Source organism: Nelumbo lutea, chromosome 6, assembly GCF_056320005.1.
Source record: "Nelumbo lutea isolate HS-2025 chromosome 6, American lotus-T2T, whole genome shotgun sequence".
In the NCBI taxonomy this organism is placed as follows: Eukaryota; Viridiplantae; Streptophyta; class Magnoliopsida; order Proteales; family Nelumbonaceae; genus Nelumbo; species Nelumbo lutea.
Window position 1 is genome coordinate 38,091,996 of NC_142689.1, and position 72,089 is coordinate 38,164,084.

At 37.5% G+C, this 72,089-nt stretch overlaps 4 protein-coding genes across 4 annotated transcripts; 3 read left to right on the top strand and 1 right to left on the bottom strand.

Annotated features, from left to right (window-relative positions):
• Positions 1-7,947: 7,947 nt before the first annotated feature.
• On the top strand, positions 7,948-13,902 carry LOC148848616 (uncharacterized). Its single transcript, XM_088951169.1, has 7 exons — positions 7,948-8,131; positions 8,248-8,636; positions 9,095-9,645; positions 11,986-12,178; positions 12,837-12,901; positions 13,016-13,226; positions 13,308-13,902. Exons 2-7 carry the CDS (start codon positions 8,478-8,480, stop codon positions 13,656-13,658), a joined length of 1,530 nt encoding a protein of 509 aa, XP_088807295.1. The 5' UTR covers positions 7,948-8,131; positions 8,248-8,477; the 3' UTR covers positions 13,659-13,902.
• A 4,495-nt stretch (positions 13,903-18,397) lies between these two features.
• On the top strand, positions 18,398-18,938 carry LOC148848617 (uncharacterized). Its single transcript, XM_088951344.1, has 2 exons — positions 18,398-18,581; positions 18,643-18,938. The coding sequence occupies exons 1-2, from the start codon at positions 18,398-18,400 to the stop codon at positions 18,936-18,938; spliced, it is 480 nt and encodes a 159-aa protein (XP_088807470.1).
• Positions 18,939-34,101: 15,163 nt separating this feature from the next.
• LOC148848618 (uncharacterized) lies at positions 34,102-39,584 on the top strand. Its single transcript, XM_088947952.1, has 7 exons — positions 34,102-34,663; positions 35,255-35,838; positions 36,682-37,271; positions 38,270-38,462; positions 38,549-38,613; positions 38,725-38,935; positions 39,035-39,584. The coding sequence occupies exons 2-7, from the start codon at positions 35,656-35,658 to the stop codon at positions 39,386-39,388; spliced, it is 1,596 nt and encodes a 531-aa protein (XP_088804078.1). The 5' UTR covers positions 34,102-34,663; positions 35,255-35,655; the 3' UTR covers positions 39,389-39,584.
• A 13,123-nt stretch (positions 39,585-52,707) lies between these two features.
• LOC148848619 (uncharacterized) lies at positions 52,708-54,949 on the bottom strand. The gene is made up of 4 exons (XM_088951346.1): positions 54,599-54,949; positions 54,309-54,503; positions 52,982-53,372; positions 52,708-52,889 (listed from the first exon to the last, which is right to left on the bottom strand). The coding sequence occupies exons 1-4, from the start codon at positions 54,947-54,949 to the stop codon at positions 52,708-52,710; spliced, it is 1,119 nt and encodes a 372-aa protein (XP_088807472.1).
• Between the last annotated feature and the right edge of the window lie 17,140 nt (positions 54,950-72,089).

Consider the following 72,089-nt stretch of genomic DNA (forward strand, 5'->3'; position numbering starts at 1 on the left):
GTTTATAATATATAAATGGAATTTGTATACATTTTCTTACTGTATCCAACCGTTTCCATATATTTTGTGCATATCCATGCATTTTCCAAGTATATTTGTATCCATATCCATATCCAAGTTGTCCATTATGATACCTATAATCCTTGTCTACGACACATGGAAAATCAATCAAGACTATATAGTTCGCATTCCCCTTGTGATCAATGTATTATCTTATTCATCCTTTCACACCGTAGAAGTGGGGATACTTGCAATACAAACATGAACAAATTAGCCAAAAAATTAAAGAAGCTAGCCAAAGCATTTAAAAGCTCATTGTATAACCTTTTTGATTTATTACTTGATTTTTTTTTTCAAAAAACCAATTTCTATTTAGTTTCAAAATCACCACACATCACAACTTACCCAATGCAACAACACATGTAAATTTTTAATAGTGGTTGTAAAATAAAAAGGGAAAATAGAAAAATGTGTATAATTGTCCAACCTAAAATCTTTATCTTGTTAGGTGAGATCCCCTCGTGTTTACTGGGCTTGAAGTGTGTGTGGACAAGGAGAGTTCTTTGATTTAGAGTGGATTCATGAAGAGGAAAATGATATTAACAAAACAATTGAATCTGTAAGTGCACGATTCATGACATGAATATTACCCTACTGATGTTCACATATTTTCTGCACCTAAAGAAGCACTAGCAGGGCTACTATTACTTCTTAGCTTGGCAGAACAATAAAGTGCTCGTGGGATCCCCCTCTTCGGTGAGCATTGGAAAAAGGGGTTCTTCTTCGGGTACTACCTAGGGGCTGGTTGTTCCCTACCAAGTTGTTAGTCTCAAAGACCAAGGTGAAGGCATTGACCAAGGCTGAGCTGTTTAGAGAGGAGTTGGCGGTCATTAGGAGGATTGTGGGGGTGTAAGTACAGAAGTACATCATGTCCACGATGTTGATCCGTGTTGGGATAATGGAGCCCCCGGCTACTTTGTCCTCACTTAGTGTAAGTTTTTTATGTACTTCCTCAGTTATAATTGACCATTGTTCTTCTTTTGGGCAGATATGATCATGGTTGGTGATGAGGAGGAGAGCATGAGGCGTATGTAGGCCATCGCACAGAGGAAGGCAACAACTCAGGCAGGGGAAACTCAGTAGTAGCATCGCCCTAATGATGTAACCTTGCTGCCATCAAAGAGGTTGAGGCCTGTTGAGGGTGACGTAGTAAACGTCAGTTCTGACGGGACTCCTCTACAACATCCACGGTTGTAGTCTGCGACTTGAGGAGGTCTTGAGGTTTTACCCCCTCAAGTGTTCACCTAGATAACACTTTGGAAATTGGGGGCATCCTCGAGTAGTTGTTCCAAGGTATCTTGCTACTCAGGATTGATCGAGAGACAAGCGACTAATTCGTTGCAGTAAAGTATTTATACTTTGCCTAATCCCTTTCTCTGAATTGCTTCACCATGCTAATCGACTTGTTTTGTAGACTATTTGAACGGTGATAGTGCTGGTTGATAGGATGTGCGATCTTCGGCAGATGGCCGAGGCTTGGGAGGTCGAGTTCTCTCAAATGAAGGCAAAGATAGTCAAGCTTAAGAAGACGATGATGACCAAAGATGAGGACCTGTGGACATTGAAGAGTCAGATGCACAAACTCAAGGAAGGCCATGACAAGGTGTGGAAGACGGTTGAGGAGGCTGAGGCGAAGTTGCTTCATGTCGAAGAGGAAGCGGTCACAAAGTACAAGGAGTTTGAGGAGTTCTAGATCATTCCTGATTATCACACTATGGACTCTTGGCAAATCGGCTTCGTCCGAAGCAAGAGGAGGGTTATGTGCAAGCATCCCAAGATAGCAGCCGCCATGGGGGTGTATGTTCCTTTTGATACAAAGCCATCACCAGCAGCGCAACTTACCCAGACTGATGCCACAACTACCATCGAAGGGGTGGATCCTATCGACGACGCAACCGATGTGGAGTGATGTTTCCTTTTTTCTCTCATTGTTGTACTAAACTTAGTATGCCGGGCTTATAACTATTGTATTGGACTCCTTTGATAATGGAAATCTTCCTTTTGCCATCCAATCTTTGCCTTGACCTTTTTTTTTTAACAAGTTAACCCACTTCGGGCTCTCATCATCGTTGGAGAGATTGGTGGCGCGTGATTTTTTGGAGCTTTGATCAAGCTAACCCACTTCAGGCTTTGGTTGGCCAGAGTGACTCCAAGCCCTTGTAGTCGTGAAGCTCGCACTCCTTGAGGGAGTTAGCCATGGTGCTCCGCTAGCTCTTCTTCAGCTTCGAGTCAAATGGTTTCTCAGAGTTCAATTGTTGCCTTCTTTCGTAGTTTGGTAGGGGCGTCGTTCCCACCGTGCCTTGTTGGGCTAGTTTGGCATGGAGCCTTGGTTGTTTTAGGTCGGTCGAGTCTCTAATATGATTTAAGGCACTGAGGTTATTTCGAGCTCAACTCAGTTGTTTCATGGTGTGCTTGTGCGTGTGTAACGATTTTGTGTCCTTGGCCGTTAGAGTTCAGCCAGGTTGTGCATGCAGTAGCTATCTTGTGCCTTGTTGGGCCAGTTTGGAATGGGGCCTCAACAATTTCAGGTTGGTTAAGTCTCTAATATGGTTAAGGCACTAAGGTTATTTCGAGCTCATCTTAGTTGTTTCATGGGGTGCTTGTGCGCGTATAGCGATCTAGTGTCCTTGGCCGTTAGAGTTCAGCCAGGCTATGCGTGTAGTGGTGTCTCGAGGTCCTTGGCCGTTAGAGTTCGATTGGGAAATGTGTGCAATGGTGTCTTGAGGTTCTCGATTGTTAGAATTCGGTTGAGCATTGTGTATAGTGTTTACACGTTTGTGGTTGAAGAAGAGATCATTCATTTATTCTTGAGCTATTGTACAAGAATTTGATGACACAAGTAATTGGTAATACATTCTTAGGTTCCTAGCATTCTAGATCCTTGGTATAGGTCTTTCATCGAGGTCTTTCATCTTATATGAGCTTGGTTCGAGTACTCTAGTCACTCTGTACGGGCCTTCCCAGTTCAGACTGAGCTTTCCCTCTCCGAGCTTGGGCATGAAGAATATGCGGAGGATGAGGTCACCTGTCTTGAACTGCCAAAGATGAACTTTGGCATCATAGTACTTGGCCATCTTTTGTTGTTGTGTTGCCATCCTAACATGTGCTCAGTTTCTAGCTTCTTTCACTAATTTCAACTCAGCTCTTAGATCTTCGGTTTTCGTCTCGTCATTGTAGAGCTTGGTTCAGAGTGTGGGGAATCAAATCTCTATGAGGATCACTACCTCAACTCCAAATGTTAGACATAATGGGGTTTCTGCAGTAGTTGTTTTTGTCGTCGTTCTATAGCCTTAGAGGATTCTCAACAACTCTTCCACCCACCTGCCTTTGGCCTTGTCAACCCTTGTCTTTAGGCCGTGGAGCAGGATTTGGTTAGTAATATCTATCTGTCCATTGCTTTGGAGTCAATGAATTACTGTTGTGCGATAGTCTATCCTAAGCCTAGCGCAGAAGGCCTCAACTTCCTATCAATGAATTGTAACTCGTTGTCAATGATGAGTACCTTGGGTATACCAAAGCGGCAGATGACATTCCTCCAGAGGAAGCCTTGGGCATTCTATGTTGTGATGCTCGTTGGGGGCTCAGCTTCGACCAATTTAGTGAAGTAGTCTACAATGACAAGGAGGAATTTCTTCTAGCAATTCGTGGTAGGGAAGTCCCCAAGGATCTCACTAAGAAAAGGGCTACGAGATAGGAATTGGCCAGAGATAGGCTATCGGCTAGTGGTGCAAGTTGGAGTGTCTTTGGCAACGGTCATACCTCTGGACGGGTTGAGCTACATCTTGCTTCATGGTGGACTAGAAGTAACTTTTCTGAAGTGCCTCATGCGCTAGGGTTCATGCACCAGGATAGTCTCTATAGATACCTTTGTGTATCTCCTTAAGGATGTAATCAACTTCACTTTGGGGGGTTCACCTCAGGTAGGGGAGAGTGTGTGACCTGTAGTAGCGTTGTCCTCGGATGAGATAGTACTAGGCTGATCTATAGGTGAGTTTCTTCGCTTTGGTTCGGTCTTCGGGTAAGGTTCCACCTAGTAGGTACTGCACAATCAGATCAATCCACGATGTCTTTTGCTGCTTCCGAGATGCTAGGTTGTGTCAAGGTATTCACTTGACTGTAGTGCTGAGGTCGGCCTGTGGTGAGTTCGCAGTCTTTGACAAGGCGTCGGCTTGAACGTTCTCAGCTCTAGAGGTCTACTGTATAGTGAAGTGCTCGAACTATCTGATGAGTTCTTGTACTCTCTACAAATAGCTTGCCATGGTGGGTTCCTGTGCCTCGAACTGTCCAATGACTTGGTTGACCACGAGCTGAGAGTCATTGAAGTCTTTCACTCGCTTTGCTCTAATGTCTAGTGCGAGCTAAAGCCCGACTATTAGGGCCTTGTAATTTGCTTCATTGTTCAATGCTTTGAACTCAAACCTCTATGTGTGCTTGAGAATGGTGGAGTCTAGTCTGAGGAGTATGAAACCAATATTACTCCCTTGTCGCTGGGCGATCCATTGACATGGAGGGTCCAAGCTAGGGGGTCTTCAGTTGGGTCCTGGACTGAGAATATGCACTCGGCCAAGAAGTTGTCTAGGGCTTGAGCTTTTGATGGTGGTTCAAGGTGCATAGTCGATGTCGAACTTGCTCAGCTCTACACTCCTCTTGATTAGGCGCCCTAGTGTGTTCGGCCTTTGTAGTACTTGCTTCTATGGCTGGTCGGTCAATACTCAGACGTTGTGTGCCTGAAAATAGGGCCTGAGCTTCCTTTCCGAGGTGAAGAGGGCCAAGCAACCTTTTCAACATTCAAGTACCACATCTCTGTGTCTATGAGGACCTTTCTATTGTAGTAGATCGACCTTTGGGTTTGGCCTTCTTCCTTTACTAGAACCTAACTGACCACTTCATCCTCGGTGGACAAGTATAGTAAGAGTTTGTTGTCGGGGTTTGACTCCATTAGCAAGGGCGGTGAGCTCAGGTATCACTTCAATGCCTAGAAGGACCGATCACATTCCTCGGTCCACTAGAAGTCTTTTTACCTTCTTGAGTGCCTTAAAGAACGACAGGCAGCGGTTTACAAACTTTGACATGAACTTGATCAATACAGCTAGCTAACCTATGAGGCGTTGCACTTTTTTTTTGTGTCTACGGTGACTGCATGTCTAGATGTCCTGGATCTTTTTTAGATTTGCTTCAATTCCCCTTGTGTGACCATAAAACACAGGAACTTGTCGGAACCGATGCCGAAGGCACATTTCATCAAATTCAACTTCATGCGGTACTTCCTAAGGAGGCCGAAGACTTCTTCAGGTCGTCTAGTTATTATTCTACTTTCTTTCTCTTCACCAACATGTTGTCTATGTACGCATCTACATTACAACTGAGTTGTTCTCTGAAGATGTGGTGTTAGCGTTCTTCAACCTTGTAACAATAGAGTCCTTGGTTCGTGATGAAGGTTGTCTTCTCCTGGTCATCTAGGTGCATCTTAATCTGATTGTATCCGAAAAATGCATCCATGAAGCTTAGGAATTCATGCCTCGCCGTTGCATCGATGAGATGGTCAATCGTTAGCAGAAGGAAACTATCCTTCAGGTAAACTCGATTTAGGTTGGTGAAGTCAATGCATATTCTCCACTTTTCATTGGCCTTCTTTACCATCACGACATTCACCAGCCAGTCCAAGTAGAACACTTCTTGGATGAAGTTGGTGTCTAGTAGCTTTTGTACTTCTTCGTTGATCACTGGGCACCATTCAGAGGAAAAACTCATCTTCTTTTGCCTTATGGGTTGGTAGTGCGGGTCGGTGTTGAGCCGATGGGACCTTGGGGTCGATCCATGGCATGTTTCCTCAACAAAGTTTGCTTCATTGTCCATGTGAAACACTCCTCTCGATCATGCTCTTCCATCACACGGTTTGTTGCTAACGTTGTCCTAGGAAGACGACCACAAATCCAACCATGTGGCATCCTCAACCGGCTTAGATACTAGCCGAACACTACCAATACTAGCCGAACATAATAGAAATTAGCAGTTACAACTCTACAAGAGTGTAGGTGAATCTCTTCTGTTCCTTAGGGAGATGAAATCCTTTGTCCTTTTCAACTTTGAAAGCCCACTTCAAGAAATGAACTCCATTGTCATCCAGTTGGAAACAATCACCTTCATGCATCTCGAATCTCAGCCTTAGTTAAAGTAATGTCACTAGAATAGTAGGTGGAGATTGACAAAATCTCCCCCTCAAATAAAAGCCTGAGTTTAGTGAATAAATGAAGTGGATATTTTAAATTAATTTTCTTTTTACATTGGAAATAGAGGTATGGAGTGATGAGAAATGAAATGACCGAAGAGAAACTATAAAGAGAAAAAGAAAAAATGGGGAAGAATTTGATAAAAAACTAAGGGCTTGTTTGTTTGCTCTGGAGTCTGACATTTGAAATGGCAATAATTACATTAAGAGGTATATTGGTATTGGTGAATTTTTCTTTTATTTGAACTCTGAATGTAGAGAATGTTGTTCTGAATTCTGAAAAATATCAACTATGCATTTAAACCCCATTATGAGCGTTTTTATTTGTCTTTTTCGGGGTATCATTGAAAAACAAAAAGTTGTATGATTGCCTTTAAGAGATAAGAGATAAAAAGAAATGAACAACCACTTATTTCTTAAAATTAAAAGAAATAAGAGTTAAGAGAAAACAAATAAATTGTAAGGGTCGATTGAACTGGCCTGGTAAATCATATTGTGTGACAGATATCAAATTTCACTCTATAGCCCTCATATAGTCAGAAGTCAAATGTTACAATTTGCATGAGAAAAAAAATATTAGTATGTATTTGGTCGGTCGGATTGTACACTTTATCAATCCAAAATCGACCGACAACATCAATAAACTGAATATATTGGGTTGAGTTGGGTCAATTTGATGGGTTTGATCGGTTTGACATTTTTTGTGAATAGCACTAATCTGTATTGACATGTGCAGTGTAGGAAACATGTACAGACTGGAGAGAGAACCCATTAAATTATTAAATTTCAAGTTTTAAACCCAAAGTCTTACGCCATGAAAGCGGACGGAAGTGTTACTTCTTCCATTCCTGGACTGGGCCTATATTATGTGTGTTGACTTGTTGTTCTAAAACATGAGGTGATCAGCCAAAGCCAACTGGCAAATACCATGGTCCAAACTGGGTTTTTCAATTTCTTTTTGAATTAGCGTACATCAATTTTCATTTATTTTTTTAGGGTAGATTGTTAAAACATAACCGAAATTTAGTAATTGCAATCACCCCCTAAACTTTTTAACATAGTTATAAGTAAACCCTTTCTGTTAGAATTCTTTAAAAAGAGGCATGAAAATGGTTAAAATACCAATACAGTTACTTTGATCAAAATGTTTATTTTTCAAGTTCTCTGCCCTTTACATCAATCACTTAAAAGTAAAGCTGCAAAATAACTTTAAATTCTCTTTCTTTAGTTTTAATAGAACCAGTTTCAATAGTAACTATACGAGAGTATTTTGGACATTTTCTTGCTTATTTTTAAAAGATTGTAACTCGCAAATGTGTCACAAACTTTAGGGGAGGTAATAGCAATTAGTACTAGAGTTTTAGGGGAGGTTTTAGCAACTTTACAAAACCGGAAAGGAAGTTTCAACAATCTAACTTTTTTTATTAATTTCATTTTCCCCTTTTCTTTATTTTCTTCGACCACTTAGAATGTAAGCTTTTCACGTTGAAATTGAAACTGTTGGACAGTTCTAGCAGCACCAGTATTCACGTATAGTCCACGTTTAACAAAATTAAGAATTAGAAGATGAACAATAAGTACAAGGGACTGTTAAGGGCCCCACGCTACGAAATCCTCAAATGAAGCCGGAAATTGACACAACATAGAGGCAGCTAAACACTTTACCAGCAAGCAAGCCCGCACCTTCAAAAACCAACTATTCTGTTCTTCGTCTATATTCACTCTTTCCCCGCGCGTCGAACGGTACTGCGAATCTCTCTAGATCTCCAGTAGATTTATTTAAATCATTCCTTTGGTTTCCTCGTATAGAAATCGAGAAAGTTTCGGCCGCTAAAATCCTAGGTAAGAAGAGATCTTCAAAGATTCTAAAGTGTCGAAACTGATCTCTGGTTTTCTGTTCATATAATTAATCACCATGACAAGTGCTGATATCGATTTTCTTTTTGGCCTTTATGAAGTCAACTCGGTAATGAGAAGTTGCTTGGTTTCTCGCCCTGTCTTTATGTCTTTGTCATTCTTCACCAATCGTTACGGGGACGCTATAAACTCCATTGTTTCCAAATTCCAGATATAATCAGACTGATATATGTGGTTTTAGCAAACAGAGACTGGAGGGCTGAAAGCAGTGATGCTTGGAGAATTCTCATCAAGAAACTCTTCCTTTTAGAGTGATTCAGATTGGGAAAATATGAGAGAAAACGTGCAGAAACTTGGGAGTTTATTCAAGGGCGGTTGTGGATTCTATAGGCAACTCTCATGGAAGGGACCTGAAAGAAGGAATAGTGTGCTCTTCTTCTTCGTTCTCTTCCTCTGTGCGGTCTTCGTTTCTGCTTACTGGATTGACGCTGTAAGTTTCACCATAACCTTGAACGAAATGCAAACGAATTCATATTTCTTCGTCATTGCTCGACAAAATCTGTTTTCTTTCTTCTTCCATTGTTTTTTTTTTTTTTTTCTTTTATCTTTTTTCACTGTCCTTGTTGTGGTCGTCACTCGTCAGCATATGAAAGGCTAGACCATTGAATTTGAACCGTCTCTTCAATGGTCTTGGAAGAGACGTGAGAAACCGTCTCTTCTTTCTGTTCCACAGTTTTTCTTCCTATCACGCCGGCTGTCGGCAGACTTGGAAGAAGAAACCAGAAATCCCTAAGTAGAAACCATGCATCACGCATGTGAATGTAGGTCCCTAATCGCTACTCTGGGTTGTTAATTTGATTGCTATGACCTGTCACTAGGATCATATTCATGTTTATGGGAACAGATCAGAATCTTTAGATACTATTTTCTTAATTACTTTCTGTGCAGTCTATCACGGCAGATTCGAAGCCAGCAAATCTGTTCAAAGTTCTTCGTAAGCCGAAGAGAAGAATTGAACTCCCACTCAATTGCACAGCCGGGAATCTGACACGAACTTGTCCGTTGGGTTATCCGTCTACATACGAATCCGGGAAGTATGAGAACTCATCAGCCGCTCCGGTATGCCCAGATTATTTCCGTTGGATTCACGAAGATCTGCGACCGTGGAAGGATACCGGAATCACGAGGGAGATGGTGGAGGGAGCGGGAAGGAGTGCGAAATTTAGGCTGGTGGTGGTAAATGGCACGGCGTACGTAGAGAAATACAGGAAGGCCATTCAGACGAGAGACGTATTTACGTTGTGGGGGATTCTACAGCTACTGAGAAGGTACCCAGGCAGAATGCCGGACTTGGACCTCATGTTCGACTGCGATGACCGGCCGCTAATCAGATCGCGGGATCATCGGGGACCCAACGCTGCCCCACCGCCCTTGTTTCGTTATTGCGGGGACGACTGGACCTTGGACATTGTTTTCCCTGATTGGTCCTTTTGGGGATGGTACGTAATTTCCTCCCTCCCTCTCAGTCAGCCCACACGCATAACATAACAACATTCCAAAACATGCTTTAATTTTTGATGCGCGAAACCTATGATACCGTAAGAGTTTTGACCAATGAAATCCTCCCTCCTCCTCAAGGAGCCGGGATCGGCTGCTCACAGAACGGACCTACTGCCGGTACGGGATCTACTCCGCACACATGGGCGCCTCACACGTACATCTAACGTGCATTGGAAACATATAGATGTGCGTGTGAGGCGCCTTTTGTTAGGAGCAGGAGCAGATCCAATTTCCCTATTGCCCATCCTATCCATGCTCCATCACATCACAAGCACGGGAGATGAGAGGGGATGGACAGTAGGGCACGTGTAGGGCATGCTCTGTGGACGGCTGATTCAATCTCCAATCAGACAATCACAATATAAAGGGGAGTTCAGATTTGTAACCAACCATACTCTCAATTTGTTCCAAATGGTCGCGGCAGCTGCACATTGGAAACATTACCATAAATAGATGTTCAAATGATGCAAATGTATAGTGTAAAAGGGGTCATATAAATTGCAAAATTAGGTTAATTTTTTACCGATAAATTTATCTTCTTACCAAACACACTTTTAGTTGTAATGGATGAAAATATGAATTTCAATAAAGTATATAATTTTTTTATTAAAACCTTATTTGAAAATAAATTTACTTATTTTTTATTGATGTACTTTTACGTTTTATTATCAATGTAAATATATCTTGGCCTGTCATTTATAAATGCATAAATGTAATGTTTGACAAATACGGGCAAAAGTGAATCATAGTACAAATTTACCCTGAATTAGGATTTGTACTCCATTTGCATCATCTCCCAAAGCAGCCTAATATACGGTTGCAATGCCCAAATAGTATAATATTGGGAGCATTTGGTTGATAGCATGTCGCTATTCATAAAAGGAATTTGGATCTATTATGGAATAGCTTTTCGACGTCTCTATCATCAACACATTACAAGCCTCTTGTCTTGTCATTCATAGAAAGATATTTCCAATGCTCGGCGATGGTGTCTTACACATAGGGATAGGGAAAATTTATATCCGTGTTAAATAAAAGTGAGAGACCTCACCCAACATGTTACATAATAATAAAAATCTAAATATTCAAGTACATCACCTAATAGTCTAATACCTTAATACCACCCCCACTTGAAAAAAGAAAATATATAATTATATAAATATAAAATCATATTTCCTATGACTACAGACGCAAAACAACCCAAAGACCCCTCAATAAAATCTGAACATACCATGTTTGATTTATGTTCATGTAATTAGGGGTTAAATTCAAGCATAGTTGTAAGAAATGTTTTTTCTATATTGAATATCAACTTTGGTTATCATTAATAGTTATAAGTTTTTTAGATATTATAACTTTTGTCATAAATCAGATCCATAAATATTCTAATAGCAGTCTTTTAAATTTGCTTTGAATCATTTCAAGGATAAATTAGGGTATTTATGAGACAAGTGTGAGAAAATTTACCGTTTTTGGGTTGGTTTTTAAAACCTTGTATGAACATGGATGGTATTTTCTTTTTTCTTTTTTTTTTTTAAATTTGACAAATGGTCAGTTTTGTCAATTCCAAAAACCCTTATTCAAAGTATCGGTAACATGGGGGCCGATACATTGCGAAACTTTGTTCCTTACTATACCAAGAAAACTTTTGATAGGTTAGACAACTGTTATTGCTATTTACTTTTGGATATAACCAAAAAGTTTTCTTTTCTTGAGGTTGTGTTTGGGTGCAGTGCAATTTTATTTGCACTAGTACAGTACCCCCAAAAGTTGTAAGCTGTTAATGGACTGAATATTGGTCCAAGCCAACCCAGATCAATATGAGTAAAATCCAATCTGATGAATACTTTGGACTATTCTGGATTGGTCAAATTCAATTTATATGGAATGTCCAATATATTTAAATTGGTTTTAATTTAGATTGGCTCTAATTCAGACCCGGTCTATTGACACCCGTACTAGTATCTTCTATCAATGAACAAGTTATTGATTTAATCTGACCTAATCTAATATAAACCTATTACAGATGGACCAGGTTCAATCGAATCAAATAAATATTTTGGACCATTAAGTTTGAATTGATCTAATTCAATAAATCTTATAATACCGTCCAATAAATTGATTTTGATTTGAATGGATCCAACCTGAACTCAGTCCATTGACACCCTAGTGGGATGTAATTTACCCTAATTCAAATTAGAGTAATGTAAGGCTGATGCCTAATTATCAGATGCTCTGGATTCTAACCATATATATCCCACTGTTGTTTGTTTGAGCAGGGCAGAGATCAACATAAAGCCATGGGAATCTTTGTTGAAAGAGATGAAAAAAGGAAATGAGATGACCAAATGGAGCGAGAGGGTACCATATGCATACTGGAAAGGGAATCCATATGTGGCCCCAACCAGGCGAGACCTACTCAAATGCAATGTCTCTCAAGAACAGGATTGGAATGCTCGTCTCTACATCCAAGTAAAAGTTTCTCTTTGTTTTCTTGTCATTGCTCCTTCGTTACTACCGTAGCTGATATTGTCCATAGTAGACATATAGTTTACAGTTACTATTACCATTACTATTGCTATTGTTTGACTAAAATCTCATCAGCTTATGAAAACACAGGTTTAAGTTTGAAAGCAGTTACTTTATGCGAAAATTATACTAAAACTTAGGTTCGTTTGATTTGTAGTTGGAATCGGATTCAAAATCTTCTGGAATTGGAATCGGAATGATCCATTCTCATAATCTGTTTGGTTCAGTCACAAATGGGAATGAGATTTCATTCCCAAGGAAGGGGCAGGGAATGGCCATTCCCTCAAATAAGAGAATGTCATTTCAGCAAGAATAGGAATAGGATTTTGATTCCGCCTAACCAAACAGTTGGAATCGGAATAACCCATTATGATTCCGATTCCAAACCCCTATTCTCACAAACCAAACAAGCTCTTAAATCTGTATTTACTATCTAGTGAGTCTACCTCTCCAAATAGCTCGAGTTGGTTAGGGATAACATTTGATAATGGCCTCTTTGTATAATTTACGGTTAATCCATCGTGCTATACTCCACTAATTACAGATGGAGCATTAAGATTTCAGTACAATATGAATGGTTAGTAATAGCTACCATTTACAGGATTGGAACAGAGAATCTCAACAAGGTTACAAGGAATCAAACTTAGAACAACAATGCACCCACAGGTATATATTATCATGGACTTGTTACAATTTTTTACATAATTTTCATTTCTTCTCTTCTCAAGTTCAAGTTCATCCCCTGTAGATCCTAGGCTCCTAAATGGCATATATATGTAGGTATAAGATCTACATAGAAGGATGGGCTTGGTCAGTTAGCGAGAAATACATTCTAGCCTGCAATTCTCCCACTCTGCTAGTGAGGCCTAATTTCTATGACTTCTTCACAAGAAGTTTAGTACCTGGCCGACACTACTGGCCGATAAAGAGCAATGATAAATGTAGATCTATAAAGTTTGCAGTTGACTGGGGCAACAATCATACACAAGAGGTACCCTCCCTCCCTCTCTCTCTCTCTAGATCTCTCTATAGCAAAATCTCCATAAACTATTATTTTCCATGGAATGACCAGGCACAGGCCATTGGAGAGGCAGCTAGCAGCTTTATACAAGAGGAACTAAAGATGGATTTTGTGTACGACTACATGTTCCATTTATTGAATGAATATGCTAAGCTCTTGAAATATAGGCCAACTGTGCCTCCAAATGCCATTCAGTTGTGTTCAGAGACAATGGCTTGCCCTGCAAATGGATTACAAAGGAAATTTATGATGGAATCAATGGTGAAGGCTCCTAAAGAAACAGGCCCGTGTGCCCTGCCACCACCCTTTGATCCTGCGACTCTTCAAGCTTTCCAAAGGGAAAAACAAGATTCAATAAAACAAGTGGAAACGTGGGAAGCTAAATCCTGGGAGTCTAATTAACACCTATAGACTCTGGAGGGCCTTTTCTCCCTTCTATGATAGCTTTGTTTCTTGTATATCCATCTCTATAAATGTATGTTTAATATAGAGCTGAACTAATTAGTTATGTATAGAAATAAGGTAATAGTAATATTAGGGCATTTTGCGGTGAGCGTCGTACATGAATATGTTGATATGTTTCTGCAAGCCTCTCCTGGGTTTTGCGGCCTCTTGCTCAAGCTACTTTAAAAGCTCTGCTCTCAAACATGGCTCAAAACGTATTCAAAACAGACGTTTGGGCAATTTTTTTTTCTTTTTTTTTTTTTGTCTTTTGGTCTAAAAAAGTAGGGGTGGCCACGAGTTGAGTTTTTTAAGATCTATTCAAATTTGGTTCGGTTTGGTCTAAATCAAGTTTTGACCCTAATAAAGTTTGACTCGTGAGACTCACGAGCCTAATCAAGCTTTTACATATATATATATATATATATATATACAAATAATAAATATAAAAATATTATATACATAAAATTTTAATTTTTACATATAATAATATAATTAATTTTTTATATGTCAAATAAAAAATAATTTTATATGTATATTTTTATTTTTATAAAATAGTTAATTCACTACTAAGCTTCCGAGCTTTTGACTCGAGCTCGAGCCTGATAGTCTATTAGCTAGCTGAGCTCGAATAGTCAGATATTCAGCTCGACTTGGCTCGAAACCACCCCTATAAAAAAGTAAAGGAAGTTTTTAAATGTTGAAAAAGAAGGCAGCTTGATTATGTGTAAGTCCTACATGTGTAGTGGTTCTCACCTTGAATTGAGGCCCCGTTCACTTTTTGGTAAGTTATTTACCCGGATAAATGCAATTACCTGGGTAAGTTTTTCCTAGGAAACATTTACTTGAGTAAGTGCATTTATGATTTATCAATGTTCTTTTGTTTTTTAGATAAACAAAGTAATGACCATTTTAGTCATAAAAGTTCATTATTAAAAGGGGCATTTTTGTCCCGTTCAAGTGTTAGCAACTTTCCTCCTACGTGGGAAAGCTATTTACCCACAAACTTTCCTTGGTCCCCACATTAATATGAAAAATGAACATGGGATTCTTGGTCAATGGGAACCAAAATCTCGTTGACGAACTTTCCCCCCTCTCAAAATCCAAAAAAAGAACGCCCCTTGAATGTTATTAAAAATAGGGTAAATTAATTAGACTTCCCCTAAAGTTTCTAATTGTTGCTAAAACCTCTTAAGAAGTTTGATAATTGAAATCACTTCCCCTGAACTTTCTGACACTGTTGTACAGAAACCCTGTCGACACAAATTTCATGTATTTGGATAGCTTAAATCCAAATAAAGAAAGATACAAGGGATTTGAACTCTCTTTGGTTTCTGCTCGATGACATGTGCAACCTTTGAGTAACGGTCGAATTTAATGAAGACGAGGGCTGCTGGTGTGTTTCTCGTGCTTCTTGAAGTATTGATATAGATTTCCTTGAATTTAGTGTTTCTGAAGAGTTAATTTAGATTTCTTCACTCCAAGCTTCACGTTTCATTCATTGTGAAAGATGCTTCTCTAAGAAGGGCCCTTTTATAGTGGCTTGATCTTCTTTGGAGAGCTTAAATTCAAGTGTGTTGTAAAGAACTAAGAAGCTTTTCCCTTCTTTACTCTCTCTTGATCTTGAAGTTGCTAGAATTTGTAGGAGCTTGTGGTTGCTTATAATCTGTAAGTGTTGGTGTGTGAGAGCTTCCTACAATGTGAGTGTTGAAAAAGTGAGCTCTTTCTTCTTAGACAATGCTATTTATAGCCAAGGATTAGGGCTGCCACCTCAACCCACTTTGCTAACTAATCCCATGTGAGTGGAGTGTTGGGTTATGATTAACTCCTATAATGCACCATTATGTAGGAATTAGTGGTCTTGTCAATGGAACTACCCAATTACAATAGAACTTGCGCCATATTGGACTTTGTACACTTGGATCCTTGGGCCGTAAAATCATATTTATGTAGACTTGGGCCTTGGGCCCATAGAGGCTCATATTAACTTGAGAGGGCTACCATGTAAATTAAACTCACTTATTTGGCTTGAAAATTTGCATGTCTACAAACCCCCTTTGTTAGAACCATCTAAAAAGAGGCATGGAAAATGTCCAAAATAATCATGAATTCACTTTTGCTCAAAATGTTTAGTTTCCAAATTTTATCTTCATATAAATCGCTAGCCCAAATCCTTCCAATGTCTTTTCTAAAATTGATTTATTTTTTTTAAATTTGCCCTTCATATCAATCACTCAAAGCTAAAGCTGCAATTTTAAATTCTCTTTTTTTTTTTGTTGTTGTTTATAAAATTTGTATTGTTCTTTTTGCATAAACTAGCCTCAATAGTAACTATATGGGTATTTCAGACATTTAATAGTAATTGCATGGATATTTTCGATATTTGTATGCCTCTTGTTAGAAGATTCTTGCAAAGGGGGTCAACTTGCAACTATGTCATAAAGTTTAAGGGAGGTTACTGCAATTACTAACTTCAAGGGAAGTTTTAGCAATGATAAAAACTTTAGGGGAGGTTTCAGCAATTTGCACTTAAAAATAGGGTAAAATACAAAAACCTCCCCTAAAGTTTTTGACAATCATAAAAAGTTCCCCTTTAGTTTTACTTTAATAAAACCTCCCTTGAACTTTTAAAAAAGTTGACAAAAACCTCCCTTCTATCACTGACCTAGACAAAAAATGTTAGACCAATGCATCCATATTTTCCAAATATCTAGTTTACCCTTTTGTAATTCTCTCTTTCTCTCTACTGGTCCTCTGTCAAGGAGTCAAGTGATGTTGTTTCTTTACACACTGACTCGTTCTCTCCCTAACTTCAAAAGTCACGCTCCCTCATCCCCCACTTCTCTCTCTCTCTCTCTCTATCTGAGCTTTCAAATGCCCCATCCCCCTTGACATTATGAAATCTCCAGTAGGCTTATGCATCAGTGTTATTTACGACCGATCCAGCATCTAGAAATCGCTCGATAATAGTGCCAAAAGTAGAAAAATGTTATTTGTTACAGTAGGTTTTGCACCAACTAAGCGCCACTGATGACTTACAAATGCTTAAATCAGGGTTCCAGCAGATGGGTTCCCATCGTTTTAGGGTTTCATTCACCCTCTACTGTTGCTGCCGCTGAAACAACCGAATGATTGCAACATTGAAGCAGAAAACAGAGGACCAATCAATAGTCTTAAGTCAGGATTTTCAAATACCTGAATTGGTAGCACCTAAAAATGGCTTCGACAATCTTTCTCTTTTTCAAAATAGAAATTCCCCCTCATGAGTGTGTCCTTATTCCCATCTATTCCTCCCCTCTCTCCATTATAACTTTATGATTGAGGTTTCAAAAATTAGAACAGAGAATCCTCCCGTTCTCCCTCTGTGAAATTAAAAATGAAACTTCAATTTCTCCTCCAAAACGAAGCCAAAAAGCATCCACTATCTACTGCTACATATATCTCTCCCTCCCTCCTTGTTTTATCATCTCTCCTGCTCTCTCGTTTTTCCCGGGCACCAGCAATGGATGCCATCTCCCTCCATGAATAAAACAACAAAGAGAACATCCCTCCTTCTGCCAACCAGATTAGCCCACTTCATGCAATCAATCCCTTTTTCACCAATAAAAAATGAGGAGGATCAAAGGGCCTCTCGAGAACATTACCCATCTCATCTATCCATTAGTTTGATGCAATTCAGTTGTTGATGTTGATATTCTTTTCTAGGTAATATTGATGCATAGGCTTACCGGAGATTTCATGACGGCAAGGGAGATGGGGCATTCCAGAGATTTCATGACAACGAGGGAGATGGGGCATTTGAAAGCTAGAGAGAGAGAGAAAGAGAGAGAGAGAGAGAGAGAGAGAGGGAGGGAGGGAGGGAGGGAGGGAAGGAAGGAGGGAGTTTGAAGTGGGGGATGGTCGTGGCTTTTGAAGCTGGGGAAAGAACGGATCAAAGTGTGAAGAAACGGTGTCACTTGACTACTAGAGAGAGAGAGTCAATAGAGAGAGATAGTAATTTACAAAATGTATATAAATTAATTTACAAAAGAGCAAAATGGGTATTTGGAAAATATTGATGCATGGATCTAACGTTTTTTTGTCTGGGTCAATAACGGAAAGGAGGTTTTTGTTGATTTCTTTAAAAGTTCAAGGGAAGTTTTTATGAAAGTAAAACTAAAAAGAAGGTTTTTATGATTGTTAAAAACTTTAGGGGAGGTTTTTATATTTTAATTATATGGCGGTGAGAAATTAGAAGAAAGTGGTGATCTCTAGCCCTCAATGATCTCCTCTGGCTGAAAGTTGTTAAAATAAACTCTAATGGAGATTTCAAGATTGGGACCAAAGCCTCTTTTGGAGTTGTAGTGCGAAATTGGAGAGTTGAAGTGGCCTGTTTTTGAGTTTGGTAACTGGAGCTTCATCTCCGAGTTGAAGCTGTATTTTGGCCTTAGTATTGCTGGTCTTTATTTTGTTTTGTTTTTTAAGTGTTATTTTGGAAAGTTATTGTAAAATGTCAACTGTTTGATTTCTTGGTTTCACCACGTGTTCTTGAAGTCAGTTAGAGTACATGTGTCCTGTATCTATATATATACAAGTAAATAGAAACTATGTGATACTCTTATCAGAATTTATATGGTATCAGAGCACCTCAGGTGTTCAAGATCCCATGTTTCCTGTGTTCATCCTCTGGTTTTCTACTTCCATTTCTTTTCTCGTTTTCCATGGCATTCGGTGCAAACTCTGGCAACTCTTTTGTCAATTTTCTCAATGATCCTGCATCACCTTATTTTCTTCATCCTTTTGACAGTCCAGGTGTTGTTCTTGTTTCATCTCCTCTGAACGGTGACAACTACTCCACCTGGAAAAGAGCAATGAAGAATGCTCTGTATGCCAAAAGCAAATATGGTTTTGTTGATGGCTTGTTTCATCTCCTCTGACTGCTTGGCTGAAATGTAACTTATGGTAGTGTCGCGGATTCTTAATTCTTTGGCAAAAGAACTCCACGAAAGTGTTGCATACGTAGAGACTGCCGCAGAAATCTGGAAAGCTCTAGAAGAAAGGTTCTCTCAAGGCAATGGACCAAGAATCTTTCATCTCCGGCGTGAATTAGCAATCTTGAAGCAAGAAAATCTTCTCGTATCAGCTTATTATTCCAAGATTAAAGCATTATGGGACGAATTGAGCATCTATCAAATTGTTCCAACTTGTGCTTGTGGCGAAAAGGAATTCGTTGTTGAATGGGAAAGAGAACGTGTCTTTTAGTTCTTGCTCGGTCTGAATGAAAGTTTTGGTGCAGTTCGTTCATACATCCTCATCATGGAGCCCATTCCTTATATCAATCATGTGTACGCCTTGATCTCACAAGAAGAGCAACACTAAAGTTTAATGCATCAGAAATCGCCCACTCTTGAAGTTACTGCAACGATGGCTAATAAGCCATTAACCAAGAATGGAAATAGATCAAAGTTCAAATGCGAGCATTAAAAATGCAATGGTCACACCAAGGATCGTTGTTTTGAATTGAACGGGTATCCACCCAACTGGTATGGAAAATGATTTACAAATAATAACAAAACAACAACTGAAACCAGTGGTGCAAAAACTGCTTCCCCAATTGCTGGATTAACACTTGAGCAATATCAGCAGTTATTGGACCTCCTTACACCACCAGCTTCATCTAATATCGCTGGTACGTTTGCTTCATGTTTCCATTTGAATTCACAATTCTGGATTTTAGATAGTGGGGATACAGACCACATGTCTACGGTTGATTCCTTTAGGACTGTGTCAAGGCCAGTTTAGTTACTGAATGGTGATATCTTGCCAGTATCTTCACAAGGCATCATTTCACAAACCCCTGATCTGGAATTACATGATGTCTTGTGTCTGCCTAATTTTACTTGCAATCTCATCTTCATTAGCAAGATTACCAAACAACTGAATTATGCTGCTATTCTTTCCTTCATTCTGTGTCCTTCGGGACCTTCAAACGAAGAGGGTGATTTGTTTGGGTGAACAAAGAGGTGGTCTATATTACTTTACTACAGTACATACCTCAACTGCTCTACATACAACAACTTTAAATTCTCAGCTATGGCATTTATGCCTTGGTCATGCTTCATTTGATCGCATTTCTCTCATTTCAAAACTGAATGTAACAAGACCTAGTACTGATGTCTGTTGTGATGCATGTAATAAGGTCAAATTGACCAGACTTCCTTTCCTTAATAACCACACCATTGCTTCTACTGCCTTTTCATTACTGCATTGTGACATATGGGGCCCTTATCGAACTCCGTCAAATTCAGGTGCTCGGTATTTTCTTACAGTGGTGGATGATTACACACGTTGTGTACGAGTTTTTCTCATGAAACATAAATCTGAAATAACAATGTATCTTGTTTGGCTTTATAACTGGATAGAAATACATTTCAATGTGCATGTACAGACCATTAGATTTGATAATGGCCTAGAATTTTCAGCTGAACCTCTTATGACCTTCTATAATGCTCACGGAATTGATCATCAAACGTCTTGTGTTGCCAAGCAGGTCTTCCAGTGAAATTCTGGGGAGAATGTGTTCTAACAACGGCATACCTCATCCCCACTTGCCAACTCCAATACTTCAAGGTCTTTCTCCATATGAATGACTCTATGGTAAGCCACCCAGTTATTCTCATCCGACAGTGTTTGGATGTCTAGCTTGTGCCAAATTTCTTGGCAAGGTCCATGACAAAATGGCCCCTCGCTCAGTTCGTTGTATAATCATTGGATATCCCAATGGGCAAAAGGGGTATCATCTTTACAACCTCGAGACAGAATCTATCTTCGTCTCTCGAGATGTGCTATTCTATGAAGACCAGTTCCCCTCCAAGTCCCTGGTCCCTACAACAACTGATCATTCACCAATTATCCATTTACCAGTCTTGGACAATGAACATGTTGCTACAACAAATCCAATCGGATCTTCTTTGGCCCAAGACTCTGTGACCGAATCTGACATAAGTCCTACTGTGATTGAACCCATAACACACAAATGAACTTACCAATCCATCAACTACTCTCTCTAGACGTGAAATTAGACCTCCTTCCCATTTTAGTGATTACATATGCTCCACTATTAAAATTTGCAGACCTACTTCAAACCTAGGATCAGCCTTGTCTTCCACACTCTTGGACCATACTGAACCGAGGAATTATGCCGATGCTGCTTCACATCCACATTGGCAAAAAGCCATGAAAGAAGAGCTCTCTGCCCTTGAGCACATCAACACTTGGGTGCTGACTCCCTTACCTGCTGGTGTGTCCGAAAGCGTGGCGTTAATCACTCTAGAACACCAGTTTAAACATTTATAATTTTTTCGTTTCTCACAACAATTATAAACGTAGTAAATGGTGAGAACATGTTGTATCCACAGGGAAGCAAGGGAAAAATAATTATGTACTTAGATCCGGGAGAAGAGAAAGAAAGTGGGAGTTGTAGAAATAAAAAAATTAATTAATTAAAAAAATGGAATTCATTAAAACCAAATTCGAACAGTACTGAAAATAACAAGTGCATAAAAATAAATAATAGAAAAATAAATAGAAGGAACAAAATGAAAGTGTCTAAGAATCTGACCAGAGGTGGCAGTCTTCGGATCTCTCCTTTGACCCTCGAACTTCTTGAGCTAGGCCTTTCGTCTTACCTAGCTGAATTTCAGATCTGCAGAAAAGAAATAAAACACAAATTAAATCTAATAAAAATAAAATTACATGAAGGAAAAATTAAACTGTAAATTAAATGATAGAGAGCAATTCTAAAATTGAAGAAAAAATGGTTGGGATTCAAATCCAGAGGTGGTTGTAGTGGTGTTGGCGAACTACAAGTAGGAACCCCTCTTCTTGCCTACGTGTCCTACTCTTCCTCTACCTTGAACTTCTCAAGATCAGCCTTCCTTCTTGCTTGGGTGAATTGACCAATCCCTTCTATAGGGCCCCTGAGACATTTTTTATAGAGAAGGGTGGGCACAATTGGAAATAGGGAGAAAGATGGGGTCGGAAACTTGGGTTTAGCAAAGTTAGGAACGCCCTAGGGTTTCTAATGGATGGCTAAGATGGTTTTGGGGTGATCCTATGCTGAAAATAAAAGGAGAGGGCACCCAATATTATATAGGGTTGAGATTTGGGCGCCTAGAAATGGTGGGTGTAGAATAAAACATCTTGGGTTAAAGGTCTATGATTAAAAGAATAGGTGGTGCCCTACATTGAATGGTTGGGATATAAGATGGAGGGAGTGGCTAAGATTTGGAGGTGAGGGGCTGAAAGGTGAGGATTAGCAGAATATGTGGTGCCCTAAGGTTTAAAAGCTATAAAAAAGAGCCCTAAAATGAGTGGTTGAGATTAAAAGAGGTGGAGGGTGGAGATTAAACACATAGGGGTGGCTAGGGTTTGCTAAGAGTGAAAAGATTAGGTTAAAAAAGGCTCCCTAGGGTTTGCTAAGGAGAGGGGAGCATGATAATACAATAGGATGGGCGCCAACTGGGTTTAGCAAATAGGAGGCGCCCTCCTGTCCTCAGTTCTTTACAAAAATACCCCCTCTCTCAACTTGTCTTTACACCAGCTTCCCAAAAACTACACTTCAACATAGAAAACTTTCTATTTTCTACATAATCTGCACAGAGACCCTCAGAGGTCACATAATCGATTTTAACTGGGAAAATGGTACACTTTGACTAATCTAAGGCCAAAAATACCCCTAAATTGATGCCCTTAAGGCATCAAAATGCAGGGTTATCACACCCCCCAACTTAAACATTGCTAGTCCCTTTGCAATGCAACTTTAAAATTACACTGAGTATATAGATCTTTCCCATTACAAGGTCATCCCTAGCAGAATTAATCAAGCATCCTGATTCCAGCATTCTCAAACTCTATATAGATCGGTATTGGGCTTTAGGGGTAATACCGTATTATTTTGAGCATTATCAAAACATAGCTTAAAAATCTTGTTTACCCTTCCATTTGCAAACTGTCTTGATAAGATGATATTGATTTTAAAATCAAAGAGGTATTCTTCTTATTATTTCTGACTACGGATTTCTACCCCTGTACTTATTTTTATTGTTACCTTTCACCATTTTACACGAATCTCGACACTTGACTTAGGTGAAGAGACCTAGTTACTAAGTGTTAGGTAAGTATCTTCAGCATTCCCTTTTCCTTTTGACGTGAATTTTGACACTTGACTTAGTGAAGAGACCTGGTTACTAAGTCTAAGGTGTCCATTGACCTTTTATTCACTCGCTCTGTTTTTTTTTTTTTTTTGTTTTTTTTTTTTGCAACACTATTCAAGGTAGTCCACTGTCTCTTAACAATTTGAAGAATTTTGTCTAATTTCTTAATCTTTCTCTTCATGTCTTGACATGGGCAAACTAGGGAGTATTTTCTAATTCTTAAACGGTTTTGACAATATTCGAATATGACCAATTTTTGACTCCTATCACTTGCTACCAATTTCTATAGAATTCAATATTCTTTAATCAGCTTCTTTATCTTTTTCTGTTTGGGAAACTCTTTTAATGGAAAATTTTAAAAATTTTAGTAAAATTTTAATTCTCCATATTTGAAGGCTTAGCATCTCAATTTTATTTTTCATTTCTCTCTCGCTCTCTCTCTTTCTCCTTCTTTCCTCACCCCCAACTTAAATGTCATTGTCCCTAATGGCATGACTAAAATGATGCAAAGAAGATTTGGGCCAAAGGGAACAATGAGTACGGTTTTCTTGAGGGGTTCAAGGTATGCCACCTGGTCTTGAATCAAGAAAATAATGAAAAAAACTCTAATCCTAAAATTAACTAAAAAAAAATTACGATAGGTTGCCTCCCAACTAGCGCTAAGTTTAACGTCTTCAGCCGAACACATTCGGCACTGTTCCCATCTATACTTCCCAACTTACTTTCATCTTTCGACAGACAGGGTTCAAATTGTGCTAACCACGGGGTAGACAGGGCCTCTAAAAGATCATCAATTATATCCACCTTGCACTCATCTTCCCTTGTGTTTGGATACTTAGAGGCACTAAAAATGTTTAACCGAACTTTCTGCTCCCCTAATGAAATGTCCATTTCTCCCGATTTACAGTTGATATTTGTATCGGTCATTGCTAGAAACGAATATCTTAAGATTATCGGGATGTGGTTCAGTTCCTCGGTTAGGGTCATGTCTAGGATGATGAAATCCACTGGGAAGTGACAACCCTCTACCCTGACAATGACATCCTCAATAACACTTCAAGGAGTCTTGACTGACCAAACAACGAGTTGCAGAATTACCGAGGTAGGTTTTAACTCGCTGATCCTGAACCTATCATAAATGGACGGAAGCATATTTATACTGACCCCAAGATCCAATAGAGCCTGATCGAAGGTGATTCTAGATATGACACAACTTATGAGAGTAGCATCAGGATCTTTCATTTTTCGGGGAAGTTGGTTTAGGAGAACTGCACTAATATATGCCGAGAGCATCATTTTTTGTGGAGCTGATCGTGGCTCCATCATTGGAGTACATAGCTCTTTTAAGAACTTGGCATAGGCCGGGATATGTTGGATCGCGTCGAGGAGAGGGATGTTAATATGGACTTTCCAGCTCTCCTCGTTATGAGTTTCTTTGTTCTTTAGCATTGGCCCGACTATGAGTGTAGTTGGAAAGGAAACTACGGTTTGGTTTACTATAGACTCTTCTTGCTCCTTTACATTAACTCTCTTTTTCTCACACAGGTCCTCTAAAATCCTCCCACTCCTTGTGGTTGTAATGGCCTTAGTATTTTCACACTGAGGGTTCTTAGGAGGTAGCTAAATTTGTTGTGGAGGAAAACCCAGTGGCTGATTTCTAGAAGTTGCAACCGGTTGACTCGGTATTTTCCCTACTTCTGTCCTCGCCTTGGCTTCGGCTAGCTGTCCTGTTTGGCTCTCTAATCTATCAATGGACTGCTACTGATTTAGGACCAGTTGCTGAAGCTGTATGAATTGGTCATCTACTATATGTGCTTGAGGAGGTTGTGGGCAAGCCTAATAAGGTTGGGTCAGTTGGTTCTTCGGATGCATCTGCTGGAACTGACTTTGTATTTGTGGCCTTTGAAATTGGTGGGCCATGGAGTTAGATAGGTTGTATTGGGACTGTGTATAGGTTTGACATGGTTGAGCCGGTTGAGTCCTGTGGTAATCATTGTACTCCCAGTGGGTCTGTGCTTTAGACCATTGAGAGTGCATATCTAGCGGGGGGTTTTCTTGGACTTGGGACCTATAATTGAAATTGGGTTGATTTTCCTACCCAATGTTATATGGACTAGAGAATGGGTTAGCCTTGGGTTGAAAAAATCTGTTGGCCACATGTATTTGGTTCAGACGAACTGGTTGACATGGGCCCGCCATAGGGCTTGTACAGATGGAACATGATGGATATGATGACAACGTTGGGTATGGACCACTTTGTTGACGATGTGCAAGGACTTGATCAAAAAGCGGACTCTCCGCGTTGGTGACCTGGTTCTCCGTAAGGTTATGGTGCCTGAGCCCGATGTTGGCAAGCTCGGTCCAAACTAGGAAGGACCCTATCGAGTAAAGCGAGTACTCGGGGAAGGAACGTACGAGCTCAAAACCCTGGAAGGGGAACAAGTACCTCGAGCATGGAATATTGTCAACCTAAGGCAGTATTACCTATAAATAACTGAGTAGACCACGAGTCACTCTTAGGGCTTAAGGGACAAAATGTCGAGCTAACAAAGACTTCGGTGCAATTAAACTCCGAGAGCAGACCACGAGTCTCTCAGGGCTCAAGGGTCAATATGCCGAACTAATAGACTTCGGAATAATAACCTAGCCACCTCTATGATGCAAACAAATTTTAAGGGGCCACCAAAGTACATGACGTATCGAGGGCGCAAGCAGACCAGCAGATTCCGCGACGCTTAGCTCACCTCGGCATACAACCAGAAGATAGTTCGGGCATATGCCTTACTATGCCTTATTTTGCCTTACTATGACAATATTATCTATAAATCACTGAATTTAGTAGACCACGAGTCGCTCATAGAGCCTAAGGGCCAATTCGCCAAGCTATCAATGACCTCGGCAACACGAGACCCAGTCACCCCCTCGATAGGGGCAGACTTTAGGAGAATGGACCACGAGTCGCTCCCTCTAGCCTAAGGGCCAATGCGCTGAGCTAACTGAAGACTTCGACGCTATGCATGACTTAACCGTCTCGCCAGCATAGGCCTAGTATGCCAAGGACAAAGGCGTTTTGGGTACAAACTCCCTAAACGCTTAGCCTACCTCGATATACGCTGATAGGGGTAAACACCAACCTAAGTAGCCAAGTAAACAGGTCGGCCACGCGCCTTACTATGTCTCCCTCGGCATATGTTGTAAAATCTTATGGTCACCCCTACTAAGTACAGGGAAACAGTTCGGGGTGACAACGGTAAAGGGACACCCACCTCAAGAACTAAACTCGCTAGCTCGATAGCTTGGGATAAGACAAACACTTCGGCAGAAGAGAATTACACAAACACTTAACAAAATATGTACTTTCATTACATAATATGTGCTTCCATTACAAAAACCTCAGTACAAAGGATCGAGAAAAAAGAGAAAGTAAAACTTGAGCTCGCAGGCCCAGAGTACAAGGACCACACAACTACTTCGAAGGCTTGTCAACTTCACTCGGAGCCTCTTCGGGGGTGTCAGCCAGGTCGGTAGCACCAGCCTCCTCATCGCTGCCCTCCTCTTCGGAGTCCGGGTAATCCATGGCCTGGTGGGCCATGTCGTCTGTGATCCTCCAGGTGGTGATGGCACTTGTGTCGAGGTCCGGGTATGTATGCCTTATCAACCACCTGCTGAGCTTAAACCCCCTACGGTAGACCTGCGACATCACATCGTTAAACCTAGATGATTTGACGTAGTCGATGACGGCCTGGATCTTCGTCTCCCTGAGAGCTTGATCGAAGATCTCAGTCTTCTCCTTAATATTAGCTTTGAGGTACTCCACCTCGTGCTCTAGGGCCCCCTTAGCTACATTGAGTTTTTGCACCTCAAGCTGCGAAGCCTCCTGTGAAGGGATGAGAGATCCATCCTATGGACGCCCAAATCTTGCGGAATAAAGGGGCAAATTTCAAAAATTTTTCTCTCCCTTCAATTGGGAATCGCATTCCCTATTTAAAAAATCATATTTTCAAGGATCATTCTTGAACCATAAATTGAACCAGATCTGAACCAAAAGGAGTAGGAGAGGATTATACCTGATACGGAGACTGCTCCCATTGAAGATGGTGCAGTGCAGGATGGAGCAGAATCAGTAGTATTCTTCTCCAAGAATTCTATCCTTCGCAAGGAACAACAGGATGGCACATGAGCACAACTTCCTATCAATTCTTTCTCAAAGAACTGGTGTCAAGATCGAATCTTGACTTCTTCCACAACTAGAGATCAAACTGGATGTCTGGCAGCTGCAAGAAGGAGGCGACAAGAAAGGTCTTTGCAGGGATTGCATAAATCTTTCTTCTCTGATTTCAGCTCTAAAGAGGATCTGATTATGTCATTCTTCTAAAGGCTATCGCCCCCTCCTTCTTTTGTAACCCTAAGAGATCAGCTCCTAATCCAATTAGGAGCTACTAATCCAAATTAAATTTTGGATCAGACCTCTCTTTAGGTGATAAGGATAAACCCTTATCTTATCTGCATATTAAATCAGCCTTTTCCTAATCTATTAGGAGGTTTCGAACTCTCTGAGTGGATAGGGTTAAGACCCTATCCTATCTGCTGATCCATCTCAGAATTCGCCCATATTTAACTTATTAAATAAGTCCAGTTCGAAATGGGCTTTAGGCCCATTAAGCTTATGTGCTCACTTAACCTTCCTAATTGCTGCCTAGTTGGGCTTCCTTGTATGGCGTGGGACCCAAGCATTAATCTACACATCAGCCACATGGGTTCGGCCCAGCCTTTGTTACAAGGCCTGGCCGAATACACTGTTATGGACAGTGCACCCCCTGAAACCCATCAAATGGGCTCTATGGACCCAACACTTACCCTAAGTTGTCCCTGGGCCAAGCCACCTTGTAACACCTAGGGACTATGGGAAAATGCAAGATTAGCCCATCAAGTATTATCCTCAATGGTCTTACACTTAACCTCTCAGCCCATAATGATCATACACTACCTGACAAGAGAGGACCTCTCCTTTGGCTGCAAGGAACAGTGTTGCACTCTCTGCTTATATGGATCTCGGGAATAAAAACCATCTTGCAAACATTTTAGAAACCATAATATATATACTTTTATATCTCATAGAAAATATACTTTGCAAAACAAATCTCAACGATTGAAATCGGCTACTAGTAGTCTTGGTTTCCATCAGTGAGTGCATCCTCGATCATTACCTTTGTCCGACAAAGGGGCTGATTCTGTCACTATGATCACCCACTCAGATGAATTCTCAGACTGTCCCAACATACCCAGGTTTTGACCCCCGCTAAGAATCTCACTGATTGGTACATCAAAGACAGCCCAATCTGACACCTAGTACAATATCATAATTGAGTCTAGGGGTCGGGTGTAACTTTCCAGTTTTGCCCATCAATCTCCAAGGTCCAGGGCAATACTGAAAATCTAGTCTAGTTCATAGATTCAGTTAATCCTACATTGTATGTGCCTAGAGTCTCACCCTGGTAGCTGAGACAGGCCACCCCAACCGACTTGGTGGCACCACAGTGTCAGCCTTATCAGGATAGGTCTCCCCAGACCGACCCATTGGCTGTGAACATTCTAAACTAACACGAGTCTCATTAAGTGTCCAGTTTAAGGGTATTACACATAAACAAACCAAGGGAACATGAATCAAATATGCACTTTTATTCATTTACAATAAACTCTTAAAGTACATCATTCTGATTGAAGATAAGGGCATACAAAACTGTCTAACATCTTGACCCGCCTTGAGGCTCTCCACCTCGAGCATTAAGGCCTCCTAGCCTACTCTGAGCCCGTTCAACTTAGCCTTCAGTCTGTCCCTCTCACGAGCTAGCTCCTCTTTCTTTGACAACAGAACTTCAATGAAGCTCTTCTGAGCTACAGCGTCACCTTCAAATTGATGGATCTTACACCGAGCTACCCTCAGATCAGTATGTGCTGCGCGAGATGACTCCTCAGCAGCCAAAGCCCGCTTCAGATGAATGTCAGACTGAAGGGTCAACGAGTGCACGGCGGTGTTCACCTGACAAAAGGAGGCCGGTCAGTACCAAAGAGAAGAACGAAAGAATGGGAAAATGATGATTCTTAGAGTGTGAACTCACCACCATAGCATGGGTTGCCGCACGGGCCCCGAGTTGACCATGGGTGAGATTGGCCCAGTCTGTAACCTGTATGGGGTAGACAGCCCCTTTACTTTTTTCAATGCTAAACTGGGGGATCAGGGTGCTCTCCTCCTCCTCCTGGCTCCTCGAACTAGACACCATCGTCTCAGCAGCATGATGAGCCGATCCTTTGGAAGCCTCAGTAGTAGCCTCAGCGGGATTGGGAACTTCGGTAGTAACCCCAGCTGGCTTAGCGACTGGCTCTACTGCCACCTTAGGCTCCTGAGGTGATAATTACCCCTCCAAATCTATCACTGGAGGGGCATTAGGGAGCTCAAATTCTGAGATGGGAGCCTATGGAAGCTCGGGCTCCGAGATGGAAGCCTATGGGAGCTCAGGTCTCGAAGAAGGAAACTGTGGGAGGTCGGGCTCAGGGGTGGGGGTACTTGGGGGCTCTATGTGCGCCTTCTTGGCGGCTCGCTTCTTCCTCTTCTTCATTTGGCGAAGGATCCTCTAACCGGTAATCCTCTCTTTCTCCATGGGACTTGCAATAGAGCTGGCGTCAGTAAGCTTGAAAACACTTAGCTGATTAAGTGAGACGCTAAGGTAAAAATAGACCTACCCGGGCTCAAACCGGCCTGAATGAGCTTCTCTTCGGCAATGTAATCTTTGTGATAGAACCCAACCTGAGCCCATGAGTGGAGTGTTTCCCTCATCTTTCGGTCGAGAATAATGTCGAGGTCTTGGGTAGCCACCCTCCAGCTAGTATGAAAGGGCCACCCCGTGCTATTCTGGACTACAAAGTAGTCTCGCTTCCAGGTCGGGACCTTGCTTGGGAGTTTTTGTAAGAATTTGAAGCCCGGGTGAGGGGACAGATAGTAAGTCTGCCTGTGCTCGGGGAGAACACCCGAGGCACTCTTCTTTATTGACAAAATAGAACAAAGGTTATCTATATCTAGGGGAAGGTTGTATTCGAAACGAAGGGAGATAGTTCTGACCACGTTTCGAATAGAGTTTGGGTGGAGCTAGTCCAGCGTAACGTTAAAGCGTCTCAACACCTCGGGGATAAGGGGGTGAAGAGGGAAACGAAGCCCGCCGACGAGTTGCTCCTTAAAGAGCACGATCTCATCCAGACCGTGCTCCCAAGGGAAGTTGCCGGTAGGAAGACTATATGAGTATTCCTGAGGTAGGTTGAAGTGCTGGATGAGGTGCTGAAGTCTCTCCAGCGTCATAGTGGATGGACCAAACTGATCTGGCACCCGACCTCGATGGGAGTTGAATGCCAGCCTACCCGAGGTCACCTATGCCTCGTGGGAAGGCTGGGCAACGGCGGGGTCGCCCTAACCCAAGGTACCCACCTCGGGCTCGTCTAAGAGACTATCCCCGCTAGACATGAATGAAATGAACTGAAAAAAAAAAGGAGAAAAGGAGGCTCAGGACTCACCAAGGAAAAACTAGAACTGGGCGAGTTAGAAGACCTGAGCTGAAGACTCCAGACGCGAGCTCAAGCTAGACGGAGGATACTTAGTGGCGAAAGAAAATAACCAGGGTCCCCCATTATTTATAGCCGCTAGGCCCAGGCACCGACAGTCAAGATCGAAGTAATCTAACGGTCCTCAAGAAAACCGGCTGCAAGGCTCTCAAGGTGAAATCAGTTTAGCACATTTTTTGGTGTCCGCGAAGTCCAGATTGCATGACGTTCGCATATGAGTTGTACGCGGCCCGGGTTTTTTCTTCCGAGTGAACCAAGCGCCAGACCGGTCTGGCCAACGGGTTGCCCAACAGAGTAGCGTAAGTGCCGAGCCAAATCCACCCAGTGCACTGTGAACTCCCCGTAGAGTGTTCCCTCCGAGAGAGCTCCCCGGGAACCCTTCACCTTCTTCCTCTCAGGTGCCATCCATCACAGCTAGGAGCCAAATCTCAGCCAACTAGGAATGCCCAAATTGTGCTGCATCACTTGGTTTTGAGAATCTTTCTCTCATTCCGTGGCCCAAACGTCCAGTTAAATTTTCTTTGTCAAACCCATTCAACCGATGCAAGGTTTGTGGCCAGGCTTTTTGTTTTCCGTCTTATGCATGGAATCTACGTTGAATTGTCCATTTTCTACATATGCAAACAAACCGAGGTACCCTAAATTCTTCTCATACAAAATTTCCAAGTAATTCTTACTCCTTATTTTCTTTAACCACGTACCTTAAAAATCCCAGGGTCCAAGACCTAAATTCATGTTTAATAGTAATGCCGTGAAGGGAGGGATACGTCGTCGCTTTTGGATGCGATGGTGGTTCTAAATTCTAATGTCAAACAAGTAAACATCATTTGCATTGTCGTCGTTTCAAAGTATCAATGTAAGTCGTCGTTTCAAACTGAATCGCTTTTACCACTGGTTTTTGGGTTATCAAATATCAATTCTGATGTAGTGGGATTTGATGATAATCTTTTGATTTTTATTTTATAATCAATATATAAAAATACATAAACTATCAATTATCCTTTATATAAAACTCAAAATATTATTGCATTTAATATGTTCTATATACCTTCTATAACAATATGTGGGTTGGGAGGTTTGGATTTAGCCTATTACGGCATCCTAGTTATACCCGTACGATGTGTAAAATCCCAAAACCCAACCCTGCCCCAAAAATCCATATGGATTGAGATAGAAAAACAAATCAAATGTAATACACCATGCAAAAGATTGTATTGATCAAGAGCAATGTTTGATGAGATCCTTGGAATAGATAAACAAATAGGAGGCAACAGACTGCAAATTAAAGGATTGTTTTGATCAACGGCAACTTTTGATGAGAATTTTTATGTTTAGTAATAGATTTTTGACTGTGGCTATCAGCGTCACCATTACCTGCTTCAAATGATTACATATAAAATTCAACAATAATGAAAAAAAAAATCATAGTGATTATAACATGCATCATTTTTCAATTCATATAACTGAAAAAAAAAAATCGAGTTTCACTAAAATATACAAGAAAAAAGCTAAAAATCTAAAAACGACCAAAGAGGTAGGTGGAGGGAGCCTTACCGATCGTTGCCGACGTGTTTCAGGTAGGGTTTCGGTTGAAGATTTCAGATCTGGGACAATACACGCATGAAACGTCTCGGATCAAAAAAATAAAAAAAACAAAAAACAAAACAAAACAAAATGGGAATGAAGATGATTAACTAGAACTGAAAAACGATCCACCCACTGATCAATTTTTTGTGTTCAAAGTCGTCGTCGGTCGCCCTCTGGTATCTTGCCGCTGCTACCCTGTTTGAAATGGTCAAATGGAGAAGACAAGGGTGTTTTGGGCATTATAAATTTTTTTAAAGGACTGGACTTCCCAAGATTATTTTTTTGAAGCACTTGTTAAAAAAAGCAACCTTGAACCTACTTAGTTAAGTGCTTTTTTTGAAAATAAGCATTTATACCTAACTTATTTATCAAACAGGTATAAGTGTTTTTTTTTTCCACTTAATTGTGGTCCCGGTCCAGCACTTTTTTTAGATACTTATAAAAATAAGTACTTCTTACCAGTGAAATTAAACAGGGCCTTATAAGTGCTAATTCTCAAAATAAACATTTATTTTGGATTTATTTTTTAAACATAAATAAATGCTTATTGGTGTGGTCCCAACTTAAAAAGAAGTAATTATTCAAATAAACACTAAATTTTAAGAAAGAAATATGAGAATAGAAGTAAGTGGCTACATATTTAAAGTATAGATACACATTCCATGAGACAAAAAGTGATGGACACGCTAAGGTAGTTGTTATTGCCAAACACAGCTTCTGTGTTTTGTGTTTTGGCTTACAAACCCGAATCTCAGTTGAGTTTATGAAGAATAGAGGTAGGAGAGAAAATAATAATAATAATAATAAGATTAGTATTGGAATTCAAAAGTTTGAACATTGACGAAATGTGGGGAGTGAAACTCTCTTAGATATTAAAATGTAAAGTCAAAACACTTTAGCAGTGCTTTGGGCTTTAAAAACAGGAACTCAGAAGCTTATCTAGACGCAAGATTTTAAAAAAGGACATTTGCAGTAATATAATTGTATAGCTATCAGCTGAACTTCAAGACATTTTTGTCTTATTTGAGTGCAAGGTGATTTGGAGAAGACAGGGCATGTCAAAAAAAAAATATTTCTAATTAAAATATGGGAGCTAGGTTTGAAAAATAGAGGCTGCTAGTGCTTAGTGAAATGCACCATTTATTAATTAATTTTCCATAATGAATCCTGATAATCTTTACTCGCTGAATCATGAAGAAACTGAAATGGAATAATTTGATTCCACGTGGTTTCTAAAGTCAAAAACCACTAAAATCAGAGTTTGGATGAACCGATGAAGTACAAACAAATGCGTGTACAAGGCGCTACGAAACCAGCAATTAAGGGTGAACACCCCAGATCACATCATCAAGTTTATTTTCTCCATGTATTATATTGAATAACAATTAATCTGATCCTGATGTTTCCATTTCATTTTATTTTTAATTGAAACTCAGATTATACATGACTTGAGCCAGCCTATGGTTAGTGACGTTAGTCTAAAGTTTAAATCTATGGTAGAAATTCATGTTAACTCTATATGTTTTGCCTTCGAAATGGAGGATAAATAAAGAAATATACATACATTTATATATAAGCATAAAGCTTCTGAGATTATATATATATGGATAGATGGATTAAAAGCATGCAATTAATATCCCTTATTTTATTATTCCCATACTTGTTGAAATCAGAATATCTGTGGATTTTGGTAATTTAACTTTCCTTTATTTATTTATTTTTTCTGAATAAACAAGTAACAGCATATATATACTTGTGGCAAACTTTTCAATAATAGGTCGTTTTCAACATTTTCTAATAAAAAGTGAACAAGATATCTCATGTGATAGACAATATATGAAATGGGAATGGGCTAATGGGCTATTGGACTTCTTCCCAGTTGGCTAGTTCCTAGTGGAGTCCCAGTTTTGGGTTTCGAAGAGAGGTGGGTTTGACCGTGAGGTGGCCTCATGCCTAATTGGGTTGTTGACTTGTTGCTACATACTGACCACTAGAATAATCAATGAAACCCTCACCCAAGCAAACTTGACCGAGAGAAATATGCCTCATATATAGGAATTTCTATGGTGATTCTTCATCTATTAATTGCTTCTATTATTTGAGTTCAAAACTAATTACTGATGATGATGGGATGGCTATTTTGGTTTTTGAAGCAAAAAACGCTGAGTAGTAGTCAAGTACCATGTTAGTATTTGAACCCTATTTCCACTGTCTAATTCTGTAAATATTTAATTACCAAATATTAGACGTGCTCCAATCAGAAATGTCTTTACACCTTTGGCCTTTGTTTTATCCAAGATAACGTGCTTAACGATATAATAAGACCCTTTGCGATGGGTCTTCGTCTTTTAGTCACTTACATCAACGATTATCAGTTCTTCAGGTTTTCAACACTTTGCTTGGCTTTTCTTCCTGCTTCATCCATGTTTTGGTAAATTATTTCTTCAGATTCAGAGCGAGCCCCAGTTGGTGTCTCCAAGATGAGATGATATATTGACACACATCCTTCCATATGCATATCTTTAGTATCGGTGCTCCGCAGTCTGAAGAGTGGTTTTATCGCTGTATTCAGAGGTAAGACATCTCAAAATTAAAGCTTAAGATTTTTCTTATTTCTATCTGTAACCACCTAAGTTCAGGTAACCTTATCTAGCTTCTTTAAGCTTTCTTTTGAGAGGCTTGGGGTGTCAACCAAGTCCAGGTACTGTTCGATTTATCTGTTAAGCTCTTTCTCATTTGATAATGAATCATTGGCGCTCCACACCAAGAGAGAGTGATCGGGGTGACTAGCTAGTAGATCAGAAAAAAAGGAAAGAGAGAGAGAGAGAGAGAGAGAGAGAGAGAGAGTTGGAGGCATGAGTTACCAACGAAGCCGAGAAATAATACTATGGAATTAGAAACTAGGTAACGTTTTCTTCTTTCTTTGGTTTTCGATCTTAAGTAATAAAACAAGAAGAGAATAGCCCCATGTTCACGAGCCTCACTCTCTATGAAAATTTATAAGACGAGTTCAGGTGCACCATCAATTCTCTCTCTCTCTCTCTCTCACTCATCTCATGTAGAAACAGACATACATGTCCTGTACTTTGATCTTTATATATTCATGTCTTCCTATTCATATCATACAGTCTTTCTCTTTTAATTTGCTTGTTATGTTATATTTAGGTACCTGACTGGAGGAGCCGTGTTGGAAGTAGAAGCCAATATCAAGGAAGCAGCCAGAAAATTAAGATTCCTAGATTTGGAGTTTAGATCGACGTAGTTTTAAAGCAAGGGAGACTTTTGGAGTGGGGCAAAGAGAGGAAAAGTAATTTTGTACTTAAACTGGTAAACAATAAATAGAAAAAAATAAGTAAATCTAAATGCTGTGTGTTGGGTTATTAGATTTTCTGACATTGGAATTGAACCACAAAGTTGGAGAATTGGAATTGGAGCCCCCAGGTAGGTGAGTCTGGATAGTTACAAAAAAAAAAAGAAAATCTTGTTTGAGTGATGTTTTTGGGTTTTAAGGGAAAATAGAAAAGGAGATAAAAATTTGAGTTATCAGGAGTGAAGAAGGAACTGAAATGATAGAGAGGGTGCAGACATGGATGAACACCCTATGGGAAGGGTCTGGACTCCAGAGGCACTTTTCAGAGGAGACGAGATGTCGGCCATTCCTACTAGAGAAGGGAACTTCGAGAACCATGGTTTTCTTCTTTATCGTCCTCTTCCTTGGCGCCTTCTTTTCTGTTCGTTGGATCGACACTGTAAGTCATTTCTATCTTTAACACCCACCAGGAATTTCTGTGTTCAGAGAATATATAACAGAGAACATTTTTTCTAAATTCTATTACGTCGTTTGAATTCGAGAAGTCAGCAATGGCGTTCAGAAGCCCAGAATCCAAAAAATCGATTCGATCAAACCAGCAATTGGAGATGGAATTGGTGGGCCTGGATTTTGGACTTTTAACGAAGCCCATGAGCCACGTATTCATTTATTGTTTGTTAAAGATGAACGTGATGGAATAGATAGAATAGACTACTGGAACTGGAGGAGTGTGGAGTGGAGAGACTCCCATTCCCACACGATTGTGACTTGGGAGGAAGAAAAGATGCCAACAGATGGAGCGAGAGAGAGACTCAGTGGTTTTACTAAAATTCTATCCTTTCCTTTTCCAATTTATTTTAACCAAAATGCCCTATACATTTATTATGTAATTAACATATGGGGAATGGAAATTTTGGTAATTGGGTGATAAGGCTGGTGTAGGGTTCGTTTGGTTAGCAGTCAGAATCATCAGAATCAGGATCGGAATTATCTATTCCCCACCCGTTTGGTTTAAATGGAATCGAAATTGGCTGAAATGGATTTTCACTCTCAAGTCCCAAGGGAGAGGGAGGGAATGGCCATTCCACCTAGAATGGAAATTGGTCGAATTCCAATTCCACTCAACCAAACAATTCGACCATTCCAATTCCGATTCAAGACCCCTCCCTATTCCTGTAAAACAAACAAACGGTCCCTTAGTAAATTGATATGCTTAATTATTTATCACAGTAATATGGATTAGATCACGAGAGGTTAAATGGATTATTATTCAATGATGCAGTCTGTCATTACAAGCGGCAGTGCGTCTCTCAAAGCAATTTTTACTTCCTCCTCCGACACCCCAGAGGAGTCAGAAAGCGAGGAACTTGAGTTTCCATTCAACTGCTCCGTAGCTAACCTGAGTCAGATATGCTCCACAAGCTTCCCGGCAACGTTTTCAAGAGGCGACGATTCGTCTTCCACTGCTGCTGGAAGAACAACCGCTGCAACATGCCCGCATTACTTCCGTTGGATCCACGAGGATTTGCGGCCGTGGAAGGAGACAGGGATCACGAGAGAGATGGTTGAAAGAGAAAGAAAGAGAGCAAACTTCAGGTTGGTGGTGGTGGACGGGAGGCTTTACTACGATAAGTACAGCGGCGCATTTCAGACCAGAGACGTATTTACGCTGTGGGGAATTGTACAGCTTATGAGGAGGTACCCAGGGAAGTTGCCCGATCTGGATATCATGTTCAACTGCGACGACCACCCCATCATCAGGAAAAGCGATTATCAGGGGCCGAACGCGACGGCGCCGCCTGCTCTGTTTCATTATTGTGGCGACGACATGACGCTGGACATCGTTTTCCCTGACTGGTCGTTCTGGGGATGGTAAGTTAATCCTTTATAACTAACCAAAATATATAGAAATTACCAAACATTCAATGTGCTACGCCTTGTTGCCGCTGCCTGCTGGTTGGGGAGCAGCTGCACTGCCTAGTGCCTGCTAATTACACAACTCCTCGGAAACAATGCTCTGCAGCCAAGTCGGTGACGTCACCTTTATCTATGGGGCGTTGTTTTCGAGTATTTCTCTATCAACTGAGAATGCAGAATCTAAGTTTTCGCACGCTTCAGGCATTAAACGGTTGAGGTTTTGAGATTACTGTTTAGGTGGTTCGGTCCCCCACTCCAAAGTTGTCCACTGGAAGTCACTGAAAGTATAGTCGTTAATGCCGCGTCCAAACACGCTGACACATGTCCCAGTTCCATATGCTAGAAATTAATAATTATTTTATTATTTTTGTTAAAATAATTAAAAATAAAAACTTAATAGATAATTTCTGTCTAACCGAACAAAAATATTTAGAAGAAAGACGCATTAACCAAGACTTGTGTCACACAGCGATCAAACCACTCTTGGTACGAAATAAAAGCCAAGCACCCACCTTGAATCCGATGAAATGAAAGCCAAGCACCCAAGTTGAATCCGATGAAGTGATAAGTTGATGGGGCCACAGTAATACATCTTAACGCCATGATTCTGGGTTTTAATCCTGCTATAAGACATTGTCGTAGTAAAAGTGAATTACCACTTTAGTAATCGATTTGGTACATGACAGGTGCTTACGCGAAAGAAAAATAAAAACTTGAGAAAATGACTGTTGACTTTTTAGTCCAACCGTACAGATGGTGGGATGAATTTTGGTAGTGAATTGATACTAAATCTACGGATAGGATGCGATTGATAGAGGGGTGTAATTTTAGAATTCTGAAGTGTACTGCAATACATATAAGGCCATGATTAATTCTCAGTTTTAGCAAAAGCCCAACCAGCAAGGAGACCGAACACTTGTTAATTAGGAAGTAGTTTTAATTTGGGTGTGCAGGCCTGAAATCAACATAAAGCCATGGGTGCCTCTGCTAAAAGACCTGAAACAAAGCAACCAGAGGATCAAGTGGGTGCAAAGGCAACGTTACGCCTACTGGAAAGGGAATCCCTATGTGTCCCTGGGTAGGCAAGACCTCCTCAAATGCAACCACAACAAGCATCAGGATTGGAATGCACGCTTTTATGTGCAGGTGAGTAGTATAGGTAAACTCGATCGCTCTTCTTTCTTTACTTGCCTACATTTATCACCATTTGATTCTTAACTGTTTGCTTCCAGGACTGGGAACGTGCATCCAAGCAAGGTTACAAGCATTCAAATTTGGCAGATCAATGCACTCACAGGTGGGTGGGAGAGAGATATTCTGATGATCAATGACCATTCCAATTACTTAGTTTCTAGCTTTCTTAACTGAACCATCATATTTCATATTAATTTGCAATATTTGCATACAGATACAAAGTCTACATTGAAGGAAGGGCCTGGTCCGTCAGTGAAAAATATATCTTAGCTTGTGATTCTCCTACGCTACTAGTGACGCCTCATTACTACGATTTCTTCACAAGAAGTTTATTGCCGATTCATCACTATTGGCCCATCAAGGACACCGACAAGTGTCGATCTATCAAGTTTGCCGTCGACTGGGGCAACAAACACAAAAAACAGGTCACAACGTCGATATATAGCTTATTATTTATCATTAATATATAGCAGCTCCATTAATTACTATATTGTTCACCTGTGCAATCTTATTATTAATTGCAGGCACAGGCCATTGGGAAGGCCGGGAGCAAATTCATTCAAGAGCAGCTCAGAATGGAGTTTGTGTATGACTACATGTTTCATCTGCTGAGTCAGTACTCGAAGCTACTGAGATACAAACCCACTATTCCTCCACACGCCGTCGAGCTCTGTTCGGAGGTGATGGCTTGCCCTGCAGCTGGACTAAACAAAGAGTTCATGATGGAGTCCATGGTGAAGGGTCCTACCAATAAAACCCCATGCACCCTACCGCCTCCTTTTGATCCTCCAGCTCTTGAAGCTTTTTTGAAGCACAAAGAAAATCTCACCAGCCAGGTCGAAACATGGCAAAAGCAATTTTGGGAGAAAATAAATTAATGGCTTCAATTCTCTCTATAGCTAGTCTAGTCTCTTGTACGCGTAAAAATAAGAAATATTTTCATAACCCAAGTATGTATCAATGGTCTATCATATTCACACCACAGGCCTCACCCACATATAGCTAGATCAAGTTAGATGATATTCTATATTTTTATTATAAATATGGATACGGTTCGGGTTGACAGTTCTCAAATTACAAGAACGGACACAGTTTGGGTCGACGGTTCTCAAATTACAAGAACGGATGGTTCAATAAAAATTTTTCATTGAAAATTCTCAAATTGTACTGGTTTATAAGATTATAAGATATATATAATCTTATATATCTTATCTGCCACCGGTTTTTGGATCAACGGTTTGACCATCTAATTTAAATTAAGACAATAAAAATTAAAGGTAAAATATTATGAAGCCGTTCTGGCCACCAGTTTTGGGTCAACGGTTCGATCATCCGGTTCAAACGAACAACCCGTTATGACAACAAAAATTAAAGGAAAAAAAAAAGAGTGTGTGAGGTCCATTAAGCAGTATCATACGTTTTATGCCATTCGAGCGTGTGACTCATATGACCTGAAAATGGAACCATTATGGCCACCGGTTTTTGGGTCGATAGTTCAACCGTCTATTTAAAATGAACGGCCCGTTCTGACAACAAAAATTAAAATAAAAAAAAGGCTAAGAACCATTTAACGGGTCAATGGGTCAACGGCTTGATCACCCAGGTCAATGGGTCGTTGACAGATTCAACTAATTTTTGCCAGGGATCGGGATTGGGATAAAATGGAATCAGTTGCCTAGAAGATTCTAAATTAAAAAATGGCCAAAAAAACATTGAATGGGTTAACGGGTCAATGGTTCGACCAGTCAGGTAAATGGTTCATCGACCGATTCCATAGTTTTTGGCTAGGGACTGGGACTGGGATTGGGATAAAATGGAACCGATTGCCTAAACGGTTCCCAGGCCGAAATATTCGTCCATCCGGGTCAATGGCAGTTCGAAAACTATGATTTTTTATGATTTTAGATTTTTACTATATTTATTTTACTGTAAATTTTATTCGAACATGTACGGTATGCTAATTTTATTCCAATCCAGCCCCTGAGAACAAAGGCCCCTCCGCTAGTATTTCTTAATTACAATGAGTGAAGTCAAATCTCGAAAAGCAAGGCAGATCAGTTCAAATCTGACTTACAACCCAAACAAGCCGAATAAAATTAAAAAATATCAACCAGTATTCATCCAAATTCACGTGGTATTCGAATTGATAAAAGCTTTTTTAACTACAATATTTTTTAAGATGGTCGATCAGACAGACCGGATTGAAAAATCCAATTAGATACAGATTGCTGGTTAAAACACTCTAGGTCTAATTGGATTCTATGTGGATTACTTTAGCAGAGGGATTTTGTTAATTGAGTCAAACTTAGGATGTGGCTGGGTGCAATCCAAATGCAACCCAGTTATATTCCCAATTACGGTTTATTGGACCATTTTTTGTAAGAAAGGATGCTAAAGGTTGAATATTTTAATTACTTCAGAAGGGAAGGATGCTAAAGGTTTAATTTGGACATGTGGTGTAGTAGGAAGTAGGAACTTTTAGATATTGGAATTTGGAACTTTGGCACAGGGCCTCGTTTGGGGTGATATGCTTATTAAATTTAACCGAGCCGCTCTGGTTGAGCTTTCTTGATAAGCTCGTCTGAGTGGTTACTTCGTCAGAGTAGTTGCTTGTTATAGGCACAATTATGGCCTTTGGTATGTTCATTTATATTGACTTTTCAAATTTTTACCAAACACAATTTAAGAGAATTTCACGTGGGACTCAACTCAGAACGCGACAAGTTGTATCCCAACAGCCCTCCCAAACTGATACTTAGATATGCATAAGGAGAATCAATAGGGCTCTTGTGGGCCCTATGAAATATTATAAATGGTGTTAATTAAAAATTACATCAACACTCACTACTCACCAGGAGTTCAGGCCTTGATAAATAAATAAAATTATTAATTTTTTTTCATATTTGTAATTATTACCTTATACAGACTCCATCAGAAAGACAGAAAGCAATAATTTTCAATCTGATTTGCTAAAAAACAATTTTACCCCATAGATTTGGTTAAAATAAGGTGAAGGTGCTGGCTGTGCCCCAATCAATTTGGACGGTTTGGTGGTGCATATTAGGTAAACTCAACGGCATTTAATAAGTTGTTGACATTAACAAACTAGAACCTGAATTCTGAAAAGGAAAATCCAGTCTGGATTCTTGTGTGCTAAACAAATTCAAGTTGTGGTTGGAACGAAAATCTGGGGTTGCATCTACGTACCCACAGTGTCGATACATGGTCGATCGCCCAGAACCCAGAAAACGACCGGACTTTCTTGCGAGTTGGAGTGTTGGACCGTTGGACGCATCTACCCAACAACGGTAATGCTAGTAAACAACGAGTTTTATTTTATTTGCCGTATTGATAAGTGGGACTCATGAAAGGACTAAACAATAAACTATTAAAGAACCAATTAATGCAAAGAGTTGCGTAGGTAAACAATCTATCTTATCTTATTTGCGTTTTCGAAAAAAAAATATTATCTTATTTGGACTTTTGCAAAGAATAAAACAAAAAAAAAAAAAAAAAAGTAGAAAAGATTGTCAGTGTTCAGTGAGTAGCTTTTCTCCATTGTTAGTTGTGAATGAGTTAGCTTCTTGGATGCTATTACCTAGGCTGTGTTTGGAAAGGACGAATCCTACTTTTTCTTTCAAACCAAACACAGTCAAAGTTGAGCTAATCCAATTACCCAACATACATGATCTAGATGCTATTACTTGATTTTGGGGCCTCCTTGACAATTTTTAATAATCTACCGATTGCATCAAAAATTGACTTAGTTTATTTAGGTCATGTTTGGGAATATTTAAAAATAAGTATTTATGTTAAAATAAGTGTTTATCTGGGCCATTAAGCACTTATTGGTATTTGGGATATAAACCCAAAATAATTGTTTATTTTAAAAATAAGAGCTTATTTTTTAAGTTCAAATTTCCTGCTTTTTTAAAGTGTTTATACAATAAGCACGTATCCCTAGTTGAATTTTAAAATACCACTTATAAAATTATCCCTAATTGAACTTTATGACATTACTTTTATGAAAACATTTTTATAAAACTACTTTCATAAAAGTAAAAGTACTTTTATGAAAACACTTTTATAAAAAAAAATATTACAAAATCACTTTTAAGAAGGTACTTTTATAAAAGAACTTTATAAAAGCACTTTATGAAAACACTTTTACAAAAGCTTATTTCCAACCTTTACGAAAGCACTTTTATGAAAGTACTCAATGGGAATATTTTGAATTTTTGAAAGAAAATGAATGACAAAATAGTCACAAATGATTATTTAAGTGCTTATTAGAGAAAAAGACTACCAAACACACAATATAAAATAAAATAAGTACTTGAAACAGTTGGGTGCCAAATGCAAGTAAGTGTTTATTCGAATAAGCACTTATTTTTAACTTAACCATTCTCAAACATGGCCTTAAGCTAAACCAGAATAAGCTTATTTTGAAAACTTCAACCAACTCTTACATCATTTATATGTCCAATTTGATGATAAAAAGGATCTATATCTAATTCATGTAAATTGTATCAATAATGAACTATGTTTGGGCCTGGCTCGGGTGGCTTAAGTAGTGGCCTATGTGGCCTATGCATGGGTTGGACCAGGACGGAGTGGTGGGCCCATGTCTAGGCTTGGGTTAAGGCAGACTGGGTTGTGGCCTAGGATTACTAATTTTTAGTAAACTACCCACAAAATGCAGCACAATTTAAGCACTAAATATCATTAAATTACAATAATTCACCACAATTTAAACACTAAATATTTCTAAACAAAATAAACCACAAAATACACAAATAATTCAAAATTAAGACATAAATCACCACAATTTAAGCACCACATTCAAATGATATCACCAAATACATAAATGGTCCACAATCAATAATAATTCAATAAATTTTAATTATTACTTTTTCAGTAATTATTCATCCAAATAATTAATTAACCCTTGATAAATATTGATTGATCATTTCATAAAAATACATAAATTAAATTCCCGAAAATCAATAATTAAATTTTAAAAATACATTAAAGTAATTTCAGGTAAACTACTGAAAATTTATCGTTAAATAATAATAATAATAATAATTTAGTGTTAAATAAGAATAGTTTAATTTCAGGTAAATTACTGATTTGAATAATTAATAATATATCTCTACTAAATATGAATCATTGATTTTTATTGAAATTAATTTTCCACTAAAATTTTTCAATGAATATATAAATATATCAACAAATATGTGTAACTTCAAATTTAAAATATATATATATATCAATAATTAATTACTGAAAATATTAAAATAAATTGATATTACAGAAAACTTTTAATAAATATCTGAATTAGAAAATTTTAAATATTACTTTTCAGTAATTATATTGAAAAACATACAATAGTTTAGAAATTTATCAGTAAATGTTCAATAGTTTTCAATCATTAATTTTCAGTAATTAAATTTTACTGAAATTAGTTTCCACTAAAAGTTATTGAAAATTTTCAATAATTACTGAAACATTAGTTTTCAATAATTTGAAAAAATTTCAATAACTAATTACTGAAAATATTAAAATAATTTGGTATCACTGAATGTTTTCAATAAACATATGAAAATTGTTTTCAGTTATTGTTGAAAGGTTTTAATAAGTTGCTGAAATTTTTCAATAATTACTGAAATTTTAATTTTCAACATTTTGAAAATATCAAATTTGAATATTACTAAAAATTTCAATAAATTTTAGTGGAAAATTAATTTTAGTCAAAATTATTTTACTTTTTGCAATTTCAGTAATTTTAAAAATTAATAACTAATTAATGAAAATATTGAAATAAATAATAAATATTAATAAAAAAATTCTGAAAATTATAAATATTAATAACTAAGTAGTGAGAATATGAAAACTAATTGAAGTAGAAGGAGATTAACATAACCATTCGTGCGAGCTCAGTCGACCCAGTTAAAGCAACCCGGACACTCCGATGCTTAAGATAGAAGGTGTCTTATGGCATTCCTACTTAGGTAAAACTAAATCAAATCCACCCCAATTTTTATTTTTAGATATTAGAGGGAAATGAAAGTCCTATGGATGGATTGCGGGCCGTGACAAGCACGACACAATTATATGGGTTGTGCCAGGCCTAGGATTTCAAGTCCATGGGTTGGCACGACTAAGCAGGCATGATTGGATGACTTAAGCATCGGAGTGCCCACCCCGAGTAAAGCAACCTGGACACTGTAACACTGTCTCTTTACAGGTCGACCCGATGAACTATCCAGCTCGGCATTTGAGTCACCTTCCAGCAGGGAGCTGCCAGATCGCACATCATCAATTTCATTTTATTATTACATATATAAACATTTTTGTGTACAATCAAAATTCATATAAAATAAAATTTTAAGATATTTTTATTTTTTGTTTATTTTTTTACTTTATATTAAATAAAAAAAAACATGGCTTGGCCCAGTTCGTGGCCCAACCGGGCCCATGGCTCAACCCACAAACCAACCTAGCCCATAGCACAGGCCCATGCGAGCTTGGGCCATGGGCCATGCCGAGCCGACCCCCCAAAAGTATCCCAGGGGAGGAAAGAACAACCTACACTTTGCATGGGCAGCATACGGGTCGTGCCACACCGACCCAGCACGACCCGGTTTACACCTCTACTCTAACATAAACAAGGGGTAAAGCAACCCCAGTGATCAAGGAGACGAGGATAGAGCCAACATGACCCAAGGGAACCCTAATCCCCACTTACACTACCCCTCACCATGTAAATTTCCCTCTCTCCCACCCTACCCAATTATTAGCCCCCAAAGCCCCATCCATGTTTATTCTCCTATTCCCATCCATTTAATAAGGTTTTGGCCTCACAAAAAAATTTTGGCTCCTCCCCTACCGAAGATCATTGAGCTTAGCTCTTTCAAATACTGCCCATTAATAAATAACATAGTTAATTATATTAAAATATAGTTAATTAATGAATTACATTAACACTATTAATTAAAATAATTAAATTCAAATACTGTTAATTCATAAATATTGGTAATTAATAAATACCATAATTAATTATATTGAAATACTATTAGGTAATAAGTATTGTTAATTAAGATCTTGTTAAAAATACCGTTAATAGATACTGTTAAATAATAAATACAGCTCATTAATAAATACCATAATTTATTAAATTACTGTTAATTAAATACTAGTATTAATTAGAAGCATTTAATATGATTAATACTACTAATTTTATGATAAATTTTAGTGAATACTAGTGGGGCCCTGTGCGATGCACAGGATGGGGCACTCCTCCTTGTCCATCACCCCCATAGCAAGACACTCTACCCCATCCCTGGTGGTGGTGGGGTGGGTACAAGGCAAGGCACCCATAATCCCCAAATTTTCCCTACCCCGAGGCAACCACCTAAAGTAATCTAATTTGTGGATACTTTACAAATAGGATTATGGGAATTTGGGGTATTTTAGGAATTGGATTATGACAAATTGGGTGTAATTTATAAATAGAATTGTGGGATTGTAGAATTATAAGAATATGAGGAAAACATAGAGATATTTTAACAATCAATATTAAATATATTGATATTTTACTAATTTACCATCGGATTTGGGGAATTATATGCAAAGCCCATCCTTTCCCAATCCCTGATTTGGAGAAAAAATATTTTCCCCATCCCCACCTTCTCTTCACCATACCAATTTAAAATTCAAGAAAACTTGCCCCATTCGAGATGGGGCAAGGTAGGGCCCTAGTTTTATAGGGAAATTTGTCATCTCTACAATTCTAATAATTTTCTAATAACTAAATAACTAAAAATAAATTAAAATATTTTATGATAATTTCCACAAATTACTGAAATTGTTGTTGACTAGCAAAAAATGTATAGTAAATTAGTTATTTACAATAACAATAAATTAATGTAAATTAATGTAAATTCTTTACTTTTTAAGCCCAAATTATTTATTATTAATCAATGTGATGTAATTATAGTAAATTAATGTAATTGTGGAAAATTATGTTAATTTTAATTAAATGTAAATATTTTATTGTAAATTAATGTAAAACCAAGAGTGGTTGAAGTCAACCAAGTGGTCTAGACCGGTGTGGATAGATTTAATAATTTTCCTAAATTATTTCATAATTATTTATTAAAATGATAATATTGGATTGCTATTTATATAAATATGAAATAGTTTTAGATAGATTAATTTTCTGAAAATTTTTAATAATTATTTTGTTGAATAATAATAATGAACTATTATTTAAATAGTTTTTTAGAATATTTTTTCATAGATTAATAAATTATTGATTTTATAATTTGGTACTTATTAAATATAATTATTGAATTTATAGAAATTAATAAATTATGCCAATTAGTAATATCTTTCATGAATAAATGGTAAAAATTTAATGAAAATTTATTAAATTATAATGATTAATGTAAATTATTCTAAATATTAAAAAAATTGAACATTTATAAATTAACCATTGGTTAGTTTGCATTAATGGTTGGTCGGTTTTGAGTGACCAACTCCCTAACCTAAACAGATCAGTTTGGCTAGCCAAACAATCTCCAACCGAACTGAATTGCCTAGTGAACACTCCTAATTTCAGCTAAACTAATAGTTTAATCTCTAACAAATAACAATAGTTTAATCTTCAATAATTATTGAAAATTTATAGAGAAAATGAACAATTGCTAAAAATATATTTATAACAAAAATATAATAAATAACTAATAAGAAGCTTTAATACGTCTCAGTTATTTAATCAGTTTCCACTAATTCAATAATATTTATTTTTTTCATTAATTTATATTTCATATTCTTATTAAAGTTACTACATAATTTTGTTATTTTAACTATTTAAAATTTAGTTATGTTAAATATTTCATTATTTAAGTATTTAAATAATATGTAAAATATTTAATCTTTTTTGTTATTTAATTTTTTTTCTTTAAATTTATTATGTAATTTTAAATTTTTTGTTACATAATTATTTAGCTATCTTTATTGTTTTGTTATTTAAATAATTTTTATTTATTAAAATATTATTTTATTATTAAATTGAATAATCCATAAAATTATAACTTATATTGTTATTACATAATTTCATTATGAATTTCATAAAAAATATAAAATTATTAATAATATGAATATTATTGAACCTACTATAATTAATTTTTGTGTTTTTAATAAAGATTTTAAAGTTATTAACATAAATTCATTATTTTAAATAACTGTTAAATGCTTTAATTGAATCTTTCTTTAGATAGACATAGATGAAAAGTGGGGGATGGGGCGGGGGGGAGGATAAACAGGAATTAGTGGGGGATTAGGTAAAGATAGAGATAATTTAGGAGAAAGTGGGGGATAGTTAGTTTCCTAATAAAAAGGAGAAAAAGGAGATAAGCCATGCTAGGTGGCAACTCCTAGTGCTTCTAGAGGGAATCTTGAACCCCCTCCAGAATTGCTAGACTAGGGTAATGGAGCAAGTAGAGGACTGCTGACATGGCAAGCTCTACTTTAGTGTATTTATATATGTGCCCAAAATCATACGATTTATATTTGGGCCTATTGAGGCCCAATGTCAAAATATTGAGTAATTGGGGTACAAACTTGGGTGGGCTCCGATTAAACATTTGGTTAAACTTTAAAGGGGCCTGGCCCCGATGAATTTTGGTGACCAAATTGAAGTATTGTTCATGATATCCTGAACAAGGGTCGGGCAATGCTCTCCACTCTTTAAGATTCATTGATAAAAAAACTGTAGCAGGCCGGCTAGCTTCTTTCGGAATCCTCCACAGACAATGAGAAGTCTTTCAGGGCTGTGTTTGGTTTGAAAGAAAAAGTAGGGAAACGTAAGGAATTCCCTTTCTTTCCTTACCTTATCTTTTTAACAAACATAACTTTAGTGTCTCGCATGTAGGGGTACTAGTCAGGTGGGCTGGGCCAGGGTTTTGCTCAATCCAGGCCAAGCTCAAGCCCAGACTGACACTAAAAGTCAAGCCCATGCTATCAAATCTGGCCCACACTAAAATTTGATGCACTTGGTTGGGCTCAGAGACCTAGGCCAGCATGGTTCAGATTTGTCAGTGAGCCACACTAAAAATTGATACACGTGTGTATATATATATGCATTGTATGCAAGTATATATATATATAAAATTACGTCGGGCTCAGGCTACCTAAGGGCTAGCCCAGTCCCACCCCAAATGTTTGGGCCGAAGCCCAACACAAGGACTGAAAATCCAAGCAAATACCAGGTAAAATTGTGGGTTTGGTCAGTCTGGATTTGAGTTGGGCCTAACCAGTTTGCACCCCTACTCACATTTGTCCTCACATAGTGTTTGTAGCAAAGTTGCATGGACGCTAGGGATGTCAACAGACTCCAAAAGTTTGATACCCTATTCAACTCTAAATCCTATTATCCCAGATTTGGATGTTAGAACTTACACCCAATTAATAATTGGAACAGATGTAGATTTAACCTCATTCGATCCAATTAAAATCTAAATATGATAAAAGAAATTAGGGAAAACTCTCAATTAGTAAGTACCTTGTACTTTGGGCCTAGTGTCACTTTAGTCCCCGAACTTTAAAAATGCGATAATTCATTACACAAACTTTCAAAACGTGCCAATTTATTACCTACCGTTAACTAGCAATTAAGTGGAATTTGAAAAGACATAAATGCCCTTCGAGTGTAATCTAATTTTCTTTATCAATCACCCAAACATTGACGAAAAATGATTAGTCCCAAATCCTTGTCTTTTCTATTCAAGAAAGTTGGGGTCACATATTAGTGGACATTCTGGTGACCCCAACTTTCTTGAATAGAAAAGGCAATGATTTGGGACTGTTCATTTTTTATCAATGTTTGGATGATTGATAAAGAAATTTAGATGACACTTGAATGGAATTTATGTCTTTTCAAATGCCATTTAATGACTGGTTAGCAATAGATACTAAATTAGCATGTTTTGAAAGTTTGGGAACCAAGTGACAGTAGGCCTAAAGTATAGGGTATTAATAAGGAATTTTCCAAAAAAAAAAATATTATGTCAATGTATGTATGTAGTGTAATTATGTGTGTATGTATATACATAGATATATAGATGGATTAAACACTTAAAATACCCCTACGGTTTAGGAAATGGACAAAAAACTTTACCGTTTGAAAAATTACTTAAAGTCAGTGTTTTGGAACAGCATTGACCCGGACAGTCAGACTGTTTTGCCCGAAAACCATCTAAGCAACCGATTTTGTTTCATCCTTAACCCATTCTTGACCAAAAAAACATTGACTTGGTTAGAGAACCATTGACCTGGGTGGACAAACCATCGACTCGTTCAACCCGAACAACAGTTCACATTTTAAGAAGTTGGAGTTGCAAAGCAGACTGAGACCTCAGATTTGAGATCAATAATATCCCAACAAGAGAGAGAGAGAGAGAGAGAGAGAGAGAGAATTGTAGATCTGAGATCGCAATTCTCATATATGATATCTAAGATTGCAGATCTGAGATCTCAGTTCTCAGATCTCATATCTGAGATCATAGAGAGATTCTACTACTAAGTTTTCTGTCGCCATCGCCATCACAAGTGAACTTTAGATGCTTTTCCTCCTCTTCCTTCTTCCTCTTCCTCCTTTTCTTTCCTCCCTCCCTCCTTTCTTTTCCTTTCCTTTCTTTCTTTCTTTCTCAGCCAACAACTCTTTCTATGTTTTTTCTTACAAAAGAGTGAAATGAATATTATTTTCCCTAATATTCTAAATTGCCTAAACCGTTCGACCAGGATGATCAAACCGCTAACCCGGAAACTGGTAGCCAGAGTGGTTCCGTTTCCGGGTCAGTTTTTAAAACCTTGCTTAAAGTACCCTAATGTTTTCTGACAATGCACATCATTGCTAAATATTGACTAAAAAAACAAAATGTCAAATTTACCCTCTATTACAATTTCACTTAAAATATGTCTTCTAAAACACCCATCCCTGACACCCATAAGAATGGTTAACTTTCTTAACATAGAAAAAAGAAAAAAATAAATAAACAAAAAGTCAACGTTTCAGCTTGACCTCAAATTTAGTTTGCTTTCTATTAAACTGGTCTAATTTCTCTGTCTTCTTATCACCCCCCCTTAATCCTATCAGATCCGGGAACTTTTTATGAAGAAAACTTTCAATCTATAGTTTTTTCTTTTCTTTTCTTTTTTTTTTTTTTTTTTGAGAGAGAGAGAGTCTTTCAATCTATAGTTATTTCTTGAGAAAGAGAAATCCAGCTATTATTATTTTTCTTTTCGTTGCACTATTTCCTACTATCATGAAATTTCTTCAAATGCTACTCTTTTTAGTGGAGATTTGCTCACTTTGATATGTGCTCCTTCAAGTTTCATTTTAGGAAAATTCCAGATCAGTACCTTGTACTTTGGGCCTAGTGATACTTTGGTCCCTAAACTTTAAAATGCAACAATCCAATACCTGAACTTTCAAAATGTGCCAGTCTAGTACCTACCATTAACCAGTTGTTAAATGGCATGTTAAAAGACACAAATATCCTTTGGGTGTCATCTAATTTTCTTTATCAACCATCAAAATGCCCTTCTCAAAACTAAAACAATGTTCATCATCCTCTTCCTCAACAATTCTATCTCTAGCATTGCCTTTCTCAACAGCAACCCATGAGGGTGTACGACAACCTATGAAACATAGACAATTAAAAGATGAGAGGTGGGCTTGTGAAAACTGATTGGTCGCAAGCACCCTCTCTCTCTCTCTCTCTCTCTCTCTCTCTCTCTCTTCAAGGTCTGATTTGGGTAACGAAACATTATTTTAGTCCCAAGGTAAAAGGTGAAGAATAATGTTTTTTAAGGATAAGTTTGACATTTTAAAAGTATTAAATCATGCATGTCATCATGTGATACAGATAATTGATGGACTATTAATGGTACGTACTAAATTGGCACGTTTTGAAAGTTCAGGTATTGGGAAGTTCTGTCTAAAAATAATTAGGATTTTTTCCTTCATTTTATTGTTTTGTCTGAAAATAAGTGAATTTCTGTTTGATTTGGGTATGCTATTTCTTGAAAAACAGACGAACTATTTTGAATGAATACCAAAAAATGTGTGTTATTCATTATGAGTCTCACATATATATTCATATATATTCTATATCTGTATGTACACGTGTCACTATACAATTGGAGTTATATACAATAGAGATAAATACACAAGGAATTTAGGATAGGATTACAGAGGGGAGATAAGAATACACCAAATCCCTCATCCCTCACATTACTGAATGGATGGAACAGTCCAAATCCCTCATGTTACGGAATAGATGGAGTGACTGGTGTAACTGATTCAGCAATATCATCGTTATCATTTCTTACTTCTAATTTTTGAGATGATTTTGAGCTCCAAATGTATTTTTTTAAGAACCAAACTCCATTTTATATTCTAATTAACAGTAGAGATACTTTATTTTCCAATGACCCCTTTGCTTCATGACATTGGTATTCTGTGGTGGAAGAAGCGAGTGTCGGGAGATGGGCGTATGAGAAGTCCATGAGAGAGAGTCCCCTTAAGATACCGAAGTATTTGCTTCATAGTTGACCAATGCATTGTACTAGGAGAGTGGAGAAACTAGCACACCTTATTTACAGCAAAAGCTATATCTGGTCTTATAAAAGTAAGGTACTGTAATGCACCCACAATACTATGATATAAGAAGGAATCAGATGCAGAAAGAGAAACACCATCTGACTTACTGAGCTTCAGGGAGGGCGCCATAGGGGTAGAGGAAGGCTTGGCGACATCCATCTTTGCACGATGAAGTAACTCAATGGTGTATTTTCGCTAGGATAGAAAGCCATGAGAATCCCAGTGAGCTTCAATGCCAAGAAAGTAATGAAGATATCCTATATCTTTGACAACAAAGATAGTGCCCATGCATGTTATTAAAGAAGAGATGAAAGAGGCATCGAAGTCGGTCAGTATAATGTCATCAACATAAATAAGAGCATACAACATAGTGGTGCTGGACATATAGATAAATAGAGAGGAATCTACCTTAGAAGTAGTAAAACCAACATGAAACAAGAAGGAACTGAGTTTAGAATACCAAGCCCGTGGGATTTGTTTCAAGCCATAGAGTGACTTCTTCAAATGACAGACATAGTAAGGAAACTAAGGATCTACAAGCCCAGGAGGTTGATTCATAAGCACATTCTCTTTAAGAGTACCATGTAGGAAATCATTTTGAATATCCAATTGCTTAATAACCCAGTTTTTGGATACAGCAACTGAGATGATCACTCTGATAGCAGTAGGTTTGACTACTAGGATAAACGTCTCATGGTAATCAAGACCTTCACATTGATTGAAGCCTTTAGCAACCAACTTAGCTTTGTAACGTGAATAGACCCATCTGGGTTGTGTTTTAAGCGAAAGACCCACTTACATCCTACAAGATTCATGTAAGATTGGCATGGAACCAAGACCCAAGTATCATTTTTCTTGAGAGCATCAAATTTTGCCTGCATGGCATCACGCCACTTAGGGTGTTTGTAAGCTGAAGAGAAATGAGTAGGCTCAGCATCTGGTGGCAAAGGATGAGTAGAAGTTGTATAGCTTTTCGGCTTAAAAATGCCTGCTTTGCTTCTAGTAACCATAGGATGTTTGTTGAGTGAAGAGGGCAGAACAACATACCTGACAGAAGAAGAAGATAGAGAACCATTAGCTGCTTGAGAAGGCATTAAGGTGTCAAGAGAGGCAAAAGCCACAAGTGCAATATCAATAGGTGCTAAAATGTCACCACTAGGATCCAATGACAGTGAAGAGGAAGATGTAGGCTAAGATGCAACATCTCTGGAACTTGTATGTGACTAAGAAATAGCATGAATAGTAGGTGGAGGCCCAATTAGAGAGGAGTGCTTACACATCATTGGAGGTGGTGATGATGTTGATGTGGTATAAGGAAACACTGATTCATTAAACAAGACGTAGTGGGAGATATATATCCATCCAGTAGCTTGATCAAGGCATTTATAGCCATGATACTCATCAAGATACCCCAAGAAAATGCAACTGATAGAGTGGAATTCTAACTTGTTCTTAGCATAAGGTCATGTCAAGTGAAAGCATTAATACCCAAAGACTTTCAGCAACTTGTAATTGGGAGGATTATGAAACAAGACCTCCCAAGGTGATTGCATGTTAAGTGTTCATGTTGGGAGTTTATTTGCAAGAAAAACAGCAGCATGAAATGCTTCCCAACAATATTCTTTCGGCATGGAAGAGTGAGCCATCAAAGTTAACCCAGTTTCAACAATTTGGCGATGTCACCTTTCAGCAAATCCATTTTGTTCTTGGGTATGAGGGCAAGAAACTCTATGTGTAATACTATGTTGGGACAAAAATGACTTGAACTTGTTAAACTCACCATCACCATCTGATTGGAACTGCTTTATTTTAGTAAGAAATAATGTTTCAACCTTAGACTTGAACAAAGTCAATGTCTAAAGTGCATCAGATTTTCTAAATAAAGGAAAGATCCATTGAAAGTGACTAAAACTATCAATGAAGACAATATAATATCTAAATCCATTTACTGAAGTTATAGGTGCTAGCCCCCATAAATATTCTAAAATTAATTCTAACAGACTCTTATAGACAGTAGTACTAGAGGGTAATGGTAGTTTGTGTGCCTTCCCAAGAGGGCATGAAGTGCAAAATGACAAAGACATAGACGACACTAGAAGTTTATTATGGTGGAGAACATGACAAACCACAAGTGTAGCTGGATGCCCAAGACGTGCGTGCCAATTGTCAATGGAGGTCCGTTCACCAATGAAAGCTGATGGAAAAAAACTAGGAACAGTAGAAAAGCTAGGAATAATAGAACAATCAGGGGATCTCACTTGCAACTTATATAATCCATCTTTACTTGGGCCCTTTAAGAGTACTTTCTTGGTCTGTAAGTCCTTCACAACAAAGTTAGAAAGATAAAATTCAAAGTAACAATTATTATCCTTGGTAAATTTGGTAACTAAAAAAGGTTCTTGGTTATCTCTGCAACATGAAGGACATCATGCAAAATAAACTTTCGAGAAGAAGAAGAAAAGCTAGAAAATCCAGTATGCTTAATATGCAAACCTACACCATTTCCAACTTTGATTTGATCAAGACCTATATAATCAAAATGAAGGTGAAGATTCTCTAGTTCTAAAGTCATATGATGACTTGCTCCAGAGTCAAGATACCAACTGTTGTCAATGAATGGAGAGGATGAAGTTGTGTATGCAGCAAGAGAAGGTGCAACAGTATCAGGACGAAAATCTCTATCATAGCGTGCTCTGCACCTGAAAGTTGTGTGATTAAGTTTGTGGCAGATTTGACATCGAAACCTTGATAAGGATTTGGCTTTCATCCCTTTAGATTCTCAAACAATTTATCCTTATGCTTTTGGTTGTCATTCCGCGGGTTCCAGACTTAGCACGGGCTGCGACATGTGCAATGGGTTGAATAGATTCAAATAAGAATTCTGAATGCTCCATTTTGATTTCATGATTTATGAGAAAAGCCTGAATTTCTTCAAGTGAATAGTCATCATGACAAAGGAGGAGAGTGGTAACAAAGGCTTCATAATCAGGTCCTAACCCAGCTAGGATATACTAGATGATTTCAGCATTAGACAAAATCTCTCCAATTGATGCAAGGCTGTCAACAATCAGCCTTGCTTTTTTGTAAGTAATCTGCCATTGTTAAGTTGCCTTTCTTGAGATGCATCAGTTCAAAATGCAGTTGCACTATGCGTGCTCTAGATTTGGAAGAAAATAGTCGAGAGAGGGCATCTCAGACTGCCTTTGAGGGGTTGTGACCAACAACTTGGGCAAGAATGCCTTCAGTCAAAGAGGACAAGATCCAACTTAGCAATAACTAGTCTTGTTGTTCCCATAAAGCAAACTCAGGATTCAAAGTGGAGTTTATACCTTCACCAATGTACTTACTTGGGGGTCTGATGGAGCCGTCTATGTAACCCATCGCCTTGAAACTTTGAGAACAGGAATGAGTTGTGACCTCCAGAGCAAGTAATTTGTGCAATCCAAATTCATTGTTGTACTATTTTGAAAGAATACAAAAAAATGTGTTACTCATTATGAGTCTCACATATATATTCATATATATACTATGTATCTGTATGTACATGTGTCACTATACAATTGGAGTTATATACAATAGAGATAAATACACAAGGAATTTAGGATAGGATTACAGAGGGGAGATAAGAATACACCAAAACCCTCATCCCTCACGTTACTGAATGGATGGAACAGTCCAAATCCCTCATGTTACGGAATAGGTGGAGCGACTGGTGTAACTGATTCAGCAGTATCATGTTATCATCTCTTACTTACTAAATTTTGAGATGATTTTGAGCTCCAAATGTATTTTTTTAAGAACCAAACTCCATTTTATATTCTAATTAACAATAGAGATACTTTATTTTCCAATGACCCCTTTGCTTCATGACATTGGTATTCTGTGGTGGAAGAAGCTTGCACGATTGAGGATATGTTTGAAAACCATTGGGTTATATTTTGAAATTTAAAAAACAATGAAGGGCAAAATTGACCATTAATGGGTAGTTTGAAAATTAAGAAAATTTATATAAATCATGTGACATCACATGTGCATGGATTGAAACAGCACACTAACAGTAGGGGAGGATTTTGTCCATTGTCAAAAAACATATAGGTACCTTAAGTAATTTTTCAAACAGTAGTACAAGTTTTTGTCCATTTACTAAACCATGGGAGTACTTTAAGTATTTAACCCTAGATGGATTGATAAATAGATAGATTTAGATATTATGTATAATTATATAAAATTTAACCGTACAACTTGAAGCTATTAGATTGTTAATATGAGCAAAAAGATGATGATCACCTACGTTTGCAAACTAAGTGATGTGACTAAACTTAAAAAACTTAGGCTGCATTCTGCATTCCTTATTTGAAGGACTACTTATTTCCTTTCTGTAGTTAAAATGCCAAATGAACACTGAATCCTGAATGCCAAATGCAGCTATATTGGATTATCTTTCAGTGAATAAGTATTGAAGGTCATAAGGCTTGAATAGATTATACTACCTTTGCATATTTTATGATTTAGTCGATTTATCCATTAAAAGGAAAAACAATAAATTGCTCAGTTCCAATGGTGGGGTGTCCTGCCATTCATCTTCATCCTGGCCTTGATGATATGATCTAGGGAAAATCCCTTTGACAGGAAATTATGTTAGTTGGTTTGGGCCATAGCCTTTCATTCATGTTATCCAAAATACAGCCCAAGACGTGAAAAGAAACTGCAACCAAGCCCATCCCTAGCCAATAATAAGACAAGTTATATGGCCCAGACCCGACCAAAAGTGAATAAATGAAGCCTAGCTGAGTCCATTGGGCTTAGTTTGGGAAGAATGCAAATACAAGCTACTGCATACAAGTGCATAATTGTATTTGCAGTCTTACCAAACTGAACCTTAATTTTAAAATTTTCAACAGTCTTAATTCTACCAACATACAAAAAATCAGCAGTTTTGGGCATTTTCCAAGTGTCAGAGCAGACCTTTGACCGGAATATCCGCCCAATTGATCCCATTACCAACCGGTTCTTACTTGTTGGTGATCTGATCCCACCCAAGTCCATCTCCATTGATTTGATGATCCTCGCTTCTGCTAAATCATGATCCACTCTTGGATACTGATAAAGGCCAAACATCAATAAGAGGACCAATTGGGTTGAAAGAATATGCTAAGCTTTTGACATATAAACCCACTGTTGATGGGTTTTAAGTCATGACTCACAGCTCAATAGGACGAGTTTATTCTTTTCTGAAAAGGAATTAATAATAAATCTATGTGAAATGAGGATTTGTAGGACATATATACAGATATCAGTCCTATGGGTTTGTCACTGCCGGATCCAGGTGTAGGCCCAGTCAAAGGCTGAACTGGGCTGCACAGCGCCAGTAAGGCCCACTCTGGCCTTGATGATATGATCTAGGGAACATCCCTTTGCATCACCCTACAGAATGGTTGCTTCATTGTTTTTATTTATTTTTATATGTTTTGTCAAGCACCTGCAGTGATCTTTAATTTGGGGGTTCCTTTATTTTTCCCTTGTGTTTCAGATTCTGATCAGTCTCCACTCCACCGTAAAGAATCCCATGTGTCTTACAGTCACAGATAGTCTCATTAAGGAATAATGTCTTGATACTGGTCCTTATTAATGGTGTTTAAGTTTCTACGTCTTGCTCTTGTCAGCACCCACGTGTCACCATGTAGGCAGGATTTAGCCAATGGGCCGTTCCTAAATTAAAATTCAAACCAAAATGTTCAGATAACATATATTTGAAACTTTTACTAATTCATTTTGACGCCACTGTTGCAGGGGACTCACGAATTTTTCTCTCGGTGCACAGGTCTCTTTTTGGTCTTCGTGGTCTCTTGTTTTTCACTGTTCTTGATGATTGTATATCTTAATCTATTTTGAGCATTTTTGTTTTAATATGGTTTAAAAAATATTAATAGTTGTAGTTATATATTAGGCCATGTTTGTTTGTGCTTAAGTTAAAAATAAGTATTTATTGAATAAGTGCATAAAAACAAGTATTTATTTGCATTTGACAGCCAATTTTTTAAAATGCTTATTTAAAATAAGCATTTATTTCATATTGAGCATTTGGTAGTCTTTTTCTTCAATAACCACTTAAATAAGCATTTGTGACTCTTTTGTCCTTCATTTCTTTCAACTTTTTAAAATATACCCTTACGAAAGTAATTTTATAAAAATATTTTTGCGAAAGTGCTTTCATGAAAACACTTTTATAAAAGCATTTTTATGAAAGTACTTTTACGAAAGCACTTTTAAAAGTACTTTTATAAAAATACTATTATGAGAGCACTTTTACAAAAGCACTTTTATAAAATTCAAATAGGGAATTTTATAAGTGGTTTTTTAAAATTCAACTAGGGATAATTTTGGAAGAAAAAAATTGAATAAGTGCTTATTGTATATGCACTTAGGCCATGTTTGGGAGTGCTTATGTTAAAACTAAGGGGATGTTTGGAACCATGGCTGTTTTTCAAAAAAATGGTGCCACGTCGAATCCACATAGGTGTTTCAACAAATGCCCATGTATCTCATTATTTGGTTCAGCCAATTATAAAAAAGTCGGGCATGCCTCAAAAATCGGGACCCCACCGATGCATGAAACACCAACCATTTACCCCAACGGTTGATTGATTTGTATCCTATGTGGTGCTTACCTGTGCACATACATGAAAAACAGTGATGAAAATCACCTTACCAAACAACATAGTGTTGCTCACTACCTACGTGGCAGAAGCATTTTTTTTTTTGTGAAAAACGGGTTTTGGAAGCATGGGCTTTTTTCTTGAAAATCGGTCCCAAAAAGCACCAATGCTTCCAAACACCATGTACGTGCTTATTGAATGAGTGTTTAAAAACAAGTGTTTATTCGAATATGCACTTATTTGCATTTGGCACCTATCTTTTTCAAGTGCTCATTTTAAAAAATAAGCACTTCTTTTGTATTGGGTATTTGGTGGTTTTTTTTCTCCAATAAGCACTTGTGACTCTTTTGTCCTTCATTTTCTTTTAAATTTTCAAAATATCCAATCCAAAGTGAATGAATAAAGGGTAAAGGCTTTTAGGTTTCTTGGACACTTGTTGTTTATATGAGTCAAGTTTCCTCTGTATAGTGCGAGGGGTAAGGCTTTACGTCCCCCCTTCCAAGGTTTTTTGCATATGAATAAAGCTTCGGTGGCCACCCCTCCATCGGGAGTAAATTTTAGGTAAAAAAAAATGGTAAATCTTTTAAACTATCCCTATTGTTTGCAAAATTGGCTAACTGTACCTTTACTGTTTACATATTATCTTAAAGTACCCTTATTGTTTCTAAAAATTGACATCGCCATTAAGTGCTAATGGAAAGAAACAAAATATCGAATTTGCCCTCCACTATTCCTCAAATTTTAAAATAAAACCCAACTGATGAAGCATTGCTACTTGAAGCATGGAGCTAAGGGTATATCCTGTGAAGCTTGAAAATAAAATTCATCATAGAAGATTGAATTGGAAAGGTGCAATTCCCCTCCTATTAAACCCCAAAAAACAAGTTGTTTGAGGAATAAAATTCGCCAATCTTCTTCTTTCTCCATTGCAACTCCCCGGAACCATTGCAACTCGAAGAGGGAACCAGCACCCCCTTCCCCTCTTCGTTCTCCCTATTTTCTTCTTCTTCCTCCGCTCCCTCCCAGATTTGCAACTTCCAACCATTTTCTTGATTGAAAGAGATCTAGCTTTGCATTTTCCCCAGCATTTTGAACTTCTTTTTGAGCTATTGAACATGTGAATTAGAGCTTTTTGTGTTAAATTGATAGATTTTTTCTTACTTTTCATCTATAAAATATACAATATGCATTTTTACTTATTTTTTTTCTGTTTTACTTATCTACTTATGGGTCTTGCAATGCCTCTAGTTAGGGTTGTTCATAAGAAGACCCAACCCAACCAAATCGACCAACCCGAGCCGAACCAACTTAGTAGTTAGTAGTTAGTTCCTAGTTAGTATTTACAACCTGCTTAGTTCCTACTTAACTAAGTTGTCTCTATCCTAGTTACAACCTAACTTAATTTCTAGTCTTCTAATTAAGAATGACATTAATGGCAAGTATTGTAAGACAACTAGACAAGGAAATTTTTTGGAAAAGTTTAAAGAAATGAATCAAAGGGTCCTAGTTTTTATGGTCTTTTACACCAAATACGCAACCAATTACAATTAGAATTAGGCGTCCTTTTTTACTTAGGTTAGAAGTACCTCATATAAAGACCCTCAACAGCCACTGAATGTTTAGGTCAAGGATCTTTTGAGCAGGATGACTTTAGAGAAAAAGATTGGACAGATGGCACAAATTGAGCAAAGCATTGCTTCTGCCAAAGTGATGAAGAACTACTTCATTGGTAAAACACTGATAATCTACTTTTGCCATTGATGAAACCAGAATATTTTGAAGTAATTTGTGCTCTATTTGGGTTAGGAAGTGTACTAAGTGGTGGAGGGAGTGTGCTACTCTAGTTTTGTTTGATGATAGAACTAGTTGGATTCAGTAGCATCAAACAAAACTAGAGTAGCACACTCCCTCCACCACTTAGTACACTTCCTAACCCAAATAGAGCACAAATTACTTCAAAATATACAATATGCATTTTTACTTATTTTTTTTCTGTTTTACTTATCTACTTATGGGTCTTGCAATGCCTCTAGTTAGGGTTGTTCATAAGAAGACCCAACCCAACCAAATCGACCAACCCGAGCCGAACCAACTTAGTAGTTAGTAGTTAGTTCCTAGTTAGTATTTACAACCTGCTTAGTTCCTACTTAACTAAGTTGTCTCTATCCTAGTTACAACCTAACTTAATTTCTAGTCTTCTAATTAAGAATGACATTAATGGCAAGTATTGTAAGACAACTAGACAAGGAAATTTTTTGGAAAAGTTTAAAGAAATGAATCAAAGGGTCCTAGTTTTTATGGTCTTTTACACCAAATACGCAACCAATTACAATTAGAATTAGGCGTCCTTTTTTACTTAGGTTAGAAGTACCTCAAATATAAAGACCCTCAACAGCCACTGAATGTTTAGGTCAAGGATCTTTTGAGCAGGATGACTTTAGAGAAAAAGATTGGACAGATGGCACAAATTGAGCAAAGCATTGCTTCTGCCAAAGTGATGAAGAACTACTTCATTGGTAAAACACTGATAATCTACTTTTTCCATTGATGAAACCAGAATATTTTGAAGTAATTTGTGCTCTATTTGGGTTAGGAAGTGTACTAAGTGGTGGAGGGAGTGTGCTACTCTAGTTTTGTTTGATGATAGAACTAGTTGGATTCAGTAGATTTGTTCTTCAAAATATTCAGTAGATTTCTTCTCTCTCTCTCTCTCACTACAGTGGATGTGGACAAAAGAGCTCACATTAGCTTAATCTTGTGGACTGCCGGAGACAGAAACTATAGGTTCTGTTGTTTTGGGTTCAGACGCTGGAGAATGCTGGTTGATTGTTGTAGCAGAACGGTTGCACCACCAGTGGCCGTCGAGTCGAGGAGTGGCTCGTTGTAGTAGCTACTAGGGAGAGGGATGGCGAAAGGGAGAGGGACAAAGGGCAAAATTGGATTTTAAAGAAAATTTATACGTCACATGTGTATGAATTTAGATGCAACATTAATGAATATTAACGGCAGGGGTATAGCTAGTCAATTATTAGAAACAGTAGGGGTGGTGCAAGACAATAGTTAAACAATAAGGGTATTGTTAGAGAATATTAACCTATTCAAGGACCTTACCTAAGGGCTTAAGCTTTTAGGGTGAATGGTTCTTTGAGATGGTATCAAAGCTATTTTGACCAAGTGGTCTAGTGTTCGATCCTCATTACCCCCATTATAATTAATTTTCAGCAAAAGGTATGAGTGTGCCTGTGCTTGTTCACACTTCAAGCCCAATGGGCTTTCATGTAAGGGGGCGTGTTAGAGAGTATTAACCTATTCAAGGAACTCACCTAAGCGCTTAAGCTTTTAGGTTGAATGGTTCTTTGAGAGGTATAGTTAGTCAATTTTGCAAATAGTACAGGTAGTTTAAGAAATTTACCCATGAATAAAAGTACTTTGATAGAAATGCTCGTAAAAGTGCTTTTATAAAGTACTTTCATAAAAGTGTTTTCCTAAACGTACTTTGTTTTCATATAAGTGCTTTTGTAAAAGTAACGACATTGTTGCTAAAAGTAACAATATTGAAAGGGTATAATTGGTACTTTAAAAATTTATCAAGGACAATTCTAAGAGAAAATTTTGAATAAGTGCTTATTGTATGAGCACTTAAAAAAACTGGAAATTTGGGCTTAAAAAGTAAGCCCTTATTTTTAAAATAATCACTTATTTCGGACTTATTTCCCAAACTCCAATAAGTGCTTAATGGTGTGGTCCCAATCCAAATAAGCACTTATTTTTAAGCACTCCCAAACATGGCCTTAAAAAAGCTGGAAATTTGGGCTTAAAAACAAGCATTTATTTTGGGCTTATTTCCCAAATACCAATAAGTGCTTAATGGCCCAAATAAACACTTATTTTTAAACACTCCCAAACATGGCCTTCGAAGACTCTAATATCATATATTCATCATATTAAATAAAAATAAGCTGATAGAATAATAAGTGTATTTATTAATGTTGAAAATTACAAAAATTAAAAGGAACCTTTAGACACAAAAACATGATTTTATTCATAAGATGTCCATGTGGAATCAATAGTAAACATTTCAGCCTATCATAATTCTGAAAGAGTCATTCTTTTCTTGGAAAGGAAAAAACATTCCTTTTAACAAAACAATCACATCTTTTTAAAATGCATCACACTTACAATGAACTCGACAACCAAACACTACCCCTTAGATGTTCTTTCAACTTTGTGACATCTCTAAGGTGGTTGTAGCCAAGGTTTTTAAAATCAAACCAGGCAATGAACCATTCAGGGTCTGGTTCCTAGGTCGAACGGTTCGACCGTTTGAACTGACTGAGCAACCCATTCTGACAAAAAAAATAAAAATAAAAAAGGCCAAAAATCGCTAGATGGTTCAAATGGTTCGACCACCCAAGTCAGCGATTTGCTAACCAAATCAACGGTTTTTGGCCAAAATGACGGTTCTGGGGTAAAACAGAATTCTAGTCTGACTATCTGCTCTGGTCCGGTTTTGAAAACCATGGTTGTAGCCCTGGTTGGTTAAAAGATGTATATTACCATCAATATTAGAGCTTTGTTTGATACCATTGTTGTTTCTACTTGAATCATTTGAGTTGATCAATACAAATTGATGAAAAATATGTGTTGCCACATCACATATTCAACTAGAAAAATGCATGTATGGGATTGGTCATTGATGTTTATAGTTGCATGATACGCTGTGTTTAGTTGGGAAAGGAAGAGAGAGGTAGGAAACGTTAACAAACTTGATATACGTTTTCTTACCTTTTCCTACCCTTTTTTTCGAATCAAACATAGTCTTACAATGGCCTAGCATAAGAGAATTAGGTAAATTTGCGGCAGTGGTTGGTTTGAGCCAAGAAAATCGAAAAAACCCAACCAAGCCCAGCCTTAGTCAATAAGACAAGGTACATGGCCTACCATAAGAGAACAAATGAGGCCTAGCTTAGTCCGTTATTTTCAAAATTTCAACAGTGTCAAGGGGGATGGGATCTGCTCCTCACACCTGGCGCTTCACACGCACATCCTACCATGCATTGGGAACATCTCCCGTGAATATTAGTTATTATTCAAAGGAGATGTTCCCAATGCACGATGGATGTGCATGTGAGGTGCCTATTTGTGAGGAGCAGATCCTGTCTCGTGTCAAGGGTGCCAAATGCCAGTACTAACATATTAAAATCAGAAGTTTTGCCATGGTTTGAAAACCAGAGTAGATTGTACAGTTGGATCAGTTGATCCAAGAACTATTCAGGTAACCGATTTCATTTTACCCTAAAATGCTTTTGAGTCAAAAAAACGTTGACTTGATCAATGACCTGCCGACCTGGTCAGTTGATCCCAAAATCAAACAATTCTTACTTCTTAGGGGGCGTTCTTTTTCTGGATTTTGATAGGGGGAAAGTTGGAAAGTTGGTCAATGGGATTTTGATTCTCATTGACCAAGAATCCCATGTTCTTTTTTCATATTTATGTGGGGACCAGGGAAAGTTTATTTTCCTTGGTAAGTGATACCTATCTCCTAGGTGAGTAAATAACTTTCCCACCTGGAGGGAAAATTGCCAACACTTAAACGGGACAAAAATACCCCTTTTAATAATGGATTTTTATGGCTAAAATGGTCATTGTCTTATTTACATGGAAAATTAAAAAAAAAATGAATAAATGCAATTAAGAGGGTTAGTCTTTCCCAAGAAAAACTAATCCAAATAAATACATTTACCCAATGAATAACTTACCGAAAAACGAACCCACCTTAGTAACCTCACACAAGGAATGAAAGGATCGTGTTTGTCACACAAGTCCACCTCCATTGATTTGATGACCCCCCTTGGCTTTGATCAACCGCTACAGCTAAATCATGATCCAGTGTTGCATACTGATAAAAGAGGACCAAAATGGTTTGAATGAATACGCTAAGCTTGTGACATACAAACCCACTGTTGATGGGTCCAAATTTAAGTCATGAATCACAACTCAATAGGACGAATTTATTCTTTCCTGAGAAGGAATTAATAGATGTATGTGAAATGAAGACTTTGCAGGGCAAGAAGATATAAGTCTTATGGATTTGTCACAGCCGGATCCGGGTGTATGCCCAATCAAAGGCTGAACTGGGCTGCATAACGTCAGTAAGGCCCACTCTAACCTAACTCTGGCCTTTGATTTGGGAACATCCTTCGACATCACCTTATCGAATGATCATTTCATCTTTTATTTTTATTTTTCTATGTTTTTTTCAAGTAACTGCAGCGATCCTTAATTTGGGGTTCCTTTATTTTTCTTTCTGTTTCAGATTCTGAATGAGCAGACACTGTCTCCATTTCACCGTAAACAATTACTCGTGTATTAAATATGACTTACAGTAAATGTCTTGATAGTCAAAGCTGAATCATCAGTATTCTTATCTTATTAATGGCATTAAGTTTCTGCGTTCTTGTTTTTGTCAGTATCCACATGTCAGGTAGCCATGTAGGGAGAATATAATCCTACAATTGAATGGGCCCTTCCTAATATAAAATTAAAACCAAAATGTTTCGATAATAATATTTTTTAAATAATTTTGGTGCGACATGCAGATAGAGGTGTCAATTGGATTGGATTTGGTCCAACCCGTACAAATGGACTGAATCTAATTCAGTTCAAAATCCAATACAAATTAAATACAATCCCAATCTAATCCAAACCGAATGAAATATCAAAAATTATATAAAAAACAGAATATATAAAAAATTACAAACATATATTAAAATAAAGAAAATCTGAAAATTACAAAAAATATACCTTTTGGCATTGAAAATGCACTTTTTTAAAAGTATTTTCATGAAAGTACATTTGTAAAAGTGGTTTCCTAAAAATATTTTTGTAGAAGTGCTTTTGTATAAGTACTTTTCATAAAATTATTTTTATAAAAGTGCTTTTGTAAAAGTATTTTTATAAAAAAAGTACTTTCATAAAAGTGATTTAATGTTGGCTTCAGTTTTGGTCATTTCAAATTGGAGAAGGATTTGGCCTCATGATCGGATTATTGGAAATTTGGTTTAGGTCCAATTCAAATCAATAAGAATATGGACCAATTTTTTTGGATTGGCTCAATCCAATAATTATAATGGACCGTTCAAATCCAATTTGATAAGGTTTGAATCGGATTAGATCCAATCCAAAACCAGTCGATTGACACCCAGTAGAGTGTAAATGGATCAAATTCAAATCGAATCAGATAATATCTGAATTCGAATCCGATTAGAAATTTTGATTTGATATCCGATAGATATTGAAAATTAATATTTTAATTCAATTGAATATTTGAATATTCGATTCAATTTGAATTTGACCAATCAATTATTTTAGGTAATTAATAAATATATAAATAAATATTATATTTATATAAAGTATATAAATTATTTATATAATTTGACTATTATATATAAATTATATAAAAAGTTTAAATATTTCATATATTATATACAAGAATTAAATAATCAATCAAATTCAGATATTTATCGAATTGAATCTGGTCATATCCAAATTCGACTGATTAGATATTCGAATTATCCAAATTTGACTCGATTATGTCGAATCTCGAATTCGAAATTGAATTTTTGAATACCATTGACACCCTACTTGTAAGAATTTAGGGGTTGATAAAGATATATAAGAAGCCCGATGATAAGGCTTAGAAGCCCAATCACGTCGGAAAATTCAGAATCATCTAGAAAGAGTCCAGTCTTGATAACTCCTTGTACATAGCTCCCCTTATCATAACTTTGTAAATATATCCTGTGTACTCATTTATAAATACAGATACAAAATACAAGGTGTGTGGAAAATTATTTTCCTTTAATCTAAGGTTCATTTATGGTATCGGAGCATAAAAGACTCACCATCCTCTGATCCTCTCCTTTCGTTTCACATCATGTTGACTACTTCGAATGGAAGCTCCTCCACCACCTCGACTCTCTTCGTTTTTGGACCATTAGGGTCGTAGTTCTCTCATCTGATCTCAATCAAACTGGATGCAAGCAATTATATCGTTTGGCGTTTTCAAGTTGAAAATGCATTGCTCAATCATGAGGTATATGGCTATGTCAATGGAACCATATCATGTCCTGAAACAAGTTCGAGTGCTCAATCATCTTGGACCAAAGCCAAACAAGATCATTTCATTTCATTTTCAGTTGGTTGCTGGCTCCGCTTTCCAAGACTACACTTGCTTAAGTTGTCGGATGCAAAACCAGCAAAGCAGTTTGGGACACTCTTGAACGCCTTTACTCACCCAGAGGCACTGCAAGTGCTGTCAATCTAAGGAATGAACTTGATAATCTTTGCAAGAATGATTCAACAATGATTGCTTATCTACAAAAAATGAAGACCTACTCTGATGAACTTGCAGCAATTGATGAACCACTGACCAATTCATAGTTTATTCACCCTACCTTACATGGGTTGTTGGGTGTTGATTACAACCCATTTGTTACAGCTATTACCACTCAAATAGACGAGTTGGCCTTCTCCAGTTTTCAAGGTATGCTACTTACTTTTGAAAGTTGATTTCTACAAACTTGTTTTCCATCTTCCTTTGCAGAAATTGCACCAACTGTTAATGCTACCACCAAACCAAAGCTCTCATGATTGATTCAAGTTTTTTCCTCCCAACTTCTCTCTCTTTTCTTCTCTTGATCGAAATGGTAATCCCTTACATCTCTCTTGCTTTCCTTTTGTTCTTATCTTTTCTCTTTTTTTTTCTTTCTTTTTCTTTTTCTTTCCCTATTAGTCTTCCCTTCTTGACCAATTTCTATCTTGTTAGACAGTATATGCCCTTATCTCCAATCAAATTGATGTAATTTAACATTTATTAGTGAATAAAATCAAAGCATTATTATATCATACAAGTTTTGGCATGTTTCTATGTATTATCCCTTATGTTAGTTTATAATGTTTTCAACCATTGGATAAACTTGGGGATTTACCCCACCAAGTTTGATATTACCAAATTAGTAGAGCAATTTATTTCAATTGTTAAAGTTAGACACGAGGTACAATTAATGAGTGTTTGTTGAAACACTAAATAATGACCATTTCCAATTATTCCCGGGCCTTGGAGATAGATACGAAAAAAAATGGAAAGTTACACTTTATCTTGGACTTGATAAAGTTGCTATACTAATTGTTGGACTAAGCATCTTTTGATATATCAACCAGTGACGTCCTCTTAGGGTCAAATATTTGGGAATATTAGAGAAGTTTGGAATATCAATTGAGTGGGTAATCATTGTAATACCATCCACATTGTCAAACAAAGAGAATATCTTGGTGAACATTCTTTTTGATGAAAACCTAAACTACTGGAAATAAATTTCAACTTATTTAAAATTTATTTTAAGAAAGAGATTTTAAAGGTTTTAATCCCAAGATTAATCTGAAAGGAAAGTGTGATACTGTATTTCACAATTAGAAAAGAGATCCTCTAGGAGTAGTATTAAATATTATGAGAGATGAGAGGTTAAGAGCAAAAGTCTTTAAGTTGAAACCTTATGGGCTTATTTCTCATATTAATTTATAGGTTTTGGACTTTATAGGGTAGTTGAAACTCAAAGTACACTTGTATTTAAGTTTTGGATGATTGCATGCCCAATTGGATTAGGTAAAAGGTTCACTAGGTGTATTTAAAGAACCACATGGGCTGAACTCAAATAACTTAATATGAGAACTTAGTGGGTCCCATGCCATACAATATTCATGTCTAATGGGATTGTTAAAATTGTGAATTAAATTACTTGATTATAATGGTCCAATTCCAATCACATGATTGGTTTGACTAGATTATTGGATAATTGGATAACATGGGTCAAAATTGGAATGGACTTGGATCTTTATTATTTCTACTATGATTAGGATAGTTTCCAAGTTGGAAATTTTCTAATCAAGTTGGAAATCTGATTTGGAAACTCCTTGTCGAACTACACCTTTCTAGCTCTATATATGTTAAGAGTAAGAGAAAGTCTTGCTATAGATTATCATCTATTCTCCTACCTCCAAACCATAGTTCGACCAAGGTTGAAAGATGAGCTATTTCTCTCTTTTCAGAGTTTTTATAGTAAAAACACAATTTTCCTATCAAGTTGGGCTTCTTTGAGAAATCCTGACCCTGGCCCAAAAAAATTTGGGCCAAGTGTTTTGGGCCCGAGCCCAAACCCACGGGCCTAAAGTCATGTTCAAACCCAACTAAGAATGGGCTGGACCAAGCTGTCCCATTGGGATACCCGATCCATGAATAAATCTAGTCGTAAGATTCCTTAGTAGGATCTATTATGCCTTATACTATGTACAAAGCTTAATATAGCACATATTGCAAGTGTTACTAGTAAATATCAGTCCAATATAGGTTTAGAACACTAAACTGTGGTCAAGAATATCCTTAAATAATTAAGAGAAACTAAGGATCTATTCTTGGTCTATGGAGGAGATGAATTGAGGCTTGAAGACTCCACCGACTCTGATTTTCATTTAGATGTTAACGATAAAGTGACATCATGGTTCATATTTACCTGTAACAGTGGAATCGTTAGCTAGAAGATTACTATGGCTGATTTAACGACAGAAGCTGAATACATTGTTGCATATGATGCACCAAAGAAAGCAATTTAGATAAATAAATTTGTTGTAGAGCTTAGAGTGGTCATTACCATAGATTTAGCCTTGCCACTGTACTATGACGATAATGGGGTGATTGCCCCGCCAAGGAGTCAAGGTCTCATTAAAAGTCTAAGCACACTGAAAGAAGTTATCACATCATCAAAGGGATTGTTGGCAGAGGTGATGTGACTATGTAGAAAGTAGCATTTACAGATAATTTTGTAGACCTTAATGCAACAACAGTTGGAGCATCATCCTAAGAAGATGGGTATGAGATACATGTGAGATTGTTAGTCATGTGCCCTAAAACCAATAATGTGACACTGTAGAAGGGAAATTTTATTAATAAATGGGCATTTTGAGATTCATGTTTTTCTAATATTATATTTTGCATGAATGGTTAAAAGCATCTATGTCAAAATAGTGTATTCTTAAGTTTTTTAAGAATTATAGATATGCTTATCTTGGTACAAGATACTTAAATAATTCCTAGTTGGAGGATCATCAAGAGGTTTTAGATGATCTAGATAGATTGACACATCTTATTGCTTGCCTCAATCAGGTGATGAGTCTCAAGTCACTTGTATGAAGACTCTAAAACAAATGTGTAGGTGCTTGTTAGAAAGCAAGTTCACAAAATTTGACCCATTAATAGAATAGTTACATAGACTCTCTTGTGAATAATTGATTTAATCATCACAGTTGTATAGTTAATCCTTAGACCTAAGGCATCATGTGTAACTTGTGCACTAGCCTCCATAATTTGACAATATAGTTAGGAGGATAAGGCATGAACATGTTGGCTATAGTAACTTATATATGGAGGTATGTGAATGTTCAATATGGGATCTATCACTCTCAATGTGGAGAGAGAATGTGCTATGCAACTGGATTTAGTGTGACTTAGTCATCATCAATTCAGTGGGACATATGATTGAACTATTAAGGTTTGACATAATCACCATGATCCTCTGCTCTTATGAGACATTATATGATAGAAGGATTCTATTGCATGGTAAGTGTAGATGGAAAGGTTCAATCTATTGAATTCAAGCTATTAGGGTGGTCATGAGTCATGACATACTACTAGATATCACTTATGACTTGTGGAACCCCTGTGAATGATGCTCCATTTATTCACATTCAAAGGAGAACTAAAAGTATTTTAATTGGATCCAACTTGAAGGAGTTCTATCTAGGATGTTGAATGAGTTTGGCATCATTTGCCACTGCCTAATAGTATTGAACTTCAGAGGTTATACGCATTAAGGGGCAAAATGCAAACAAAGTATGAGGGAAGGTATAATCACTAAGAGGGATCTTAGTGGAGGGACCTAATTATAAATATGGAAATTATTATGACATAAGTACTCTTAATGCAATTAAGGCTCTCCTAGCTCTCTAAAACCCTAATCACTAATAGGATTGCAAGCACAACTCTTGGTTTGCCCCAACCCTCTTCTCCCACCCTTTTCTTTCTTGGATCACCACTCTAACTGCAAAAGGGAGCTTTGATCTGTTGTTGCTTAGTATGGACTGAATTAGAGGCCAAATACTTGTGAGGCTACAAATTGAATAAACACATTCTTCCAGACCTTTCATAATGCAAATTGATCTGCAAATAGGCATACAATTAGATAGTTTTTGGAACTAGGGTTTTGTACACCATCATGGGTGTGATCTCAGTTATTGGAGATTCTATTAGTTTTTTATTTTCCTTTGCATAAAGATTTATAAGAAACCACTAGAATCTTTCACTCAGTACCCACATGTCACCATGTAGGGAGGATATAGCCCCACCATTGAATGGTCCCTTCCTAAATTAATATTAAAACCAAAATGTCCAAATAATATACATTTTTAAAATTCTTACTAAAATCAATTTGGCCATGCAGATTATACATCAAATATTAATAGTGACAATTTTATATTGGAACACTCTAATATTATATATTCTTTATATTAAAAAATTAAGCATGATGAATAACAAGTATATTTATTAATGATGGAAATGACAAATTTTAAAATTAACCAAAAAGGCAATAAGTAAAACTATTTTCCCATTCAAGAGGTAGGTTAGTAGTTCAACTGTCGGAGTCAAATGGGTCAATCAATTCATAATGTCATAATGAAATAGTAATATTTTTTTAAATAAATAGAAATACAAAAAATATAATATTTTGGGCATGCCTCTAATATCATGTTTTTATTTTAATAAACAATATATTTTTACTAAAGATGAAAATGAAATATTAAATTTTCGGCTAGAAATGAAGCCACTTTTCTCTTGGGGTGGTGGATCATTGATCCCAACATCCAAGCCAAATGGGTCAACTGTTGTAATTGAATAATAAAAAATTTAAGAATATTAAAATACACAAATTATAAAAATTGTCTAAAAAAGTTTGGACATATCTCTATTTTCTCATATTATACTAGTAAAATGAAATCTATCTATCCACTCTTTAATTCAATTTGTAGAGAATTTCATTAGTTCTAACTAAAATGTTTGATATGTATGCAGTTAACAAGAGATAGGTTACAGAAGAACAACTTTAGGCTTTTTATTTTTAAGTGCTAAGAAACAATATTTTC

Coding starts and splice junctions, on each gene's coding strand:
- LOC148848616 (XM_088951169.1), top strand. CDS start 8,478: ATGAGAGAAAACGTGCAGAAACTTGGGAGTTTATTCAAGGGCGGTTGT. Junction 8,637..9,094: donor CTGCTTACTGGATTGACGCT/GTAAGTTTCACC, acceptor CTTTCTGTGCAG/TCTATCACGGCAGATTCGAA. Junction 13,227..13,307: donor GCAACAATCATACACAAGAG/GTACCCTCCCTC, acceptor TGGAATGACCAG/GCACAGGCCATTGGAGAGGC.
- LOC148848617 (XM_088951344.1), top strand. CDS start 18,398: ATGGCATTCGGTGCAAACTCTGGCAACTCTTTTGTCAATTTTCTCAAT. Junction 18,582..18,642: donor GTATGCCAAAAGCAAATATG/GTTTTGTTGATG, acceptor AACTTATGGTAG/TGTCGCGGATTCTTAATTCT.
- LOC148848618 (XM_088947952.1), top strand. CDS start 35,656: ATGATAGAGAGGGTGCAGACATGGATGAACACCCTATGGGAAGGGTCT. Junction 38,463..38,548: donor ATGCACGCTTTTATGTGCAG/GTGAGTAGTATA, acceptor GTTTGCTTCCAG/GACTGGGAACGTGCATCCAA. Junction 38,936..39,034: donor GCAACAAACACAAAAAACAG/GTCACAACGTCG, acceptor TATTAATTGCAG/GCACAGGCCATTGGGAAGGC.
- LOC148848619 (XM_088951346.1), bottom strand. CDS start 54,949: ATGAAAGCCAAATCCTTATCAAGGTTTCGATGTCAAATCTGCCACAAA. Junction 54,504..54,598: donor TTTTGCATGATGTCCTTCAT/GTTGCAGAGATA, acceptor TTTGTTGTGAAG/GACTTACAGACCAAGAAAGT. Junction 53,373..54,308: donor GGCATCCAGCTACACTTGTG/GTTTGTCATGTT, acceptor GTTGCATCTTAG/CCTACATCTTCCTCTTCACT.